This window comes from Muntiacus reevesi, chromosome X (assembly GCF_963930625.1).
Source record: "Muntiacus reevesi chromosome X, mMunRee1.1, whole genome shotgun sequence".
Taxonomy (NCBI): Eukaryota; Metazoa; Chordata; class Mammalia; order Artiodactyla; family Cervidae; genus Muntiacus; species Muntiacus reevesi.
In genome coordinates this window covers 121496541-121562843 of record NC_089271.1, presented here as the reverse complement: position 1 = coordinate 121562843, position 66303 = coordinate 121496541, and the positions used below count along the sequence as shown (strand labels likewise).

The 66303-nt window shown below is 40.6% G+C and overlaps 2 protein-coding genes and 1 non-coding gene across 4 annotated transcripts; 2 read left to right on the top strand and 1 right to left on the bottom strand.

The window, feature by feature from the left end:
• Positions 1 to 5556: 5556 nt before the first annotated feature.
• Positions 5557 to 35372, bottom strand: ZDHHC9 (zinc finger DHHC-type palmitoyltransferase 9). 2 transcript variants are annotated; one of them, XM_065916201.1, is made up of 11 exons: positions 35173 to 35372; positions 34751 to 34816; positions 33282 to 33582; positions 22911 to 23071; positions 18833 to 18991; positions 13906 to 14043; positions 12955 to 13001; positions 12092 to 12196; positions 10886 to 10989; positions 10389 to 10485; positions 5557 to 7121 (listed from the first exon to the last, which is right to left on the bottom strand). In XM_065916201.1, the coding sequence occupies exons 3-11, from the start codon at positions 33446 to 33448 to the stop codon at positions 7008 to 7010; spliced, it is 1092 nt and encodes a 363-aa protein (XP_065772273.1). In that variant the 5' UTR covers positions 33449 to 33582; positions 34751 to 34816; positions 35173 to 35372; the 3' UTR covers positions 5557 to 7007. The 2 variants fall into 2 exon arrangements, with proteins under 2 accessions (XP_065772273.1, XP_065772274.1); XM_065916202.1 differs by lacking the exon at positions 34751 to 34816.
• On the top strand, positions 22368 to 22440 carry TRNAG-CCC (transfer RNA glycine (anticodon CCC)). The gene has a single exon. It is a non-coding gene; the product is annotated as a tRNA-Gly (tRNA).
• A 27538-nt stretch (positions 35373 to 62910) lies between the features above and the next one.
• CCDC169 (coiled-coil domain containing 169) lies at positions 62911 to 63552 on the top strand. The gene has a single exon (XM_065914793.1). It carries the CDS (start codon positions 62911 to 62913, stop codon positions 63550 to 63552), a length of 642 nt encoding a protein of 213 aa, XP_065770865.1.
• The last annotated feature ends 2751 nt before the right edge of the window (positions 63553 to 66303 follow it).

Here is a 66303-nt window from a genome sequence, read left to right as displayed (position 1 = left end):
GTCACTCGCCACCTCTCTTTCCCAAGGTAGGTTCTGATCAGCTACCTCCCACCCCCACAACAGCTCTTGCCTCCACAAATTCCCTCTTTTGTCCCTGCCCAGACCCTACAGCAAGGTAGTCTGACACTGGCCCCAGCTGCTGTTTCTGACTCTCACTCACAGAAACCCTGCCCAGGCTTTTCACAGAAGTGGAGGCCTCAGTGGAGTCATGGGAGACCACGGGCAATAAAACCAAGCTAACAGAGGTCTGTTAAGGGAAAAACGGGTCCTGATCATGGTAGTCTCAGTGAGGTTCACCGCCTTCCCACCAGCCTCCCAGGCAGGAAATTCAGGATGAGGTATGAGGTTTCCCAGCTGGGGAAAAGAAGTGGCTCTCCCACCCCGCCTTCACAATAAAGGCTACCTTCACTTCTCACACAACGTCAGCCACATTCTATGTTGCTTGGCCAACAAACAACACAATCAAGTGGGAAGGAACTGCCTCCCCTGTAGACCCAGCTGACACTCCTCCTCCAGGAAGGCCCTAAATAAATGCAATTCTATAGCACTTGATATGGAGACTTCACCTTTTCCTATAACTTCACAGTTACCAATATAGCATTTGTATACCACTGCCTCTGGGACCTGCCAGGGATAGCGTCAGAAAGGGCCCGGGGCAATGGCCCTCACAAAGGGACAGGCGATTTGACTGTGGGAACCCGACTAGGCAACTTCCTGACTTTCTATGCTAAAGAAACCCCACCATCAGTTCAACCTAAGTGCAGGTGTCTGAAGAGAGATTTAAGAGATTTAAGTTTAAAAAAAAATCCAACAACTACCCCCAGACCAGCTCGACTATATATAGTCAGCCCTCTGTCTGCCTAAAATGGAGAGATCATTAGTAAAATTCATCCAAAATGGCAAAAAAAAAAAAAAAAAAAAAAAAATCCTAAAATCACTGCTGCTTCTCAGCTCTCAAGAGAATGGGGTCAACAATGCAATCTCACCTAAAGTTAGCCCTAGAATGTGGTCAGTTTTCAATAAGTATTTATTGAATATTAAATAAAGGAAAGGCTCATTTCATTTCAGTGACACTTGGAATTATTCAAACCGCTTTCTCTGTCTACACCTGCTCGACTGAGGGGTAGGGGGTTATGTTGGAAAACTCTCTGGACTGGGACTGAGGACATCTGGATTCTGGTTTACCAGTAACTGTCTGTGTGACCTTAGATAAGTCATGGTACTTTCTGCTGAGAGAGAGAGGGTGCACAAAAGTGAGCACAAGCAATATGAACTACGTGATTGATTTGTGTTTTCCTTTCAGGAATGTCATGGACAGAGGCCAGGTTTTATGACAACCATGTCTCTAGTTGGGGCACAAAACTACCACCCACGCAGGCAAGTTGGAATAGTCAGATAGCTGAAGACAGGCAGTGGCTGGCAGAAAAGGTAGTGGGGGGGGGGGTCTTGAAGAAAGTGAAGAGACACAGAATGTCAGGGTGGTAAATCTATGCTGTGTTCCAGAGTTGTAAAGACACTTCTAACTCAAGGCTCCCTTACTTCCTGGCCTATGGTGGAGGATGAGTTCCAAGCTTCCATTTATTAATGACAACCCAGTCCAGTACTCTTGCCTGGAGAATCCCATGGGCCGAGAAACCTGGTGGGCAACAGTTCAAAGAGTCACAAGAGTCAGACACGACTTAGTGACTGAACAACAAGAAAAATCTCTAACAGCAGAAGAAAGATAAACAAAGGACTTAACCAATTCACAGAATAAAAATGGCAAGAAACATAAGGCAGAGGGGAGGTGCAGAAAATGTTTTACCTCATTATTAACGGAAGAAATAAAATAAGGTGTGTTGAAGAAGGCTCTCTGATACAGAGGTGGTAGGACAAACTGGGTCAGCCTTTCTGTAAAGTAATTTGGCCATATTTATCAAGAGCCATTGGAGGAGGAAATGGCAACTCACTCCAGTATTCTTGCCAGAAAAATCTCATGGACAGAGAAGCCTGGCAGGCTACAGTTCATGGGGTCACAAAGAGTTGGACACAACTAAAGTGACTGAGCATAGCACACATCAAGAGCCATTAAACTCAGCTCAGTTTCAGATAGCTCCTCGTTCCAGCTTACACTTCTCGATATCTACAGGCCCTTCCGGTGAAGTCGGTGTTTTCTTCAGGGATTTTAATCTCAATAATTCCACCTTTAGGAATTTATCCTAAAGAAATAATCACAGATATGCCCATACATAAGGAAGTTTATCATAGCAATATTTATAATAAGGAAAAATTGGAGATGCCTAAAAAATGTCTGATAATAGGGGAAAGATTATATATATATATTATGGAGTCATTAAGAAACATTTTCAAATAATTTATAATGGTATGAAAAATACTAAGTAAAAAAAGCTGGATTACAAAACTATATTGATAGTTGAATTCCAGTTAAGTTCAAAAATATGTATGTATATATATATACACATATGCACAAGAAAAAAGTCCAGAAAGAAATAAACCAAAACATTAACAGTGATTAATATATTTGGTGATAAGTTTATGAGTGATTTTTTTCAATCCTCTTACATTCCTGTGCTTTCAAAATTTCAACATGTGTTACTTTTAAAATTTAAAAAGCACATTAAAGGTATAAGGGGATGAGGGGCATTGTTGATTTTCTAAATTTTCCAAATATTTAGAGGTAGAAAGGGAACTTTGAGACAATCTAGTCCAGGGATTTTCAACCCTCCCTTGGTATATATATAATATTTTGTAATATACCCTTGGCCTGAAATGCATTTCATAGTTAATATAAACTGCTTATACACATAATTTCCAGAATAGCAATATAATACACTAACTATAGTATAAAGAAGAAACAAAAGGAAAGTCATTTAGAATCAGATAACTATACTTCAGATGCAAATGCCTGCACAAGACTATACTAAAAGATCTAATAGTCCAATGCTTCCACTATAGATGCAGATTCACTGCAAATGCAAGTGCTACAAAGGAAGACTAAATATTGGAGACTTAAAAAACCATGAATGGCACTCCTGTTGGTGGCCCGATTTTCAAAAGTCACAACTCTTGGTAAATTTCTGAATAAAATAAAGGACCATCTTTACTCAATTTACACAATTGCTGCATTACTGGAAATTCAGTGTATAATATTAAAGCTGTAAAAATATGTTTTGTGTTTATTTGTATAACGATTAGGCCCAGATAGTTGTACTAGGCTTTTCTACCTATACTGATGTCCTATAGGGCATCTGATGGTTTACAGAAGATTTCTAGTTCCCATTTCTCTTTCATATTTATCCAAAACATGAAATCCACAAAGACTCCCTTTTTAGGGAGTAGGCCTTGCATCCTTTAAAGCTAATGATATTTGCAGTTGTAGCCTTTGAAACTATTTCTAAAGCATATTGCCAAAGAACAGCAAGCAATTCCTAGAATGTGTTCTCAAAAGTGACACAAATGCTTTTTGAATCATTGGAAGAACTGGTCTTCTTTAGTAGCACCAAGGCACGAGAGAAAATTATTTTAAAAAAAAAACATTTACTGTGATCCCTTAGTGATTTTCCCTAGCCCAGCCCCAAGCTTCAGAGGTATAAAGTGAACTGAGCTAGAAGAAAAGGACTAACAGGGCCAGGCCTTGGGGAGAGGGAGGGGAGCTAGGTTGCTAGGTTACCGCTTGAGCCAATCCAAGTGGTCCCAGAGGGGCACCAGACACAGTACAGGTCCCTCTCTCTGCCCCACTAGGCTGAGGGCCCTCTAAAACGGAGGGGGTCAAAAGGTGGTGGAGGGGTCTGGTCATTCACACTAGGCACAAGTAAAGAAATGAGGCAGAAGCACAAAGAAACAGACATCCCTCTATTTCTACAACTATTCAGGTCTCCTTCATTAATTGGCTTCCCCCCGGAAAGAAGGATTTCTTTATTAAGAAAAACCAGAGAGTGAAAATCCCACCATACACACACAACACACACACACACACACACACACATTTGTAGGCTCACACAAAAGTGCTGAGATTTACATATTAAATTGCATTTAAGTTAGAAAACAGATTTAAAAACAAAATAATTATTTTTCCCTCAACAAGGTAACGAGATTCATTCAGCAGGAAAAAGGGACTTATGGGTAAAGGCAGGAAGGTCAGGACAGGAAGAATGGAGTTTAGCTGTTATAGATTTAGAACCCACTGCTGCCACTGGTGAAAAAAGCAAAGGGGGAGATGGTGTTCTCATCTAGGGCAAAGGGGGCCCCAGGGCCAAAGGGACATGAAAAATAAAAAGGCCCAAAAGAGTCAAATTCCACCAGCCCCTAGAGGTTTTGGATTCATTCCAACCATCCCGGCCTGGGGAAGTGGGGAACATAGGAACTTAAGGAATGGGGAGGAAGGGGAGAGGTGGAAAGAATGTCAGCCATTGAAAAGAGTAAACAATTTAAAGCCTATTCCCCTGGGAAGGACCAATTCATCAATCTCCACTCTGATCAGAACTCAGACTAGGAACAGTCCCAGCTGGTGCATGGTATGAATGGACAGATCTTCAGGCCAAGGTCTTAAATATAGAAGATTTATAAAGGAAAAGAACAAGGGCAGGGAGTAGGGAAAACCAGAAGCTTTAAAAAAATCATTTCATACTAGTGATAAGGGGTTTCCATTTTGACCCTTCACCACAGGAAAAGACAGCTTCTCTAATGGACCCAAGGGTCAATAGAAGAGTGGCTGAGGTAAATTGGAGGAGGAGAGAAGACATGGGCTGAGACAAGATGGGCTGAGAACTGACTAAAAACAGTTTCATCTGAGTGGCAAGCTAACTGAAAAAAATCTAGTATCCTCCCAACTTTCCAGGCTTGGCTTTATTTTGAACTGACTAAAATCTAACTACAAGGACAAAATCGAGAGAGCCAGAAAAAGAATGGGAAAGCAGAGGCAGATAGGACAGGAATCAGAGTCGGTCACAGTCCCAGTCTCTCTGTCTCTCCAAGGACTGCTAACCTCAAACCGTGCTACAAGGAAAATAGGAAGACAGAGAAAAATCTGGGAGCAGTCAAGTTTCATTACTTTTGATTAACTGGGGAGAATGAAACAGGAATTGGTAAGGAATTTTGATTAGAGATCATTTAAAAAGAAATATATACCATCACTCGTAAAAGATCACTAACAAAATATTTCCGGGGGCAGGGGGCTGATGAGCCTGCTTTAATAACCAAGATTCATCTGCAATTAAAACCATCCATCTGCATAAAAACAATATCCTAATAAAGAACTTATCCTCTTACTTTAATATAACCCTTGACCCTCCCAATCTTTCTAACACTGTCCATGGCCTTGAAAGGCTTTTTTTTCATAGTTCAGAATAAGGTAAACTTCAACCCAGAGTGTAAAAGAGATCAGTGGAGAGTTTGGGAGCAATCTCTCCAACCCAAGGGTCCCCTGGAAAAGGGAAGTATGGGTAGTAGTAACAAGCAACCCCTTCAACCCCCACGCCCACCCCCAACACCGCCACACAAAGATACTTACACCCCACAGTGGTTCCTGAAGTGGAAGGGGAAGGAGGAGGCAGGCAGTTTGCATTAGACACAGTTTAATCACCTTCAAATAGATTAAAAGTTCTGGTTTACACTCCCCCCCCTCCCCAGAAGTCATCCAGATAGGACCCTGGCTTAGAAAGAGAAAAACACAGGTGCTCTAGGAAATATAGCCACATATAATACATAAATTTTCTTCCCTGAAATAGAGCAGGTCCTGAGCAGAGCTGACTGGGGGCCACAACCCACCCCCAGGGTGAAGCGACTCTGGGACTCTGCCGGTGGAAGTGCTGGAAGAGTGGGGCCTGGAGGAAGCCCCTGGTGTGGTTACCAAGCCCGAGATGGGCCAAGGCCTTGGAGTGGGTTACCCGGGAGGGCAGCAGTGCGGGGCTTTCCCTCCTCGCTCAGCCGAGGCCTAATGGAAGTACTTGTTATCCTCTTTTTTGTATTATTTTTTTTCTGTTTTGAGGGGATACAGGGGGAGAGGAGAGGAGAGGAGAGCCTCTCTGTGCCTTGGTTTCCCCATTTGTGCATACAGGGCCTCTACAGGCCTCACACAGGGAGTCTGAGGGGGTAGTGTTTAAGTGAGCACTCAGGCTTCCTCTGAGGAAAAGGAACCACCAAAGTGCAGACTTTTATTACTGCCGTTCCTGCTCCCAATGGGAACAAGAGTCAAAAGGAAAGCAAATTAAAAGGGGCTAGTGAGAGAGGAGGAGAGATGAGACAGAGAGTGCGAGGGGCCATGCCGTTGGCATCTCATAAGTTCTTATTGAGAATGGCACAGGTAGTAAAAAGTTTCTGGGTAGTCTACAAGAAATGTAAATTGTTATCTATACTGCAACTACTTACATATATCTCACGGGAAAAGAGTGGGGCTTAGGTGTTAAGAGAGTGGACAGGGGACAAAGGAGAAGCTACACGAATAAATACAACAACTGGAAGCTACCTGCCCCGTTCCTGAAAGGATTTGCTGGCAATGTTGGCACTTTGGAGCCGTGAGAATCCTCCAACCCTACTCTCCATCCTCCTCCATTCTGAAGGCCTCGAGAATCCAGGTAGAATGCCCTGGCCAGCAGTCTCTGTGACTGCCTCTGGACTCGTGACATGCAGCAACCTGAGGGGATTTGAGCCAGTCTCAAGGAACTTTACCCCAGGATTGGGCCAGTGACCCCAAGCAAGAGAGCTGGGATCTGGAGGGAAGAGAGGGGAGTCCAAAGAGACTCCGTGGCTGAGGCCATGGAAAACCAGTGCCAGGGCCCAAGGGACCCATTTGTCCAGTTACCAGAGGTGACTGACATCTTCTGCAACTGCTTAGAGTCCAGAAATTAAAAAAGCTTGCAGTAAGAAAATGCCAGTTTACAACAGGGTGAATAAAGACCAAAGAAAAACAGTGAGAGGAACAGCTTACTCTCTCTCTGTCTCAGGTTTACCTACTCCCCTTAAATCTCTCACAGCCCTAATCAAACATAAAAGTCTCTTCCATACATAGGCTATTTCTCAGCTTCCATCACCTCCTGTGGGGACTCTGGGGGCTCTGGAGGTGGCATCTCTTCAGGAGTGCTGGTGTCCTCTGGCATCTCATTGCTTAGATGGTCTATTGGAGCCTGAGAAGGAAAAGATATCAAAGTCAATACAAAGGTCTCCCACAGAATCCAAGTGGAGATAATCCATTGACACTGAACTCATCCTCTGAACCCATTAACCACACTGATGGCTAGAGATACGCTCCCACCAGCCCGAAACTCAGAACCAAAACTAGACTATTGTCTTCTCAACAGAAGGCAATTGAAGTCTGAGTTCTACTCTTTTTTTTTTTTTTTTTTTTGAGTTCTACTCTTAACTGCCTGTTGTGGACAGATGTTTCCATTATTATTCATGATAATAATAAACAGGACCACAAATAATTACACAGATCACCTTCCCTCTTTCACAACAGAATATTATAACATACATGTCTCACAAGATCCGACACAGTGGCTCTCAGTCTTCTTTGGGCCCTAATAGGTGGCTCACTAGAACAGTGATTCTAAACCAAAGAGGGTAGGGTGGCTAAATCTTCAGATTTAAAAATCTTCTGCTTTAAAAATATCTCCTGAATGATACAGTCAGGGAATTCTCCAAAATAATTTCATTTATATTATGTGAAAGTGAAAGTCTCTCAGTCATGTCCAACTCTTTGTGACTCCATGGACTGTAGCCCGCCAGGCTCCTCTGTCCATGGAATTCTCCAGGAAAGAATACTGGAGTGGGTAGCCATTCCCTTCTCCAGGGGATCTTCTGAACCCAGGGATCAAACCCAGGTCTCCCTCAGGGCACGCGGATTCTTTATGACCTGAGCCACCAGGGAAGACCATTTATATTATAATAACATCAAAAAGAATAAAATACTTATGAATAAGGGTAACAAAAGAAATACAAAACTTATACTCTGGAAACTACAAAACATTGTTGAAAGAAATTTTAAAAGACCTACATAAATGACATTAAAGCCCATATTATTGGCTCAGAAGACTTAATCATGTTAGGATGATAACATTCTCCAAATTACTTCCCTGGTGGCTCAGATGGTAAAGCGTCTGTCTACAATGTGGGAGACCTGGGTTCGATCCCTGGGTCGGGAAGATTCCCTGGAGAAGGAAATGGCAACCCACTCCAGTACTCTTGCCTAGAAAATCCCATGGACGGAGGAGCCTAGTGCAGACTACCGTCCATGGGGTTGCAAAGAGTCGGACATGACTGAGTGATTCAATACAATCCCCATCAAAATTTCAGCTGGTACATCTGCAGAAATTGATAAGTTGATTCTAGGAGTCATATGGAACCACAACCAAAACAATTAAATAAAGAATAAATTTGGAGGACTCACACTTCATAAATTCAAAACTTACTACAATGCTACAGTAACCCAGATAGTGCGATACTGGCATAGGAATAAACTTATTGATCAGTGGAATAGGACTGAAAGTCCAGAAACAGATTCTCACATTTATGATCAACTGATTTTTGACAAGGGTACCACAACAATTCAACAGAGTAAGGATAATCTTCAACAAACTGTGCCAAGACAACTGGATATCCATATGCAAAATAAAGAACTTGAACCCTCTACCTCATACAATATAAAATAACTCAAAATGGATCAAAGACCTAAATGTAAGAGCTAAAACTATAAAACTCTTAGAAGAAAACAGAGTATAAATCTTCATGACCTTGGATTAGGCAATGGTTTCTTAGATCTGACAATGCAAGCGCAAGCAAAAACAACAACCAAAATAGATAAATTAGACTACACAAAACTGAAATCTTTTGTGCTTGAAAGGACACCATCAAGAAAGTGAAAAGACAATATACAAAATGGGAGAATCTTTGCAAATCAAATCTCTAAGGGATTTACATACAGAAGAACTCTTACAACTCAACAATTAAAAAAACCCAAACAATCCAATTTAAAAATGGACAAAGGATCTGAATAGACACTTCTCCAAAGAAGAAGATACACAACTGACCAATAAACTCATGAAAAGATGCTCAATATCATTATGCATCAGGAAAATGCAAATCAAAACTACCATGATATATGGCTACACACACACAAGGATGGCTAGAATCAAAATGGTGGATGATAATAACAAGTGTTGCCCAAGATATGGAGAAACTGGAACCCTCATATGCAACTGGTGGGGGTGAGAAAATGGTACAGCCACTCTGGAAAACAGTACAGCCGTTCCTCAAAAGGTTAAACATAAAATTATTATATGACCCAGTAATTTCAATTTCATGCATATAGCCAAGAGAAATGAAAACATATGTCCATGTAAAAACTTGCATACACATGTTAATTTCAGCATTATTCATAATAACCAAAAGGTGGAAACAATCTAAATGCCTATCAATTGATGAACGTATAAGTAATATGTGGTCTATCCATATAATGGAATATTATCCAGCCATATAAAGGAAAAAAGTACTGCCACAAGCTACAACATGGATGAACCTTGAAAATACAATCCTAAAAGAAAGAGGCCAGTCACAAAAGACCACATATAATACGACTGCATTTACATGAAATATACTGAACAAACAAGTCTACAGGAAAAGAAAACAGATTAACAGTTGCCTAGGGATGGGGCTGAGGGAACTGGGGGGAAAGGAACAGTGACTGCTAATGGGTACAGGGTTTTGGGAGGGGAGGGAAAGGCAATGAAAATGTTTTAAAATTGATAGCTGTGATGATAGCACAATTCTGTGAATGTATTACAAACCAGTGAATCCTACATTTTTAACTGAGATTTTATGGTATCTGAATCATATCTCAATAGAGCTACTATTTAAAAAGAAAGTTCAACTAATAACTTCTTAGGAACATACGTTATTAAAGCATATCTGAGCAGCATAGCTGGGAGAGTTTCCATAACACCTGCATATTCCAGAGAAGAAGCCCCCTTCTATCAAGGTAACCACACCACTAACTCCAACCCACTCCCCTGACCACTATCATTGCTCCTATAGCATTTTATTCTTCCCTCATCAAGACACTTGTCATTGTACCAACTAATAGCCTGTTTTATTGTCTCTCATCCCCACTACACGATGAGGTCTGTAAGAGCAGGGACATCGCGTGCCTTGTTCATTGGTGTATCCTTAGCACACTGGCTGGCACAAAATGTTGGAGAAATGACTAGATCTTAATCTATGTCAAGGGCAAAAAGATCTTAAGAAAATGTCAGCACAGAAGCAAACACAGGGAAGCTGGAGTGATTGGACACAAAATTGCCTAATTATATCGCTAAGGTATAAATTTAGCCTATACCCTTTACCACAGAATCAGTCTTAAAGTCTAAAAGCTTTAAAAAAAAGTCAGGAACACTTACTGGGCCCTGAGGCAAAAGGCTGGTACTCGCCTCTTGAGTACTGGGGGGTCGACTTCCGCTTTCCTCCAGTGGCAAAATACCCCTTCGATCCAGCACACTGAAGGAGATAGCAGAGTTAACAAAACACTTTGCATCCACCTGTCCATCCACCCACATCTGCTTTCTGTGTGTGTTGGAAAATACAAACCTGCCCTTTGGCAGTCTAGCCTGATCCAAGCACACACCTCCTGCCTTCCATTCACTTCTTTCTTCCACAAATCATAGAATACCACATTAACAAAGGAATAAACAGATGAAATAAGAATCAAAGGTCATTCCTTCAAAACAACCAGCCTGTGGTCTATGGTCCATGTAGATATGGCACCCAGGGACAATCCCTGGGAAGCCCTCTTTTGACACTAAGAGGCCATGTTCAGAAGAACGTATCAGACCAGGTGACAGGATTGGGTCTAACTGCTTGTCCCAAGAGTTCCAGAACCTTCCAGTCCTTTGAGTACCTGGGGGGCAAGGGGCCACACAGCACTTCACAGCAGTTCTTCACAATGTTGCCATGGCTATAGGGATTCTGGACACGATTCTTCCCTGTCCATGAGCCTTTGATCTGAAAGATAAAAGCCAAGGCTTACATTAAACATTATGTTGAAGAAATACATAGAGCATGGGAAGATAGAAAAGTTCTAGAGATGGATGGTAGCAATGGTTGCACAACACTGTCAATGTACTAATGCCACTGAATTGTACACTTAAAAATGGTTTAAGGTGGTGCATTTTATGCTACATGTCTTTTACCACAATAGAAAAAAAAAGAAATATATGCATAGCCATGGAAAAGTATTCACAATAGAGTTGAAAATGCAGATACCTGAGCGTTATATATTATTTCCATTTAAAAATACATAATATTCATGTCAATGTATGGCAAAACCACAATATTGTAAAAGTAATTAGCCTCCATTAAAAATAAATAAATTTATTTTAAAAAAAAGAAAAAAAGAAATCCAGACTGAAAAAAAAAACGTAATATACTCACATAAACAAACATGGGAACAAGTCTAGACAAGTCTAGAAGACTACAGATCATACCATAACAATGGTGAGGCCTAGGAGGTAAAATTATAGGGACTTATTTGCTATTTTTTGTTTATCTTTAGTTTCTGATTTTCTACAATAAATATGGATTAATCAGTAACTTTTTAAAAGCAAGGATGTAGGGATTTCCCTGCTGGTCCAGTGTCTAAGACTATGAGCTCTCAATGCAGGGGGCCCAGGTTCGATCCCTGGTCAGGGAACTAGATCCCACATGCCACAGCTAAAAGATTTCATGTGCCACAACTAAGACCCTGTGCAGCTAAATAAGTTAAATAAATAAAAATAAATATTAAAAAAAAATAAAAGCAAGGATGCAATTCAATGCAACTGTCCCTCTCCATTCCAAACCCAGTTAGTTAACTTTTAAGGATGTATGAACATCTGAAGACCTGTGCCTACCCAACCATTCAGTCTCTTCTTCCTCATTCCCTATGGGCATTCAGCTCCCAAAAAAGCAGTCTGCTTGTTCTTCTACACACCTGGTTTAACCATCTCCCACACCTGGCTTCTGCCTGCCTCAACCTCCCAGACCCTGGAGACAGTTCTCTAGCAGGTAATTAGAGATTAGGCTTTGGTAGAAGAATATGTGATGAGGAGAGGAAAAGCTGACTCACATCTTCATTGGTTGTCTGGTTGAGAGCCACAAGGAAAGTGTGGAATCCAGTCAGTCCCACGACGGACCAGAGCGTGAAGAAGCAAATGAGTACTTCTAGAACAGTGAAGTGTTGTTAAGGAATGTTGAAGAAGCCACACCAGGGGATTTAATGCCTCGGCCCATGCTCATGGCACCAATCACACCATCTTTACCCCTTGGAACATACATCACAAATATATATCCACTTATAACAATGGATGAATTCTAAACTCACTGGCTCTATCCCTCATGAAAAGTAACAGACTCCTGTTTATACACTACAAGGAGCTCTCTAATAGATTTAGTGTATTTAGATGTTTGTCTGTTTATTCATCACTGGCTCTTTGAAAGGGACATTTAGGAGGGGTCCAAAGCAAAACAACGATGATCATCTCTGCCACCGGAAAACAAACTCTATAAACAAAAAATTGGTGGGAAAAAAAAAACCAGAATGTGATTTCTAGAAATCCCAGTTGAATCTCCTTCTCAAAAATGTAACTGCTGTACAAAATAAGCCTTAGCTGTAACAGGAAGGTGGGACTTCTTGTGACACAAGAGGTCTATTGAGAGCAAAGTACAGCCCACTAGAGAAGGCAGGGCTGAGCCTGGGATCAGAAGGACTTGGGAGGGAAGCAGTGGAGGCAAGGGTGAAAAAAAGACCTCTCTTTAAGCCCCAGCCATTTTCCATTCTGGTTGCTACCACTAAGACTCCATTTTTCAATTTTAGACATTGGCAGTCTCTGACGTCTGAAAAATGAGATTGTGGAGAACTGCAGACAGAAAGCATGCTGAAAAGTAGTTTAAGAGGGCTGCACAGGGACCTACTGCCAGGGGAGGATATGTTCCAGGAGTTTCTTTCAATGTCTCCAGGAAGCCAATTTTCAAGGATTCTGTGAAATTGGGAGGAGGAGTAGAAAGATTAGTAACTTCAGTAAAAATTACCCACATACTCTAGTGCCTACTCACTTTCTTCCCCCCCCATCCTTGTTACAAGCTGGCAAGAGATAAGCCCTCATTCAGGTAAGGGACTCACCTACAAGCTGGTGCTCTCTTGACTAAAGGGTTCACCTTTCCAATGCAAGACCCAATACTGGACTAGAGAGTCAGCCACAAGCCCAGCATCTGGCTCCCCTCCCTTCTCCCTAACCTCCAGCTATAGGCATGGAGGGGGAAATGCATTCATAGGTGAAAGAAACCAGGAATATCCCAGAAAAATCCTCTCTCTTCACCAATCTATGTCCCTCCACTGTTCAAAACCCAGCTCAGCACTCATCTCTTCCCAGGGAGCTACCCTGAGAAAGACCACTCCTTTAACTCCACATCCTATCTGTCCTTGGGTTATTGGATGTGTGGGGATGTGTGCATGTGCAGACGTGCACAAGAATGTGTTTTCTATCTTCCAAAGCAGACCATGAGCCACTAAGACATTTCTCTGGTATAACCCCTTCTACCACGTGACACCAAGCAGGTCTATGAGGCAGAAGAGAGGACACATACACCAAAAATACATCCCCAGCCTTTGGGATCACCTGGGACATGCCAGGTACTCTAGGGACAAACCAGTAATTATGATCCTGATACCCAGCAGAGGGCCACTGAGAAGGCCAACATGCTCAGTAAATCCTGAGGTTTGGAGCTCTGCTCAGGAGCAGACAGTAGTGCTCACTTATAACTGGTCCTAAGGTGCCTTTGCAATGGGAAAGTCCCCCCAGGATATGGAACCACTCCCCTAAGCTGTCCTCAAGTCTTCTCCCCCCACCCACCCTTCCAACAGATACTGCCCTGTATACTCACTGAGGGCCACATAGACGATGTTGAAGGCGAAGACATAGATCGTGAGGAGGGAGAGAGATAGGATGAAGAGGTAGAAGTAGCGGTAGTTCCTCTTTCCAACACAATTCCCCACCCAGGGGCAGTGATGGTCGAAGCGCTCTGTGGGAGAAAGAGACAGTCCAGTGCCAAAGCCTCCAAAACGAAGCACAACATCCACCATCCACTTCATACCTAATTCCCAGACCCCTAGGATCCTCGCGTACTGCAACTGTAAAAAATACTGGTTTTCATTTTTCGCAATGTTTTCACAGCCATCTCCTTCGATCCCCACAACCACCCTGGAAGATGGGCAAAAGAAGATAATCTTTTCTCCATTTTACAGATAAGGAAACTGGGATACTGAGGGGTTAAGTAATCTGTCTCACTGTCAGTTAACAGCACAGAGCTCGTTTTTCCAAAGAAAAGTCTTAGTATATAAGTCTACTAAGTGCAGGAAGAATAAATCAGTATAAATAGCCAAGGGAATTTTGAAAAATGAGTAGTGTGGTTTTTCTTAAACTCCAGTTAGTAAAAAATTATACACCTTAAACGGTGTGGCATAGCTTAATGGAATGGAAATCGCCCAGAAATAGAATATATAAAAATCTTCTGTCTGGGAAAGGCAGTGCTACAAAACCAGTGGTGAAAGTGAAAGCGATGAAAGGCAGTACCATTCCATAAACAATTGGTTACTTGACTGAAAATAAGGTTCAATCTTTTTCCATCACACTATTTATCAAAAATAATTCTAGATGAATTAAAGAGTTAAATGTAAAAACAAAGTGAAACCCTAAAAAAAACAAAAATACTAGGTGAACATTTGTCTCCTGAATGGAGAAGGGCTTTCTAAGCATAAAGTAATAGAAAAAAACACAGATGACAAAGAAATGGTTTGACTTCATACACTTTAAAAAATATTTCCTATATGTTAAAAATGCTATCAGGAAAATTAAAGAGGAAGAAAACCCAACAGGAATATATTTGAATTTTGTAACTTAGTGTATTAAAAGTCCTTATAAATCAATAATTAAATACAAATGCTCCTTCAAGACAATAGTCAAAAAGCAAAACAGTTAATAATACCACATAAACATATATTTAGTCTTCTGATTCATTAATAAGCCAGTGCAATACTAATACAACAATAAGAAAGTTTTTGTCTATCAAAATAAGGATATATAAAATAATATTCAATGCTAGTGAGAACAGGGTAAAATGTATAATATACTGTTTGTGGAACTACAAATTGATAGAACCTTTCTGGAAAGCAATTTGGGCATATGTATCAAGAGCCTTAATAATGTTCACATCCCTTTGGCAGAATAAATCCATTTTCAGTAATTTCTCATAAGGAAATAAAGAAGAGCACAGGAATTTAGGGTCAATACTTTTTCATTAAATTTTTTATTGTGGTAAAATATATAAAACATACAATTTGCCATTTTAACCTATTTTAAGTGTAAAATCTACTGGCATTAATTACATTCACAGTATTGTGCAACCATCACAACTACTTATTTCCAAAAATTTTCATCACCCCTAAACAGAAACTCTGTACTCATTAAGTAGTAACTTTCCATTTTCCTCTTCTCCCAGCCCCTGGTAACCTCTAATCTTCTTTCTATCTCTATGAATTTGCTTATTCTAGATATTTCACTTAAGTGGAATCATACAATATATGGCCTTTTGTGTCTGACTTCTCTCACTCAGCATGTTTTCAAGACTCATCCATGTTGTAGCATGTATCAACACTTCATTCCTCCTTATGACTGAAAATATTCCATATGGCTATACCACAATTTTGCTTATCTGTTCATTTGTTGAGGGACACTTGGATTGCCTCCATCTTTTGTCTATTGTGAACACTGATGTACAAATATGTTTGAGTTTCTGTTTTTCAATTCTTTTTGGTATTGCTATGGACAGAATTGTGTCATCCCCCCCTCCCTAAAATTCACATGTTGAAGCCCTAAGCTCCAGTGTGACTGTATTTGGAGATATGGCCTCTAAGGAAATAACTAAAGTTAAATGAGATCATAAGGGTGGGGCCCTAATCTAATACAACTGGTAGCCTTATAAGAAAAGGAAGCGACACCAGAAGTATGCAAGCACAGAGAAAAGGCCAGGTGAGGACACAGCCAGAAGGTGGCCACCTGCAATCCTCACCAGAAATCCACCCAGTTGGCTCTGTGATTTTGGACCACTAACACCCAGCACTATGACAGAATTAATTTCTGTTATTTAAGTTACTCAGTCTGTGGTATTCTATTATGGCAGCCCAAGCACACTAATACAGGTATACATCCAGGAGTGGAATTGCTGAGCCATATAATTGTAACTTTTTGAAGAACTGCCAAAGTATTCTTCACAGTGGCAGCACCATTTTACATTCCCACCAGAAAAGTATGAAGGTTCCAATTTTACCACATCCCTAAACTTAATAATTTTGATTAATGTGTTATAATAATGAATGAAATAGGATTGTGAATAATATATACTGATAGCAGATTGCCTAAATAGACTAGAATATAGCCATATGATGGATTATGCAGTCATTAAAATAACATATTCCAGGACTTCCCTGGTGGTCCAGTGGTTAAGACACTGCCTTCCAGTGCAGGGATGTGATGTGGGTTCAGTCCCTAGTCGGGGAACTAAGATCCCACAGGCCATGCAGTGAAGCCAAAATAATAACAATAATATATTCAAAAAACATTTATTAAACATGTAGAAAAATGATCAGGATATAACATTAAGTGACAAAGGTAGGACTAAAAACTTTATCATGTATGATCCAATTTTACAAATGAGAGAAAGACTAGAAGGAAATACAACAAAATGGAGAGTGAGTTTGGGATTAAGTTTTATTTACACCTGTACTTTCCATCTTTTCTATAATGAATGTGTATTATTTTAATGAATCAAAAAACCCCACAAAGAATAAAATACATCATTTTTAAAGCACAATGAGCTGTGTACCAGTCAAAAAAATAAGTGTTAAGAATGGTGCATCTCCTAATTAAAGGGTTGCAGTATCTTTTCAGAAAAAGGAATAAAGATAGCCTTACTTTAAACAAACCTGCCGTATAAAAAACACTGGAAAATACATATTTATACAGATATATTTTTACTATATTAAAATCACTTTTTAATAATACAACTAGTACATGCTCATTGTAGAAAACTTGAAAATAATTTTTTTCTAATGAAGGAAACAAAATCCCTTATAACCCCACAACCTATAGATAATAGACAATAAGCATTCTGGAATATTTCCATGCATAATTCTTTATATATACTTATATTTTTTCAATGGGTAACTGAGATCACACTATAAATGTAACCTATCTTCTATTTTATTTCATTCCTCTCTCTAGGATGAGCTTTTCCCATAGACAGAAGTCTACTGTATGAAAGTCCCACAATTTATTTGACCATCTATCTACTGGTGAACAATAAGGCTCTTTCCAATTTTTCATTATTATAATAATCTGGAGGTAAATATGTCCATACCTAAATCTTTTACCATATCCCTAATTACTTTTCTTAAGATAGATCCCTAGAAAGCAAGTTAGTGGCATCAAAGAGTATACATGTTCTAAGGCGTGAATCTTATTAGGTTGCCTTCCAAAAAGTTTGTTCCAATTTATATTCTCACCAGTGTAGGACGAAGCATTATCAAGTTATCCTTGATGAATTTCTAGATTTAAAAAGATCTTGTTTTAATTGTTTTCTTTGATGTTGAGTAGAGATGAACACTTTTTTCAGGTTAACTAAGTAATTGCATTTCCTGTTTTATCTGCTGTCCATATTTCTACTGAAATATTAGGGGTTCTTAAAAAATCAACTTGCATGAGCTCTTTATGTTTAAGAATATTAATAAGGAGAGGAAATTCTTTCTGAAAACCGTCACATCAGACTTTCTTGAAATATCAAGTTTCCTGGTTCACTTAAAATGTTTCAATTTATAAAAATCTTATCTACATATAGCTTTTACCATTTAAAGTAAGATACATCTTCCCACCCTTAATCTAAAAAGAACTGGCTGATAAGAGGAAAGCAATGTACTCAGGCATACTCCATGGCACATGCAAAGAATGCTGGAAGAATGCCTATTGATAATATAAGGAACTGCACACATCTGCCTTTCAACAGACCTATTTACTGTCTGTTTTTGATCTTTCCCAGGGCTCAGCATACACTAGGCAGTGATTACAATTAAGTCACATATATATGCAGACAGAAGCACAGACCTCTATATTATGCACACATACAACTGCCACACTTGAAGCAGAAGCAGAGAAAGAACAAATGAGGATTTTGGAATTAGACCCTTTCCAGCTTCAAACAAACATACACAAAGGTGCTTCACCTATTTCCTCATCTGTAAAATGGGGATAATATCTATCTTATGGTGTTTTTATAAGTCTTAAATGAGAGAAAGGGAAAGCACTTAGCACAGTGCTTAATATATACGAGAAATTCAATCAGTGGTAGCAACTTTTTTCTTCTTGGGAACACCACTTCTTATTTAGCCCTTCCTTCCTCGATGCTGCCCTCCAGTGGACTAGGATTCTCCTCCCCCTCTGTAAGGTGGGTTCCACTTGAAACAGATTCAGCAGAGGAAAATTCAGATTTGAAAAACAGGTAAAGTTTATCTCTTCATTTACAAGAGGTTTTTTTTTAATTTTTAGACTAGAGGATATTTAAATTATGATCTGATCTACAGAAGTACAGTTGATTTACAACTGTTCAGAAGCTTGTTTCCTATCTCAAGTTTCTTAACTAAATCTAGCTCATTTTCTATCTAAATCTATCTTCCCATCCCCACTGATTTTTCCTGAGAAAAATCACTGATCCTCTTCAACTCAGCCTTTTCCCCAGGCAAAGCCCCTTTGGTTTTACTCACCCACACAGTTGTCACAGATGCTGCAATGAGAGGCCCGGGGAGGCCGGAAGATCTTGCATGTATAACAATATTTCAGTTTCACAATCTGGTTGTTTATCTGGAAATTCTTGATACGAGGGGGTGGTCGCTGGCCTTGGGGCACTGCACCATTGGTAGCTTCTGTAGATCAGTAAAGACAGTTAATATCATCTCTCCAAGAGCAATGAGAATAATCAAAGGTTCCCTAGGCCCACTGTCATCTCCAGACTAGACTCTCAACATCACAAGAGTATCTTCACAAAACTCCACTGAGTGCCATGCAATTATTTTGTTTACATGTTAAAAAGTGTTTCTTCAAGCTTTTTGGCTGATAACAAAGAAAAACATTCATATAAGAAAAAATAAAAATGACTAAAAAATATATGAAATGAAAACATCCAACTTTACCTATAACCAAAGAAATAAAAAATTAACACAAAGTTACCATTTTCACTTTCTATGTTAACAAATATTAGAAAGAAAAATACTCAGTGTTGGCAAGGATGGGGAGGAGGTACCAGTAAGCAATATGGCAGTGACTACCAAAATTTTAAATGTGTATGCTTTTGACCCAGCAATTCAACTTCTAGGAACTTACCAAATTACAAAGAGATGTACAAATGATAATAACGCCGAGTATTTGTCACAGAACTCCCTTTTAATAGTGAAAGACTGAAAATAACATCAATATCATAGTAGTAGATTGGTTAAGTAAATTATGATACACACATGGGATGAAATATTATGTAGCCATTTTAAAGGATGTATGCATTTTAAATGACACAGGAAAATGTTCACAACATACTGAAAAATGAAAATGTATGCTAAAAAGAAACAGGTATAAAGGATTTTATCTTGCAAAAGTAAATATATGCATGAAAAAACTGGCAATATTTAGAATCATAAAAACAATTATTTAAAAATACATGTTTATTGCAAAAAAATTTGAAAAAACAGAAAATACGAATAGGAGATAAGAAAAATCACTGAAAATCTCTCAACTCAGAGATATTTATGCATTTTGGTGTATTTCCCTCTATTCAACAGATAAACATTCATAATTTTTTAAATTTGAGATTATATTATAGATACAATTTTATACCTTGTATTTTTCACTTAACATTATACAATGGGCATTTTTCCACAGTTGTTGTTTTTTTCTGAAAACATCATTATCTATATTGTATCATATGCATGTACTGCAATTATTTTAACCAATCCATGTTATTGGGCATTTAAGCTGTCTCTGGAATTTTGCTATTTAAATGATGCTGTATGCAAAGACTTAAAACATTAAAGACAAAGCTTGTTCCCTTTGATCTCCACCCTAATCACAATCTCTTCCTTTTCTTCAAGAATATGTTTACGAGTTAAAATTTATTGCTAAAGCATAAAGAAAAAAAGGAAAACATGTTGAAGTCTGAGCAGTAATATATTAAGTTGTTGTCATTAAAATAGCTAGGAAAAAGAAAAAAAAATGATGCATTAAAAATCCTTCTATGATTATTTGTGTACATCCCAGATTATTTCCTTTAGCTAATCCTGAGAGAAGTGAAATTACTGAGTCAAAGGGTAAGAACCTTTAAAGCTCACCTCACTTATTGCCAAACTGCCTCCCAGACAGATTGTATCAATTTAATGCATGCCTGCCCATCTGTAGCATGTGAGAGTGCCTATCTCATTGCACCCTTGCTGTGCAGGGTAATTCTAAAAACAGATTTTTTTCAATTCACTTTGACTTTAAAAATATCTGCCATATGGAACTTTTTTCCTTTTTTTGCAGAGTGGGGTGGATGCTGTGAAATCAAACAATAACAGTGTGACATAAGTCTTAAAAGAATGGGGAGAGCTATTCATTAGAGGATGATATAAGTGCCAGCATGTCACCTTAACATTCCTCTGCATGTGCTTTGCATGAAGGCACCTGGGAGACAGAGTTCATGGCTCACCCTCCCGGTGAGGCGGGCTACTATGCAAGGGGACCACATGTCTTCTTCTCTCCCCTACCCAGCCCCCACCCACCGCATACCTAGTACAGGGCCAAATGTAAGCTGACAAAAACTTGTTAACATAAACCTATGTATGAACTCAAGAATACACTCTACTATTGAGAGAAACATGCTAAATGCAGAGGTAACAACCTGACAGCTCAAGACTGGGTCCTGGGCCCAGCAATCTGGCAAAACAGAGCTAACCTTGCTAACCGTCTGCTGTGAGAGGTAAGATCACGTCAAAGCACTGCCTTGACCTTCAGTTTCTCCACATGTGAATGGAAAGAGGATGATAAAAGAATAACCCAGAGAGACAAAGCCTACACTCACAACTGTCCCTTCCTATCTTGCTGCTAACTTGCCCAGGTCTTCCCCAACTCCAGCTGTGCCAACAAACCCCACCTGTTTCCTTCCCACAGCTCCCACCCTCACTGCATCCCTAAGTAGTCTGAGCGCAGATGTGCGCAAACCTATGTCCCCTTAGCACAATAAAACAGGCTGAAATTTTTCAAAAAGAAATACACTAAGAAGCAAGATAAACACAGTTAAATAAACAAAAGAAATACAAAAGCTGGAAGCTTTCCAAGCAAGAATATCTAATCAAAACATTGCACATCTTAAACTTACACAATGTCACATGTCAATTATATCTCAATAAAACTGTGGGGGGGAAGAAACCAACTAGAACTGGGAGAAAACATTTCCTTGACAACAGCATGCATATAAACATTAGGAATAAACTCAGGATGAGAAGTACAGAAACTAAATTAAAAACAATAAAAATTGTATCAAAGGGTACAAAATTCAGTCTGAAAATACAGAAAAATATACTATCCTCTTGGAGAGGCATATAATATTTATACAAATATAAATTCTCTCAAAAATAAGATATAAATGCAATATAATACCTATTAGAACTCTAACATGTTTGTATCTTTTTAATAAAATAATATTATTATTAATAAAATCCCAACAAACAAGCAACAATAACAACAAAGCACCTGAAGGAACTAAAGGCTAACCATGGATCGGTGCTCCATTGCCACAGCTTTTAGTCTTAGAAGTCCTGGGTCCCTTTCTTCTACTCTACGTGACTTGGATGCTGACTCTAGCTACTTGAGTATCAGACTTGAGAACAACTTAGGCAGGCACCGACTGCTATTGGATCTGCTGGGCTCCCAGTCTCTCTGAGTACTGGCATCAGAGCCTTCTTTTGCAGTGTGAGCTCCTAGGATATCCCCTCCTTGAGTTCTGGAATGTTCTGTTTCAATTCATGAAGGCACCCTGGCTAGCTCCTGGTTAGTACAGCACTTCATCTCTGTCCCAAACAGCCCTACCCTGAGTTGCAGACTGCACTGTGATGAGCTTGTAACTACTTCCTTTACCATTCCTAGAATTCTCAATGGTTCCTGGCACCATAAATGTTCCCTTTCATCCTGTGTTTCCCTAAAGCAGGAATTCTTAGTTAGAAACCTGTGCGAGTGCTTCAAAAGATCTATGAAGTCCTGAAATTATATCCAGGGACTTCCCTGGTGGTCCAGTGGTTAAGACTCTGAGCTCCCAATGCAGGGGGCCCAGGTTCAATTCCTGGTCAGGGAACTAGATACCACATGCTGAAAACTAAAAAGATCTTCCACGCCCCAACAAAAATCCCATGTGCCACAACTAAGACCCAGCACAGCCAAATAAATAAATAAAAATAAATATTAAAAAATTGTATGTGTATGATGCATAGAAGAATATTTTTATGATGAGGTTTATAGTTTTCATTCAAAAAAATCAAATGAATTGATAACCCCAAAAAAGTTTTTATCTTTTTAATTAAAAATAAAATCCTCTTGGAAACAGTGTAGCAGGACCTTGGTAAGAAATCCTTCCTGAAATGCAACCCAAAAGAGGGAAGAATGAAGTTCACATTCTTTACTGAGTGGTAATGATCTCAGATTCAGGATCTCTGGGGGAAAAGACTGGAAGTGAGTGTTAATCTGCAACTATAATTATGATTCCACTCCCTTACCAATCAAAGCCACTCACTGTACAGCATCTTGCCAGCTGGTCAGAAAACCCACCTATCTCCATTTCAATGAAAGCTGCTTCATCTGGTAGGGCCCGAGGGATCACTCCAGGATCACTGAAGCTGGTCCTCAGCAGGGTAGCCATGGAGAACAGGAATAGCATGGCAGCGAACACAGGGATGGCAGGAGACAGCTGAACAGCCAGGTAGCGGCATCTGAAGAAAGCAGACAATTGAACACTTGGTTATTCCTACCCAATACTGACCTCGAATTATTACCAGTATGTCACTCTGGTCTCCACAACAAAATCACAGTACTTCAAGGGCAGGGACATATTGTTTACTTTTCTCAAATTACCAAAACCTCCTAACATATGGTTCTGCACATACTAGGAGCTCAACAAATACATCATTGATTGATGCTGCCTATAATATACAGGAGATAGTCTAAGGGACATCTGATACCCCCAAGCCCAATCCCTCCCATGAGCCTGCTAGAAGCCACATTTCCTATGCACTTCAGCAAAGGCTCATACCTGTTAAGGTCCTGCATGTAACTGAACCTGGATTGTAAGCACCACAGGTTGCTCTCACTCTGGGAGTGTCTAGAGCTTTTTGTACTTACTCATCTGACACTGGGCCTGAGCTCAAGGAGGGGGAAGAAAAGATAAGGATCAGCCATGAAGCAAAGTCCCAGTGTCAAACAGATGGTATGTCCAGCGTGTTCAAAGGCCACTGAAAAGCATCAGAGATGCTGCCTGACTCTGCAACATCCACTCACTCCTCTTCCTTCCTCAATTAGCTCAGCCAGTAGGAGACCAGTGACCATAAGCAAATGAATAAGAAAACTGTATCTCTTTAGCACCCCTTCTCAATATCATATTTCTTCCCCTCTTTCCCCTTAACTCACCTGGAAGGCCATTCCTCTCCCTCTCTGGATATCCCAGCTCTACTGGCCTTTCAGATCCAAAGCCAGCAATGCCATCATTGTCACCATTACAACCACAACTTGAGTACACACCATATGCACTTGGCTCTTCAGATATACTGTAGCATCCATTTCTCACACTACATCCGTGATAGCTGAAGCATCTGAGATTTAGTGAGGTCTTGCCTCTTCCAAAGGCCTATCCTAAACTGCACTGTTTTTCACTACGTTGACTTCATCTCCCCTAATTAAACTTCCAAAGAGCAAGAACCTTGCCTTTTAGGAGTGGGAACGCCTGGGTTTGAATTCTGGCTCTACCAGCTCCTAGTTGGGGTAACTGAGTTAACTTCTGTCTCCTTACCTGTGAAATGAAGATGATAATAGTAGTATCTCATAGGGTGGTTGTGTGACTCAAAAGCATGAATATAAATAAAATGCTTCGAACTGCTCTTGACACATAGTAAATGCTAAGTAAATGTCAGCTATTAGCATTATCATCATGGATCTCTATCTCCCTGAGCCTAATACAAGTATGGGAACAAAGAAGCTATCAACAAATACTTGTCCAGTTGAACTGAATATCAAACCAAATAAATGGGAATATGTGATGAGAGTTATCACTGACCTATTTTTATTCTCCTTCTCCTGATGCATATTTCCTCCTTCAACACAGAAATCTTGTCTTGGAAGCTAACTATAAGTAGATGAACAAGGACCAGAGGGAGAGTGAAGAAAGTAAGCTAAGGAAAAAGGCTTACCTCATCAGCATGGGGATTAATTAAGCACGCCACTGTCCACTCGGAGTAGACCTTTAACCCCAGGCTGTACCTTCACTGCACGTTTGGAACAATCCCCATGAGATCCTTCTCCTGCCTCCGTGCCACACACTCAACTGCATGGCGGGTGGGAACCAACCGTACTGCTTGGCTGAGCAATTTGCCATGAAGGTGAACATACGGAGTGAATTTGCAAACGATTTCTGTGGCTTTTTGTTTGCTTGCCTAGTCATTTGTTTTTTAACAAAATCCTTGCTCTCAGCTTGCTTTTGTATGATTTTCTTTCTTCTCCTAAAATCCAAGGGTAGGGTCTGGCTAACTGAGTTCAGGGTAATGAAGGTCCTTGCATAGCACGAGCTTGTGGATTTACCCTCTTTTCCACTGTTCCCCTTCACTAGTACAGATAATCAAGAAGTGTATTCAGAAAAGTCATCTGCACTCATCAGGGACCCAAAAGGACACAGGAGAAACACAAGGCTCCATCTCTGAGACAAGCCAAGTGAAATTACCACTCTGGCAGAAAATAGCCATCTTCCTCATCACTGCCCATCCCTAAAATCACTCTTGAAAACAAAGAAGTGACATCTCCAGAATTCAGACTGCCCTGGGTGTATCATTGCCAATGAAAAGCCTTAGGAAAATCAGAGCCATCTGATTGGCCACCAAAGGGAGTTTAAACTGTTTTATTCAAGGGAAAAGATAGAGAGAGAATAGAACACAAACACACACATTAATGATGCCCCCACACCCTGAAGGACTGAGCTTAACTAAAGTCTCATTTCAACACCTGCTTGTTGACCGGACAAAGGACAACTTAGATTTGAATTATGCTTCACCATCCAGGATAAAGGTCTCTGTAATCTCCACACAGAATATCTTCTGCACCTGCTAAAACAATCCACTCTGTGTGTCAACAAGTACACAACAGGCCCATTGTATTGTTCTTCGGAGACAAGGCTACTGGCAGCCAGTTGTCACTAGTGAGTGGGTGTGACTGGGAAGGCAGATGTGGGACCAGCAGGCCTTTCTACCCAGAATAAGAGGAAATAAGAAAGCCAGAGGCTAAGACCACCACAAACTACAACCCATCTGTCTGCCTTTAATACCTACCTGGGTTAGTCCCATAATTGCAGTAAGCTAGCGATCTCTCTTAAATAGGAATAAGCTATGCAAAGATTTGGTGGTAATTCCCAGTATCAACCTCAAAAGTCAGGAGTATCCTCAAACATCACTAATTTGTCCTAGAGAAAGACTGGATCTATCATCCACAAATATAAACTGTCTTTGAAATCCTGTGGTACTTTCTATCTATATTGATATGAATAATGATATCCATACACTTCTTGAAACAGAACTCTCCTTTGTCTTCAGAATACCAGGCAGTTAGAAGTGACTTTTCTCCCTTGTGAATTTTATAAATGCAACTATGTCCCCACCAAATCTCCATTTCTGCCACCTGCAGAGACATCATCACTTTAAGCCATCTTCTTTCAACCTCTTGATCGGCTTCAGGCTTCCACAGCTGGACTACATGACAGGACTCGCACATGTCTCATGGGCCACATGATGGTACTGACCAGCAGTAACCAGCAGTGCCAGGCTGGGCTGGTGTGCCATATCCCATCCCCCATCTCTAGCACACCAGAGTTCATTGGAAGGACAATCATAATGACATAGACTTCAATTCACACATAAAACTTCAAAAGAGATTCATGAGTGGAAGTTGTAAGAAACCAGACGGATTCCACGACAGGGCTGTCTCACAGACCAGCAGTGTGCACTAGTGGTCTGTACTCTGATTCTGTCTCCCTAATGGTTTACTTGTTATGTTTTTTGCTGCTGTTCTTTTATCAGCACAATCAGCCAACAAGTATTTATGGGTCTAACAAATGAAGAACAAGAGAAATGGAACTTAATTTTGTTGGGGAAACATAACTAACATATGAAACAGCTAAATAAGATAAGACCAATAATCAAGTGTACGGATGGTGAGTCAGACTCTAAGGACTGTAAGTGGTCAGAGAAGAGCTCTCTTGGGAATCTAGGGGCTGCTTGAAACTGCTCCCATAGGAGTCATTAAGGGTGGCTTTAAGGAAGCTTGGCACAGCAGGAAGTTCCAAGGATTAGAGCTCCACAATGGCCCTTGAGCCCACATAACAGAAATAAGCCTTTGCTGTTAAGTCCTCACTGACAGGGGCAGCCATCTGTCCTTATACATATGTTCTATCTCTAGAGCACAGTAAACATGTAGAACCACCCATAGGACCAGTTCAACATTCTTGCTGATGACATTCAGAGTTTGCTAAGAGGGACAAAGTTTCCTTGGACACTAAAAACATAATTTAATAACAGCTTCAAGATTTACTGCTATGTGAAGGTCAGAGTTTTGAAAATGCATAACCCTGTTTTGCTCCAGCAGCAATGGGAAAATTAAGCAAACAAGGACATTTTCAATTCTGAGGCAATGAGCCATCCTCTCATTGAGGAAGGCCAAAATATCTATGGAGGCAAACCTACTAAGTAGTTGCCAAATTTCAGTTGTAATAATAAATTTCCCATTTCAATTATAACAAATATAACCAATTTCAAAAATAACAAGTAACAAATTTCAACTGTAATATCTTTCTGATAAAGAACTTAGAACAGTTCCCTACTACCTACTATATGAAGCCCCCACCTCCTCAGGCCAGTATTCTGAGGCCCTCCTTTAACTGGCCTTATCTAATCATCATCATAGGTTCTTTCTTGCCTCTTCCTTGCTCCATTCCAGACACATCTTCCTCATTACCTTGAATTCATTAGCCTCTTGCTACCTCAGGAGGAGGCATAAAGGGTCTTTTTTGTTGTTAAACACAATACCAGCTCTGGCATCTCTGAGGAGGAAGATTTAAGACTCCTTTCCCTCAATAAACATCTCAACTGTTGTCAGCATGCTAGCGACACCCCTGTCCTTTGTGCTCACTTTTCCCAAAGTAGACGATCACTATACTCAACTAAGACATTCTCAAAAGATGGGAGTTACATTCAGTGGAGACTGACGGTGTGAACCTCATCACCACAAAACATAGTAAAGGCTGAAAACACACAGATGAATTCTGAATGACAGAAGCATAAAGAATTGTTAAAGGGAAACACATTGTTCAGGAGACACAGCCCAATCCTTCTCCAGGAGACATGCTTTATCAGGAAGTTGAGTTTGGCTAAGCACTGTAACAGATTGATATCAAAGAGGCAACTGCCTTTCTAAAACTGTCTTTGGTTGGCACAGTCACAGAATAGGGCTAGATAAGCACAAGACTGAACCTCCACAGGGCAATTCTTCAGAGAATACTCTCTTGATTAGAAATCATGATAAAGTCACTTTCTGCTCTTTCTAATCTCACCTAAGGAATTCAGGAACCTGGACTTTGTCACTATAGACAGGGATATTCATCCATGTCAGAGTTTGGCCTTGGTCTACCTAGCCCTGTGTCTCCTCAAACCTGGTAACTTTGTTATCAGACTGCCCCTTCCCTTCTGTCTGACCATGGGTGCCCCTTTCATCACCATCACCCACAGAGTAACATGGTAAGGAGCACACATTGCCTAATTTTTCTCAGAGCTGTCCTCATCTTGGAAGCAGGGACTAGGAGCAGCAACAGGGGTGATGATCCCTTGTAACGCAAAAGCTTACTCTCTTAAGTTCACACTTAAAGGAAGGAGTTCCTTGTTCCTGCAAGGCTACCAGAATGCCACACTAGATGTCAGTCAGTTTTCCACAAACATGCCTTCATTTTCTAGTGAGTGAAATCACTCAGTCGTGTTTGACTCTTTGCAACCCCATGGACTGTAGGCTACCAGGGTCCTCTCTCCATGGGGATTTTCCAGGCAAGAATACTGGAGTGGGTTGCCATTTCTTTCTCCAGGGGATCTTCCCAACCCAGGGATTGAACCTGGGTCTCCAGCATTGTGGGCAGACGCTTTACCATCTGAGCCACTAGAAGCATGAGTTAAGGATGCCAAGGTAACCTAGAATCCACTAAGGCAACACAAACACCAGCTAGCAAGACCCCAGAGTATGCCAGCCCAGCATTTGGCACTATGCACAGCTTTAGTAATCTGCATGTCTTCAGGATTCCGTACTCAAAAGGTAAGAATGAGATGAAAGGTAGTGTCATATAAAGGCACTGGCTGACCGATTGACCTTGATGAAATCTATTTCTGTAGACCTGGCTTTATCACCTGCAAAAGGATGGGGATGGTCTCCAAGGCCCCTTTCAGATCTATCATTCTATGATTCTGTGAGTCAAGACTGCTACATTTTAAGTGCATCCAGAATGTATCGATTCAGCTACATTTATTGATCACACACTCTAGTAAGGCCTAGTAGAAGGCACTGTGGGGGCCACACACACACAGGATAGTCCCTGACCCTGAAAGAACGCAAATTGTAATATCCACAGAATTAAAAAAATATAAAAATGTCATGTAATTATGTGTTAAATGACTGGTATGTACAATTAGTCCTATCAATGCAGAAATTACTAGAAAAATTTCAGGAAGAAAGACTCAAGAAGGGACTTGAAAAAGAGGTAGAGTCTGAATAGGCTAGAAGTGGGACAATTACTAAGCAGTGCTACAAAGCTTTTTTCAGTTCATCCAATTCAATGACTCCTCTGTACATCAGAAGCACCCAGGAGGGTCGGTCCAACAGGGTTTGATAATGCCTTGATACGATCTCCGCTAGATACGGCACAGTGAGGCACAAGCACTGATCACAGCAGTAAACGCCTTCCTACTTCAGGGGTCAAGAGTCACACAATCATTCATGCCACAAGAGACCTTGACCCCAGTAGTGATCTGGTCACACAGTTAAAAGAGAAAGCTAGGAAGCCACTTTCAGAACACAGTGCACTTGGTCTTTTCCCCAAGCTTTATCAGAAAGTTGAATTTGACTAAATACCACAATAGCCTTTCGGTAGTTGGACAGTTCACAGGCTGTCAGTGTCAGTCCACTATAGTGTCCTGACATTCCTGGCCAAGCTGTTGGTTATGTGTTCATCACACAAGCTGGACAGAGTTTGGGCAGAAAGGACGGAGAATGCTTCATGTGCTTAAAGCTCACATTTCCTAAATACCTCATCCTAAGAATACATTAGGAAATTCCTCTTTTTTTTCTAACTAGAATACTCTTGATTAAAGTATAGCTGATTTACAATGCTGTGTTAATTTCTGCTGTATGGCAAAGTGATTCCATTATATATACATTCTTTTCCATTATGATTAATTCCAGGGTATTGAATACAGTTCCCTGTACTATACAGTAGGACCTTGTTGTTTATCCATTCTATATATAATAGCTTACATCTGCTAACCCCAACCTCCTACTCCATTCCTTCCCCAACCCCATCCCCCATGACAACCACAAGTCTTTTCTCTATGTCCCTGAGTCTGTTTCTGTTTTGTAGATAGGTTCATTTGTGTCACATTTTAGAGTCTACATATATAAGTGATATCATATGGTATTTGTCTTTCTCTTTCTGACTTACTTCACTTAGTATGATAATCTCTACTTGCAAGGAAATTCTTTTTTAAGCACTGTACAATGTATACTCTGCTTCTAAATTCAAATACATTTACTATAGATACAATAGATACAATACATTTAAAATACAAAAAAATAAAATAAAATAAAATAAAATACAGCTATCTACTGGTAATCTTCTATCCTCTCCTTTTCTATGTGTGTATTAGAATCTCCCAGACAGACACAAGAGTTATATAGAGTTTCAGACTCTCAGAGCTGCTAGAGGCTTAGTGATAATCTAGCCCTATTTCCCATCCTGGGCAGGAATTCACTCTCTGACAGCAGCTCTGAGAGATGGCTACCCAGCTTCTTTGGAAACACTTCTAACAATACAGAGCTAATGAGCACCTGTATGGACCACCTTTTCTCATTTTATGTAGTTAACCTACTGTCTGTCCACCAAAAAATCATAGGTCCCTCCTTTGAGAAATCTAAACATGTAAAAGTGAAATCCAAAAATAAAAATAAAAAGATGTCCACTGACACTACTAACACTGCATGTTTTTCATCAAGGGGCGCCCACACGCCTGACCAGATTTCTCAAGCCATCTGGCCGACCCAGGGCTGTGCCACGGGGGGTTATAAATCACCTCTCACTCATTCCTCCACACCTGCTGCAAGCAGGACCCTGTTACTAAAATGCAGGTCCAGATGTGCCTCAAGATCGGAACTTTCTTCCTCAAGGCCAAAATGCAGCAGCCAGAGAATGTACAGTCTATGCTCCTAGACAATTTAAACATGAAAAGAGACAGTCCTTTGTCACTGCTGGTTCAGACACCCTCAACTGCCTGAAAGCAGGGGACTAAACCAGGTGAATTCCTGAGGTCTCCATAAGTTCTCATACTAGCAAAGGAGCCCATATTCTGCCCCCAAACCCTATCCTCCACTGTGTGGTGGACAGTAAATTATAGACCCCAAAGAAAAAGGTCGACCAGAAAGAGACTTCATTCCTCAGAGGCAGGCTGGTGTCCTCTGTACAGCCTGTCAGTGGCTAGGCTCAAGGCAGCCGCCACCTAGAGTGCCCATGTGTCTACATTTGACAGACAGATGCATACATGTGCACACATATATGCACACACACATACATGCTCACAAACACAGATTCCACCACTCTTAGTAAGGATTCATCGTTGGGGCCCTCTCCCCTTTGGTCAGATGTAAACTTCCCCATTCCACTTCTCAGCTAACACTTTTACTTCCTTCTCCCTTCCCCCTTTCCTACTCCCTCCCCCAGCCCTAACCTCAAAACTATTTACTCTAACACACACACAGCTGGAACCCAAGGCAGTTTACAAACAACCTCACCCTTCATATCTGAGGGCAAAGCGCAAGAAATAACTTGGGGGAAAAAAGTCATTTCACCAGAAAACCCAACCTGCCTCTGTCAAACAGTAACTTGGTTAATTATAAGCTTCATCCCATAGGCAGTTTTCTTCAGAAGCCTTCAGGGTCGAAGGGAACATATCCAAATCATACTCTGTCTGGCTCCCAGATACAAAAAGGGCCAAATGCCAGTAGCTCCAAATTTCAACTTGCCTTGGCCAGTCAAACCAGAGAGTTCCTGGGCCCAGAATTACCAGCTCACTCAGGGCCTGGAAACAAATCTCTTCTCTGTTTTGAATGGTTTCAACCACAAAAATTTAGCCCTGAGTTGGGGAGGGGAGAGAGGCAAAAAAAGCTAGTGATTTAGCAGAGGAAGGAGTGAGGATGACAGAAAGCAGAGTTCAGCTCTGCATTTCCATAAACAAGCAAGGAAGGAACAAAGCTAACTTGGAGACAAGAGTGAGAAGTGGGGAAATATTTTTTTAAATGTTATGCTTATGCCTGCCCGCCTGCACACGCTCACTTATACCACATAAAGTACACACACACACACACACACACACACACACACACACAGAGTTTCAGCCATGAAACTCTGACTGGAAAGCAGCTAAGAAGCCATGATCAACTTGTCTGATTTTGCCAAATATTTTACAACTTGGTAGCAGCAGCAGCGAAAAAAGTGCCTTTGACAAAAAGGTCCTCTGACCTTACTTTCCTGGCCCTGTTATAAACTACATCCCCCTCCTTCCCCTGCTGTTACTCAAGCCATTTGCACTTATCCCAAAGTCTGGCAAACCAGCCCCCCCAAAATCACTCTTGATGCACTGGGAAAGCCTGAAGCCCTTACAGAAGAAAGACAAAAATGAGCCCCCAAAGATCAGAGCTGATTTTAATTATCCACAACGGCAAGCCAAGAAGCCCCCTCCTCCATCCCATGGCCACGCCCCCTGAGGGGAGTTCCATTTCCAGGTCACTGGAGTGCATGAACTGTAGTAGGTTCATATTAGGTGTGGCTCACAGTCTACAAACACATCTCTTGGTTCCTCCAAGGCCTTCCTCATAATAATCCCAAACCAATTAGCATTGCTCTCATCCCTGGAGTGTACCACATTCTCAGCATACCCAGGAGTCATGCCACAGTAGCCAACTGGTCACCTCCCTAGAGCAGTGATCAACACAGATTTCAAACTGCCTCTAGTACTAGCTGTTACATCACAGAAAAAATAACTCCAAGGCTGGTTTCGGGCACACACAGAATAGAGAGTTGTTTATGTTGAGTGATTTTGACTGAAAGAAAGAGCAACTCACATTTAATAAGCACATATGTGCCACACACGCAGCTAGACTGTGGCACAGCTGAGGTTGGAACCAATCTGCAGGTTCCCAATTCAGTTGGCTTTTCAATTTAACAGCTAGCTGAGAGCTGAGCCCTAAGGAAATAGGACCCAGAATAACAGAATAGGTGAGTATCATGGAGTGGAGTTACGACTACAGGGAGTGCTCCTAGGCTCAGGAGGGGTGGAGAAGAGGCAATCTGTCACTAACCACCTAAGTAGACCACTGAAAAGGGGAGGGGAGTGATGAATTCTTTTATTTTCTAAGTGTTCCAGGGGTGGCCCCAAATCAGTGCTATAAAATTGGTTATCAAATATCTTGGTCTTTTAAGGAGGCACATACAAAGCAATGAATTCAGTTGACATGATCTACAGACACTGCTCAAGAGGACAGTGACAACCATCCAAGGACTAGCCACAAACTCCCCAGAAAGAAGGTTCTTCCCCTGGACCCAAAATAACCATAATCAGGCAACAATACTCAATGGAAACTCACTCGAAGGCGAAGAAGAGTGTACATGTCCCCAGGATGAGGAAGAGGGTCAAATAGAAGATTCCCTTTTGCCGGGCCATCATGACGCGGCCATCACAGCAGAAGGTGTTCCTGCCTGGGAGTTTCTCCCATTTCCGTGTCACCTTCTTTCTCACCACCATCACAGACATGATTGGAATTCCTGGTCCAAAATGGGTTTGTGATTATAAGAGGGAAAAAACAGAAGCTGAGCCCAGCTTTGAAATTACGTTGTGTGCTATTGCTGCCACTGGGTCAAACATCATCAGAAGTCCAATTTCTAGCCCTAAGGAAAAACACAAAAAGAAAAAAAATGAGGCAGGAACAAGAAAATGCAGTTCAATCTTCCTTTCCCAGAGGCAGATGAGCACTGCCTCAAGGGTTGAGAGTGAAGAAATGGAAGAGTTTATTTCCAATCTGTTTTTGTCCCCTAAAAGAAGAAAAGGTTAAAGATTCTCAAAAAGAGAAAGAGGCTAGTATATCTTAAATATATCCCTTTACTTCCAGTATAATACTGATAATTTGATTAGCACAGAACTAGGAACTAGAAGAGATTTTATGGGTGACAGCCCCAATTACTTTGTTTTGGAAATAAGTAAACTGAAGACCGAAGGGGGGAAATCACTTCTCTGGGTCACAAAGCCATGAAGCTAAGCCAAAAAAACAGGTCTGCTGACTTTCAGTCCAGGGCGCTCTCCACTATACCATACTGTTGTATAATCATCATGAAGAAGACTCTAAAAATAATAGTGGAATTTCTATCCTTACGGGCCATTCCCTCCCCTCCTCCACTTCTTCACCTTCTTTCTTCAATCAGCCACTGGAATCTGAATCACACGAGGGAACAAGTCATCCTTTGGAAGAGCTAGGAGGTTTTGGACACTGTACACAAACCCAGGTTGTATTTACTCAAAACAGATTTCCCCTAATCAAACCCTCCTAACTTCCTGAGTCTGGGAAATGAACCAACTTTTCCGGCCTAGCCTAACATTTGTGGGAATCTTAATGAAACCACATCACAGACCTGTAGGTGAAAGGCTGACTTAAGCCAGAGAGATTGTGATATGGCTGGGAGGAGGAGGGGCCCGACAGGGGGTTGGGGGGGTGGCAGCAGTTAAGAGAAGTCATAAGGGTGCTTTCTGGGACATTTCAGAAGTACCATCTCCACTTAGCATCCTGAATCCCCAGGCCCAGCCTTTCTCACCGCTGTCACCCGTCGCCTCTCAGGTGTGGTGCTGTGGCCTCTATTTACCGATACCACATGCCTCACGCTGGCAAGAAAGAGGCGGAAACCTGCAGCCCGACTGACTGATGAGAAATAACCAACTGGGCTGGAGAGGGCAACGGTCCAAAGAGAGACTAGGAGCTGAGCAGGGAAAGGAGAAGGTGGAAGGCTTGGGAAAGGGGAGGGGGCATCGGAGGTGCAGGGAACACTTCCTTTGTGTAAAACTAACCTGGATAACAATCTTCTCCTGATAAACCGCCCCAGCGGGAGGAGAGACCAGGAAAGGGAGCCGGGCCTGGGAGAACAAAGATCAAAATCCGTCGAGAACCAGCGACCAGCCCAGCGGCCCGGGGCCCGAGGCCCGAGTCCCGAGTCCCGGACGGGCGGCGGGCGCGGCCTCGAGAGGCCCGTCCAGCCTCAGCCACGCCGCCGACCACCGCCCCGGGCAGGATGGGACGCGCGCCACCTCCGCACGCTCGTACACACTCACACACGCCCCGCCACGTGTAGTCACCCCCGGCCAGGGGCTCGGCAATCGCCCAGCCGAGAAGGACAGAGCAGGCTCCGCGCGTCCCGGTGCAGCCGAGGGGGCTGCAACCCACCACGCGGCCGAGCCCCAGAGACCCCCACCCCCACCCACCCCCTTGTTACCTGAACCCCGGAGAGCGAACTCGGCCGGGAACTGAAGCCAGGAAGTGCACTGTCCCAGGGGACCGCGTCGGCCGCCAGAGGTGGCAGCGGCTTTTCCCCAACCCGGAGGCTGCCTCCTCCTGACAAGGGGCCCCAATGATCGGGGCCCTAAACCAGCTGTGGCAACCGCCCACCGCTGGCCGAATGGAACGCTCCTCACGTCACCAGGTCGTTCCAGTAGTTGCTAGCCCTCTATTGGCTGATCCGCCTCGGCGCCTCCGCCCCTGCCACCCCTGCCCCGAGCTACCATTGGCTGCGCATAACGCCACTCGACGATGCCTCCGCCCCATTCCCCCACCCATCTCCCGGCTTCGTGCCCACCTGCCAAGCCTTTGCCAGCCTCCCTTTGGGGTCTGAGCACCGATGTGTGAAGTGTCGCTTTCTATTAATATAGTTCCGCAGGGACTGGGATGAAGCGTAGTGTCAATGGGACTAGGAGGAACGGGGGACCTGCCCCCCCCCCTCCGACACATACCATGAGACGCTGAAGGAACCCTGGCTCACAGATCCCGGTGCTCACCCCAAACTGGGTCCTCCTTGGGCCTCTCCAGCCTTACTTACATGAAATCAATCGCGACTTGGGGTTTTATTCTGTACCCGCGTAAAAATAAGTCCTCTGCCTCCCAAGTCCTATTCACGAGGTAGGGGTCCCACCTCTGTTCCAGTCGCCCTGGCCTGCATCTCTGGCTTTAGGAACAAAACAGATGTAAAAAGGAACTTGAAAGGGATAACTGTCCCCAAGAAGGTAGAATCATTTTGCAGTAAACAAAAAATTGACGCTGAAACTCTGCTGACAGGACATAAATTCTTTCAGGTAGGTGATGAAGTAAAGATTGCTTCAAAAGCTTGTAAATGACTATTAGATTTGAAGAGCTTGTGATAATGAGGTGCTGAGTGGGGCTCAGAGGGGAGCTGCAGAAACTCAACCCACCAACCACATTGATTCTATCTTTCTGCCACCTCTCTGACAGGACAGTTAATTACCACAATGAGCCACTGCTACTGCTCTGAGTGAGTCGCATCCTTTAGCATAAGATTGGAGTGGGGAAAACAGTTGAAAACCACGGCATCGATATTCTACAACAGACTTTTAAAAGACACTGGGTCTCTTTCCTCTAGTGTGGCTCTTAGCTTCCAAATATAAGGGGAAATATGAGAGAGGGTGGAAGGTGATCTTTCCTTACCTGTCACACCGCCGGGGAGAGTGCCCAGACTGCCAGCTATTTTCCTAATCTCGAATAAAGTTTCTCTGGGGTGAAGGTATTTGCAAGGAATACAAAAGAGACTGTCAAAGCTCTTCCCAAGGCAGTATTTTTTTGTGTTAGTTGAAGGACCACGTGCCTGGTCAAGAACTATTTCTCCTTTTATGGGATTTGGGTCCCGTGTGCTATGAAGCAAAATTCTACCTAATGATAGTTACATTTGACACATTCATGGTACCCTTCAATCAAAAATTTTAAGGGATTAAAAAATCACTAGGTAATTATGAGAGATGTGTTATAATTCATTTGTAGGAGAAAGTACATCTTTATAAAGCTTTTATTGTTCCCCAGCACTCATGCTGATTATAATCATCGGTGTAGTTTTTATGAACCGTGTGATCAGTATCATTGCCTCCAGTTCTCCCCTTTAAATCCTGGAGGCTGCTGGTATTGCATTCACTTGGTATGGAAAGGAGAGGAACAGCCCACCAGGCCCCTGGGTTCCCAAGCCTGTGTATACCAGAGGCCTTTAGGAGTCTCACAGTCACCCCAGCTGTCATCCTCCCAATTGGGGAGTGGACAAAAATAAACCTCCACAGCACCCAAACGTCTCAGGTATAGGTGAAGTCCTGGGAGTCCTGGAATGAGTCACAGCAACACATTCCTGAGCTCTGCCCCTCCCTGCTCTGGGTCACATTCCCTCTGGGATTATCAAGTGACTGTATAGGTCAGGCTTGCTTTATTACAATCTGTTATCATTTGTGCTCACCTCTGAAAGAAAAATAAGGAAAATGGATATGAACAAACCCTCCATACCAATTCCTTCTATATCATTACATCATTTCATGTTATCCCCAAGGTCTTAATACATATCCCTAACTACAGTGTGACTATAAATGAAGATTGTTTTCTCTTTTTCTCTTTTCCACAAACGTCTAGACTTTATGCATTCAAAGGGGTGTTGGCTTCTTTGAAGTGGAGTTGCAGTCACATGGTGAGCACTCGAAACGGCATGGAATAAAGGCGTAGGCCTCCATTGTGTGGTCACACACATTCTGGTGTGCTTTTTAAAAAATACCTGTCTCCATATTGACAGTTCCTGCATGTGTTCATGGTGTGGAGGTGTCAACGGCCTCAGATCCTGAGTGCTTCCATGGAGTTGCAGCTTGCCTCTTAGTGTTGCTCCAGACATCTCTCCTGTGAACACCCAGAGACCCCTTCAGTACTGTATCCAAAACAGATCCCCAAACTTAGTTCCCATCCTGCATTTAAGCTCTTGTTGGCCCCATTTTTGTTTTTTTGTCTGTTTACTTTAGCTTCAACCCTTTCAGGCTACCTTGCCCTCCTACCCACACAAGTATCCCTTCCCAGCTCACCCACCTGGCCTGCTCTATTCTCCTTACTTTCTGACTATAAATAAACATGTATTTGTAGAATGAACTGATGAACAAAGGAAAGAACCACAGGCATCCTGTCCACAGGGACCAACTTAGTGTTCTTAAGCAATAGCTATTTCCCTGGGGGCTGGGCTGCTCTCCCTGACGCAGAAGAGGCAAGATGGTATGCATAGTAGAAAGCTCCAAAGCTTTTTTTTTTTTTAACTGGAAAAACATCTGTTTTAAAGCCAAGTAGGTGTGATTCTAATCATTATTATATATGACATAATCCACACAAAGAAAGGCCAAGCATCTTCATTTTGTTCAGTACTTAGGCTTGATGTTGTCCTAGGAAAAACAGTGATAATTCAATGACTGTGTTACACATATAACTAAAAAGTCCCCTTCTGCTTTATAGCCAGATGGACTTAGGTTCAAATCCTGACTTTGCTACTGAGGAGCTCGTGTAAATTATGTCAAGTAATTTCTCGTTTCTGAGTTGATTTCCTCAGCTGTAAAACAGAGCTAATGCCTACTTCAGAGTTATAAAGGGAGTGGGAGATGATGTGTGCTAAATGTCTGGCATATAGGAGAAGCACAATCAATGATGTATGTTCTAATCTTATCTGTAGGTAACATTTCCCACCTCCCTCCTTTATCTGCACTGATGACTGGGGGTAGAACTGTAAGAAGAAACAGACCCATTTTTCACTTTGTCGAACCCTTGTCATCCATGTGCTGTGTGTTTACAGATCCTCTAAATCTGTCACTTGAAACTAATCCATCTCTGACTGGCCCCTTGGCTTCCCAATCCCCGGGGAACCTTACTACTGCTTGGAAAAAGCTTGGCCTATAATCTTGGTCTAGTAGAGTGGCTGTACTGTAGCACCATCATCTCCAGTGAATCCTCAATATTGCCTGAATATTTTGTGTTTCAATAAGTAAGAGACCACTGGTATCTCTGTCATTACACACCTTCTGTGTTCACATCACTGTGTTGGGATTGTTGGCTCCTATCAGAGACTGGGAAGCACCTTTAGGATGCCACCATGTGAAAACCAAACATTTTACAAATAGGTAATATTTGTATAACAAATACAATACAAAAAGTCCAGTAAAAACTGCCTGGGTGCCAGGAAGATCCTATCACAATGCAACTAAACTGCTCAAACCCAGTCTCTGCTCCTGCCTCTGATGCCTGTCTGCTCTTGCTGGTTTTGAATTTTATTTCATCTCTAGATTTTGGATCTTTGACTCCACCCAGAATGATTTTAGATGCTGGGCCAGAGCCCTCAACACTAATCCTAAGACTTGTTGTTGTTTAGTTGCTCACTCGTGTCCCACTCTTTGTGACCCCGTGTACTGTAGCCCACCAGGCTCCTCTGCCTGGAGGATTTCCCAGGCAAGAATACTGGAGTGGGTAGCCATTCCCTTCTCTAGGGGATCTTCCCAACCCAGGGATCAAATCCATGTCCCCTGCATTGGCAGGCTGATTCTTTACTGCTGAGCCCCCTTTCACTAAACTGGAGTCATAATCACATAAATGGAGACCATTTATTAAGGACCTCCTCTGAGCCAAGGATTGTGCTAGGTGTTCACAGCTTAGGTCCCCAGATTATGGTCTAAACTTGATGTCTAAGTGAGAACATCTGATACAAACCCAGCACAGCCCTAGCCTCCTGCTCTGCCCAGCCCTCTCATTCCACGAGCTGACCTCAAGGGATTGTGTTAGCCCAAAACTATAAATTGGTTTATGGTCAATCATTAAATTGTGGCAAGCACCCACAGTTTGCTCAGCCTATACCAGGCACTACGGGAAATACCAAAGAACTAAACGACATGATCCCAGGCCCTAAAGAACTTCAAGTATTCTAAGGGAGAACAGAGTAGCTCATGTGAAGTCATTAAAGATAAACATGAAACAGGGCAGAGTCCAATTCTCAACCATGCACCAGTTTCCAACCTTTTAAGGAGAGCTTGCCTCAGAAGGGTGTACCCTCTCAAATACTGTTGATAGAAGCATAAACTGGAAAAATCTTTCAGTAGGGCTGTTCAATAGTGTCTCTTAATATTTCATATTGTATAACCATTGACCCAACAGTCCTACTTCTGTTAAGAAATACTAGCACATGTGTTCAAAGATATATGTACAAAGACATTCACTATAAGATTGCTTGTCAATGAAATAGTTAGCAGCAACCAAAAGTTAATTAACTGTATACACAGGAAAGAGGAGACTATCATCTTTCTGTAGGTATATATATATATTTCAATAACAATTTTTACATTAAAAAATTAAGCATCTGCTGACTAGCAAGAATGCCCAATATATATTAAGTTTAAAAACCAAGTATCTAAACTTTTCCAAAATACAAACTTTGTAAAATAAAAAACTCATTTTGTATGTGTATGACTTTATATACCATATGTATAGTTTTTAAAGTCTGGAAGGATATTTACTGAACAGTGGTTGTCCCTGGCAAGTGGGAGTGGTGAACAAACTTTTAAGTTTTACTTTATACATGTCTTTCATGTCTGAATTAGTTACAAAAGAAAGATTTATATTATAAGGCTGTATACCTCTCATTCAATATGGTAGAAAGACCACATGCATTTATATCCACTCTCTCCTAAGACACTATTATAATTATAATAAAGGGATTGAAAAGGCATAAGCTCATAACAAAGAAGAGAAGGACTCAGATGACACTGTATTTTACAAATGTTTGGAAGACAGAAATTGGAGGAAAGGATATTGACTGAACACACGCTGATTTGGAACCAATGAGTCCAGAAAAACACCGTAGATAACAGAAAAAGAGGCATCCAGGGAAAAGGGAAGTTGGAAAAAGAGATAATATGGTTAAGAGCTAAGAAAATTTAGGATACAATAAAACCATAGAAGGTAAGAAATAATCCAAAAACAGGCAATGAAGAAATCCAAGAAAAACAAAATCTGTACAAGAAGTCATGGATCAAATGTGAAGAATCAGATAGAATTAACACAGAAAGTGGGAATCTAGATGAATAGAATTTATTCTGAGCACTAGACAAAATGAGAAAGCTGGAGACTAGAGATATGGTAAAGACAGCACATGTTTAGTCAACTCACAGCAAAAAAAAAAAAAAAATGGGGGCAATAAAAAATTCAACGAAAATACAAAACTGTTTAAAAATGTCATTTTCCAATAATGATGACCAACTAGAACATGGAGTGATATAGAATAATTGATGGAAGTTGTAACATGAAAATATAATCAAGGCCCATTTCTTAGCTTTACACTGAAAAGTATACAATCGTAATGATACAAACACTATCTTTATTGCTTTTCAACCTTTGGAATCCAATCTAGAGACAATCACAGGAAACAATTATAATTACAAAATGTAAGATAAATGTTAACAAATAATTTAAAAGCATAGTATACAGAAATTGGAAAGTAGACAAATTTAGGGGAGGTGGAAGGATGCATAGAGGCACTAATATTCTAATTTTAGAAAGTGTAGAATCAAGAGATATTATCTATAGATGATGGAACAAGAAATATTTATGTGTCTTATATAAAGGCACAAAGATAACCAAAAAAGATATGTGAACATCAAAGATACACACTAAAATGGTTGTCAGTTGAGAGGGGAACTAAATAAAGGAACTAAAAAGAGTGATGTATTAGGAGAAAAGAGAGAAGTGGTTGCTGCAGTTTAAGTGAGTTGTGTGTGTGCTTGGTCACTCAGTCATGTCTGACTCTTGTGACCCCATGGACTGTAGCCTGCCAGGCTCCTCTGTCCATGGGGATTCTCCAGGCAAGAATACTGGAGTGGGTTTCCATGCCCTCCTCCAGGGGATCTTCCCAAACCAGGGATCAAACCCAGGTCTCCTGCATTGCAGGTGGATTCTTTACCATCTAAGCCACCAGGGAAGCCCATAAGTGAGCTAAATTCCCATTTGTTAGACCAGGAAGTCACTAGATAGATGATGTCTAGAGCTGGTAAATCAAAGAAAGGCATATCACTACGAGAAAATGGATTACAACCCCCTTACTGATCTCTCTGCTTCCACCCTTGTCTCCTTTTAGTCTATTTAACACAGCAGCTAAAGAGGTTCTTTTAAAAGTTAACTCAGACCTTGCCAGCTGCAGCTTGTCCAATGGCTTCCCATCTGTGAAATAACAGAAAAATTTTTATTGGTGTCTGTCTCCCAGTTCCTGGCAAAGACTTCCTAAAACTCATGTAAATTCCTAAGTGGTAAGAACACTAGGAACATCTTTCGTTTTAATATTTGGTTTTTGACCTCAGTTCCTGACACAGAGCTCTTGAAACCCTTGTCATTTCCTGGGTGATAGGAATGTCTTTTGCTCTAATGAGGCAAATCTGGGGGGCTCCTGGAGGAAGACTGGTCACCAAAAAGACCACATCATGATTAGAAACTTGGGGTTTTTGGCATCACCTCCCATTCTCTTGAGAAAGGAGAAGGGCTGAAAATGGAGTTAGTAATCAATCATGCCTATGTGATCGGTATCTTTTATCACATACTTGTATAATAAACTGGTAAACATAAGGAACAAGAGTTGTAACTGCTAGAACAGTTCTGTGAGCCACTCTAGCAAATTAATTGAACCCAAGGAGAGGGTCATAGGAACCTCAGATTTACAACCCATCAGACAGAAGGAACGGAGAAGGCTATGACAACCCACTCCAGTACTCTTGCCTGGAAAATCCCATGGACAGAGGAGCCTGGTGGGCTGCAGTCTATGGGGTCGTGAAGAGTCGGACACAACTGAGCAACTTCACTTTCACTTTTCACTTTCATGCATTGGAGAAGGGAATGGCAACCCACTCCAGTGTTCTTGCCTGGAGAATTCCAGGGACGGGGTCGCACAGAGTCGGACACGACTGAAGTGACTTAGCAGCAGCAGCGGCAGACAGAAGGAGAGGTGACAACCTGGACTCACCATCTGAATTTGGCGGGGGAGGGCGGCAGTTTTGCGGGAGTGAGCCCTTAACCTGTGGGATCTGATGCTCTCTCCAGGTAGAAAGTGTGGTCTTGAGTTCAAGGGTAGGACTCCCAGACAATGGCACAGAGCGTTGCTCATTGTAGGGAGACCCACATGCACACAACTGGTGTCAGAAATGTTGTGAGTGTGGCAGTCATGTGACAAATAAAGGAGAAACACAGGGAGGGAAAAGGTTTTTCTAACTCACCATCTCACTTGGAACAAAAGCCAGTCATTACACAGGCTTGCTAGACCTCACCCAGCCATCTGTCTCAGCACTCCCCAAGCCCTGCATCTCCTGCTACACCCCTTGCTGGTGCTGTGTCAGCTCTCTCTGCCATTCCTTGAGCAAACTGGACATGTCCTCCTGCAGGACCCTTTTGTACCAGCTCTTCTGTCTGCTCTTTCCCTAGATATTTGCATTTGTTGTTTGTTCAATCACTCAGCTGTGTCTGACTCTTTGCGACCCCATGGACTGTAGCTTGCCAGGTTCCTCTTGTCCATGGGATTACCCAGGCAAGAATACTGGAGTGGGTATTCTTCAGATACTTGCCTGGCCTAATCTTTTACTTCCTTCAGGTCCTTATTCAAATGTCCCCTTCTCAGAGAGATTTTCCCTGCCTACACTATTTGAAATTGCAGACTCTGCCTCTAAGAGCTCCCTAGCTCCTTTTCCTGCTTTATTTTTCTCCACAACAATTACTGTCATTTAACATACTGTATATCTTAATTATCTTGTTTATTGTTGCTTTCTGCCACCAAAATGTAAAGTCAATAAGAGCAGGGAGTTTTGTGTTTTGTTCACTGCTCTATCCCAGGTACTGAGAACAGTGACTGGCACACACAAGGTGCTTGGTATGGACTCAGTTGCATGCTCCCAAAATTTACATGTTGGACTCCCAAACTTCACTGTTTCAGAACGTAACCATATTTAAGGACTGAAATTCTGAAGCTCCAATACTTTGGCCACCTGATGCGAAGAGCTAACTCATTGGAAAAGACCCTGGTACTGGGAAAGATTGAAGGCAGGAGGAGGGGGCGACAGAGGATGAGATGGTGGGATGGCATCACCGACTCAATGGACATGAGTTTGAGCAAGCTCTGGGAGTCGGTGATGGACAGGGAGGCCTGGTGTGCTGCAGTCCATGGGGTCGCAAAGAGTCAGACATGACTTAGTGACTGAACAACAACAGTATTTGAAAATAAGGTCTTTAAAGATGTGATCACATTAAAACAAGGCTGTTGGAAAAGTCCTAATCCAAGATGACTGGTATCCTTATAAGAAGAGGAAGAGTCACCAGAGGTGCACATGCACAGAGGAACAATCACGTGAAGAGGCAGCAAGAGGGTGGCCATTTTTAAGCCAAGGAGAGAGGCCTGGAACGTATCTTTCCCAAATGACCCTCAGAGGAAACCAAGCTTTTTGGAACCTTGATCTTGGACCTCCAGGCTCCAGAACTGTGAGAGAACAAATTTCGGCTGATTAAGCCTCCCAGTCTGTGGTATGTTGTTATACCAGCACTATTGCAGTGTTCAATAAATATGCGGTTTGAGTGAATGGATAAACAGACCGATGGATACAACAGGAGCATTAGAAAAACTCAAACCAGAAAGAGTTAGAGTGGTAACCATCAGAGGACAGGACCACAGGGGGGAGGAGTGTGGCAGGAGATAGTTGCATTTTATTATAAGGAAGTCCTTTGGCACTACTTCCATTTTTGTCCACGTGAATGTATCACTTTGATAAACATTTATAAATGGTAATTTTTAAAAGGGATTTTTACAGAACAACAAAAAATGATGTTAAATTCATGAGGCTTTATATTATCGGGTCCCCACTGGTGATGATTTTGCCCCAGGGGACATTTGTCAATGTCAAGACATTTTTAGTTGTCACAAGTGGGGGTGGGGTGCTACTGACATCAAGTGGGCCGAGGCCTGGGACACTGCCAAACATCTTACTATACAAGGGACAGTGCCTCCTAACAGGATTATATCCCCCAGAGTGCCAAGAGTGCTGACAATGAGAAACTGTTTACATAAATGTGTGGGTGATAGATCCATAACAAGTTATTAAGGAAAGTTATGGCTGCTAAGGAAATAGAATTAACCTCAACAATGTTAATAGAAATAACCAGTAGAAGAACGTACTAGGGGGAAACTACCATACTATTCTACAGTCTATTCTTTGATACCTCTGTGAGAGAAAAATTCTGGACTGAATGATGGCAGTGCTAGGAACATGGAGGGCTTAGTAACTCTAGAGGGACTGACTGACCTCTGCCCATAGATCCTTATATAAAACTTCACTACAAACAAACGCAAATGGCCATTCATCCTATATTTCCTCACTCTCACTGCACTACCTTGTCCAGCCAGTTCAATCCATCTTCTCGGCTCTTCACAAATCAGCATTCAACATTTCCTTCTTTCTTTTATCCCAAACTCCAATCTCAAGATTTCCCCCAGACCACAGCTCTTGCTGGAATGCCTTTTCTGCACCTTCGAGGCAAGTTTCTCCCTTCTGTCATTTACACAGCACCTCTCTGATGACACCTTCTCCATCCCTTGGAAAAGAGTGAACAATCTCTGACTGAGTCCACACTGCATAAAAACAGAAGCTGCTCGACAGCTAGCAAAAGCATCTACTTGTTCACATACATAACTAAGTAAATATTTAATATATGAATCTGTTAGCTGTTTCTGTTGCTGTGTATTTCTGATAAATGCATCTGTGTTAGTGTTATGTCCAGTTAGAAGTAGTTTGGACAAATGTGATCTGCTTTGAGTGTATGGTTTCCAAGGAGGGATATGAGAAGGAGCACAGGCAGTCACCATTCCATGCTACTACTTAGAGCATCACTTTCCACCTCAAAGCACATTTTCATGCTGCCAGGTACTGAATGCCAGCTAGAGAAGGGGAAAGATCTGTTTCACCATCAATGCACTGTGAGAGATCTATAAAAGGAAACACAAGAGGCTGGTAACAGTGCTTGCCTTCAGGGGTAGAAACCGGAGAACTTGTATAAGGGTGGGAATTTTCAGTAAACACTCTCTTACTGCTTTGGAATTTTGCTCCATGTGCATATATTACCTATACAGAAATTTTAATTAATTTTTACATCAATATACTGTACAAAACTACAATACTTGGATCTCAAGCCAAACCTCTACCCAGCCACAAATGGATATAAAATTATCCCATCTCTTATATTCAGAACTGAAGTATTATGTATATATTCAGACAACCTGTTAGACTGAATCCCACACCGAGAAAAAAACTGAAAAGAAATTAATGTCTGCAAAGATATGTTCCCTGTTGATATGATTTTTCTTTAAATTGCCCTGAAACAGGCAGAAGAAAATTGTCTGTATGAAACTATAATGTTCATCTACCTCACTAAAAAGCATTAATTTTAAGGATATTTAGAGGTCTGAAAAAACGCAGTGACAAAATTTTAATTACATCTTAATAATATGTAATTGATTGGCCAGAAGCTTTTAGCACTCTGTGTTGGTTATAGATGACAAGAGAAGGCCATTCTATCCAGGAATAAATAGTCTCTGCCTTGTTTTAATTAGGATATAATAATGATAGAGACCAAATCCCTTGGGATGAGAGAATGCTTTATTGAGAACTTCATTTCCTGAAAATTTCCACATTACCCAGGGACGGCAAAACCAAAAGTCACAAGTTAAAAACGAAACAAAATAGAAACGTCCCTTGTCCAAACTGAGCCTCTAGTATGAAGATATACTCCTTTTTTTATCTGACTTCTAAGATCCTTCTGGATTTAAGAATGTCTACCAGATCTCTGGCCATCCAAGGTAAATAGTCTTTACTATTCTGATGTATCTTCCCCTGGAAACTCCAGGAAATTGACTTTCATTCCCACTGAGGAACCTCTTCCCCACTGGCAACTCCTATCACATCTTGCTTCTAACCCCTGAAATCTTTTGCATACAAGGTAAACTGAAGACTAATGTTCAAAAGGTGATATGAGTGTGTTTTTTAAAAAAAAGAATACTGGAGTGTGCTTCTTAACTTCTCTTCTAAATGGGGAAGGAATCAGGCCAAGCTGAATCAGCTGAATCAGGCTATCTAACTACCTGGAGTGATTCAGTCTATCTCTGCCCTTCTACTCTCTGTGTTTCTGTTCTGGGTTGAATAATATCCCATTAGTTACTATATTTATCTCTAGAAATTTGATCTCTGCTATTCTAAAATTTAAAAAGGTATCTCTTCACTCTTACAAAGTGTGTTCCTACATGATAACAGTTTAATTGGTTGTACATGTCACCCTGGTATGTTCGTCTGCTCAGCCTGCCGTAACAAAATACAGAGACTAGGTTGTTTAAACACAGAAATTTATTTTCTTACAATTCTAGAGGCTAGAAGTCTCAGATCAAGGTGCCAGCTTGATTAGGTTCCTGGTGAGAGCTCTCTTCCTGACTTGCAGACAGCTGTCTCCTTGCTGTGTGCTTACATGGTCTTTTCCTCTCTGGCTTGCAGAAAGAGAAAGAAAGAGAAGTGCAGGGGCAGGGAGAGATCTGGTCTTTCTTCCTCTTCTTATAAGGATGCTAGTCCCATTAGACTAGAGCCCCACCCTTATGACCTCACTTAACCTTTATTACCTCCTTAGAGACCTTGTCTCCAAACATAGTCACAGTGAAGGTCAGGGCTTCAATATGTGAACTGAGGGACTTCTCTGGTGGTTCGGTGGTTAAAAACTTGTCTGCCAGTGCAGGGCATATGGGTTCAATCCCTGGTCCAGTAAGATTCCACATGCCATGGGGCAACTAAACCCATATGCTACAACTGCTGAGCCTGTGCTGCAAAGCCCGGGAGCTGAAAAGAGAGGCCACGGCAATGAGAAGCCCAAACACTGCAACTAGAGAGTAGCTCCCACTCACCATGACTGGAGAAAGTCTGTGCAGGAATGAAGACCCAGTGCAGCCAAAAATAAATAATTAATTAATTTTTAAAAATATGTGCATTGAGTTGGAGGGACACAATTCAGATCTTAACAACTAGTTTAACACTAAAACAGACTGCTTCATATTTTAGGAAATTATCAGTTTGTTGGAGATATTATAGGGAATATATATCCACCTTGTTGTTTAGGGAATATGTATCCACCTTGTTGTTTAGTCGCTCAGTTGTGTCCAACTCTTTGAGACCCCATGAACTGCAGCACACCAGGCTTCCCTGTCCTTCACCATCTCCTGGAGCTTGCTCAAACTCATGTCCATTGAGTTGGTGATACCATCCAACCAGCTCATCCTCTCTAGTCCCCTTTTCCTCCTGCCTTCAATCTTTCCCAGCACCAGGGTCTTTTCCAGTGAGTTGGCTTTTCACATCAGGTGGCCAAAGTATTAGAGCTTCAGCTTCAGCATCAGTTCTTCCAGTGAATATTCAGGGTTGAGTATTCAATGCATCTGCCTACATATATACACACATTGAGACCATTACGACTGGCCAAGAGGCAAAGTGAACAAATTATTTTGGAGCTGGTCAAGAAGGTGCATAAAATACATTTAGAAAAGGAAGAATAAGGATGTTAGGGAAGAATGGGAAAAGTCATCTGGTAGAATAAGAAACGAGGAGGGGCAGCAACTATACTGGCAATCTTTAACCAGGGGAGTGTTGAGTTGCTAGCAAAGCCTTGCATCAAAGCAAACAAATTCCACAGGACTGAATAAACTGCTTTGAGTACACAGTCCTCCCAATATTCACAGGGGCAAAGCTCTGACTGGCAGGCTGGACTATGAACATTGGCCTAACCTGTCTCATCCTGATTGCAGGCTCAGGGAAGAACAGCAACTATGTCCTTTTAACTCACTTTCTCCAGCATTATTGGGCAAAAAAGACATTTAAATGTCTTCAATGGTGATGATTATAGAGAAAAATGGAATATAAATGGCTACTGACATGTTTCATTGTAACAACTTTTATAACCCCATTATTAAGGAGATGAATATCTTCATATTCCTAAATAAGAGGTAATCACATGTCTAAAGGCTCTTCGCCCCTCACTTATTTTGTTAAAATGCTATTCTCATTTATTTTCCATCTTTTCCCCTGGTTGTGCATTAGTTACTATGGAAACATTGGGGTGCTATAGTTGAGCATATCAACATTCCCAAGTTCTGTTAGAGTATGAAGCCAATTTACATCAAGGTTATTGGGAGAGGGAGTTATTGCTGAGGGTTATAAATGAATGCAAGACAGAATGAAATGTGTGGCACTATCAGATAAACACGGTCCTCACTTAGCATCACAGAAGGGGTAAGGCTCATCTCCTTGGCCCAGTCTGTGTACAGAAATCCAACTGTAGTTATCAATGAGGTGGTCTAGGTCCATCGGTGTTGCTATAACAAAATATCATAAACTGAGGGACTTTTAAACAAACAACACTTATTTCTGACAGTTCTGGAGGTTGGGAAATCCAAGACAGGGAGACAGTATATCCAGTGTCTGGTGGGAACCTGCTTCCTTGACAGTTACCATCTTTTCACTGCATTCTCACGTGGTGGAAGGGGCGAGGGAGCTCTCTGGAGTGTCTTTCATAAGGGTACTAATACTTTTGTTTGTTTGTTTGTGCCACATGGCTTTCAGAATCTTAGTTCCCCAAACAGGGATGGAACAGGAATCGAACCCCAGCCACAGCAGTGAAAGCAGTCCTAACCAGTGGACCGCCAAGGAATTCTCTACGGCACTAATCTTATTCATGATGGCACCCACCCAATGACTTAAGCACCTCCCAAAGGTCCCATCTCCTAATATCATCACCTTGGGGGTTAGGTTCCAACATATGCATTTGTGGGGGACACAAACATTCAGTCTATAGCAGAGATCTACAAAGCAAAGATATTTATCTTTAACAGTAGCATGGGTTCTTTTCTTTGTTTGCTTTAAATATCATGTATTTATAAACATTTTGCAATTTGCTTCATTTCCACTTTAATCCAAGAGTTCTTAGACAAGTCATTTTAAATTTCCATGTGGTCAGTTTTTTTTTTTTTTTTTTGCTATAGTTTTACAGTTAATTCTCTTTTTAACTTTATTGTGGTAAGGAACTTTGACCGTGTGTGTGTGTGTGTGTGTGTGTGTGTGTGTGTGTGTGTGTACCTAACTATACATTCTCAACCACAATGCACCACATACGACTAAAACTGAGTTTATCATTTTCTCTGGAACTAGATACTCCTCCATTTTCCTTACCTCAGTTGTAATGCCACATGCATCCAATCACTCAAGACAAGAAATCTGCAAATCACCTTTGCCTCCCCTCCTCCCTTATTCACTAAATTAAATCAATCACCAAGCCCTGCAAATCTTATCTCCTAAAAATTCTTCACATTTGTCCCCTCCTTATATTTCTTCTTTGACATTACCTATTACATAATGCAATGAAAGACGAAGATTAAGTTCACTTCCACCACTCCCACTTCCCATCCATCTTTGCAATATAATTTTCACATTATTATTATTTCCTCTAATGATTATCTTTTTTACTTTAAATAATATGCTTAAACATATATTTCTCATTTGACCAAACCAGAGGTATCTCCCTCCCTCACTGCACTTTGCAAGATAAAGACATTAGTCCCCCTTAGTTCCCTCTACTTCTTTCACTCTTATCTCTCAATCTACGTCCATTCTCTTACACCTCTATTTTCACACGTGTCCAAGCCATCATCTTATCAAGCATCCTACCTAGTCTCCTTATTTCCATTCTTGCCCCCCTTAACAATAGCCAGAGTGATCTCTTATGAGTTTAATGCAATTTCTGCTTCTGTCAGTGATGAAACAACTTGTTTCAGACTAACCATCTCACTGAGAACAACTACAAAAGCTGATCAACACATGAAAAAACCTTTTTTGGTCATTTCGAAGGGCCAGCAAGGCAACAAGGAATTGAGAGTGTAAGATTCTGGAGAATCTAGATAGAGAGAAATGAGCCAGACATCTGGCTGCATTTTTGCTTTTAGGGCATTTACCAGTCTGAAAGCTGTTAACTGAGAAGCTAATAACCCAAGCAGAAAACAGTGCAGAAAATAATGGTTGGGAGTCTGAGAAGCTGAGCAGAGACTTCAGAGACATCATGGACCAGAGAGGGGTAAAAGAGGGGAGTGAAGAGGGGAGGACTAAGACTTGAGTTGAGTGCCCATGAAGGAGAAGGAGCCCTGATAAACACCACAGATTTTCAGCTGATTCCCCCAAATAGCCATTACCTAGGGGTAAAAGGGAATGGGAAACCGATCAACCCTCATAAAGACTGAAGGTCACTCTCAATCTCTAATCTAATTAAGATGATCCATCTCTGCCTCGGGCACTTGCCAGAGCGAAAAAATAAATCCCTTGTTTACAACATCAAGAGTGAAGCCCAGTGTAAACTATGGACTGAGAATAAGCAGCTCGAAACGTGTTTTTGTCCCTAAAAGTGAAGAATTGCTCAAAGAAAGATGGGGAAACATCAGTAGGACGCAGAAGTTCCCCAAAAGGGCTCCCACTGGCTAAATTTGAAAATTACAGTAAATAATGATAGTAAATGCTGAATAAAGTAAGAAATTGTGAGTCCATACTGATCTGAATGAATGAATAAGTAGTTTGATTAGCAACTGGGGCTAAATAGATGTGTATAGCCCAGAAGATACCACCTTAATGTAATGAAAGATCAAAGCATCACTTCAGTGATATTCCTGCCAAAAAATTATAAACTAATATGATCATGAAGAAATATGAGATAAACCCAGGTTGTGGGACATTTTATGAAACAACTGGGACATTTGCAAAATAATAATCCTCAAATGTCAAAGTCATGAAAGTCAAGGAAAGAGAGGAACTGTTGCAGGTTGAAGAACACTAAATAGACATAACCAAAAAATGCAATGCTTTTTTCTGAATTGTATTCTTTGACTATAAAGGATATTATTGGCAAAATCAGCAACTTGAACAGGATTTGAATACTGGATATTAATGATGTATCAATGTTAATTTTCTGATTTGATTGGTATATTTAGTTTTGTAAGAGAATGGTCTTTGCTTTCTTTGAAATACACATGGAAATATTTTGAAATCATGTCAATGACTTATACATAAAAGGTTCAGGGAAAAAAGTTTTTGTAGTGTACTTGAAACTTTTCTGTAGGTTTGAGATTGTTTCAAATTTTTTTTAAATGTCTGAGTTTTAAAAAAAAAACCCAGTGAATTAAAATTTATGACATTAACTGCACATGACAATAACTCAACTTAAAAGGGAATGAAGTGACTTAAAATGTTGAAAGGTGCTTACACTAAGCAGTGGTAAAAGTACTAATTGCAGGTAGGCTTCAGTCAAGAATGCATGTTGTAATTTTTTAGGTTAACAACTAAAAGAGTAATAAAAGAAAGTGTTGCTAGGAGAGTGGCCAAGAGGGCAGAGTAGGAAAACCCCAAGTTCACCTCCTCCCACACGAAAATGACAACTATTCACAGAACAACTATTGATGAGAAAGACCTGAAGACTCACAGACAAGATCTTCTAAAACTAAAGCTATAAAGAAGAAACCACAATGAGATGGGTAGCGGGGGCAGAAATGCAGCATAGAGGATAATAAGAATTGCAGAGGTTCTCCTAAAGGAGTGAAGGATCTGAGCCCCACATCAGGCTCCCCAGTTCAAGGGTCTTGCACTGAGAAGGCAATACCCAGAATGTCTTGCTTTGAAGAAAAGCAGAGTTTAATTTCAGTAGAGTCAGAGGGCTGTGGGAAGTAGAGATTCTATTCATTCATAAAGGACACAGACAAAATTTCATCAGTTCTGGGACCCAGGGTAGAAGAAGTAATTTGAAAGAAGCCTGCGTGGGACCTACCTGCTGATCTCGGAGCACCTCCTGAAAAGGCAGGGGGCAGCTGCAGCTCACCCTGGGGACATAGACACTGACGGCAGCTATTTAGGGGAGCTCATTCTATCATAAGGACTCTAGTGCAGGCAAGACCCATTCGGAGATCCTCCCTCCAGCTTGTTACCAGCCTGTCAGCACCCAGTACTAGGACAACTCAGGCCAAGCAACTGGCTTGGCAGGGACATAGCCACACCAACCAGCAGGCCTGCTGGCTTAAGACCTCCTGAGCCCACAGCTGCCACAGGACAAGGTCCCATCCACCAGAGGACCCAGACACAGCCCTACACACCAGTGCACCGGCCTAAGCCCTGAGACATCCCGGGCCCTGCAACCAGAGAACTTGTGATCCAGTTCAGCCTACCACTAAGCCAGCACTAGTCTGGGGACCCGCTTCACCCATTAGTGGGCAGGCACCAGCTCCAGGACCTCCTGGGCCTCGCCCCACCCACCAGCAGGTCAAACAACTCTGGGGACCACTAGGACCCTGAAGCCAGAAACCCTGGGACCAACTCCACCCTCCAGTGAGCTAACACTCGTCCTAGGACACCGGCTTCAGTCTCGCCCACCAGTGTACTGATGCCAGCTCCAGGGCACCTGGGCCTTGCAGCCAGAGACCGCAGGACCAGCTTTGCCCACCAGTAGGCCAACACTCAACCTAAGACCTGATCTCACCCACCAATGGGCAGGCATCAGCCTCAAGACCACCACAACCAGGCAGCCTGCCATGTCAGGAACTAGCCCAACCACAGAAGGCCTGAGCACCAGCTCTGGGACAACTTGGGCCCCTCAGACAGTTGCTCTGGAATCTGGTCCCATACACAAGTGGGCTGACACTAGATCCAGGACACTTGGGGCCCTGCAGAAAGCCACCTCATAACCTGAGGCCACCCACCCAAGGCTAGCAAGCCTTTGCACTAGGCACAGCAGTAACTAACCAGAGTGGGGGCAAACACATCTACCAGACCATGCATAATAGTATAGCTCAGCACAGCAGAAGGACCCATGCAGCCCATATAAGAGGCATTCTCTGGTGAACAGAGAGGATTGTGCTGTTAGAACACATAGGATGCCTTCTACAAAAGGTCACTTATCCAAGGTCTGGAAGCATAACCAACCTACCAAATACACAGAAATAAAAACAGCAACTTAGGCAAAATGAGGCAACAGGGGAATATTTTCCAAATGAAAGAACAAAATCCCAGAAGAAGAACTAAGTGGTAGAATCTACCCAATAAAGAGTTCAAGGCAATTATTGTAGAGATGTTCAAAAATTCAGGAAAATATTGGATGAACAGAATGAGAAGTTAGAAATTTTGACAAAGTGTTAGAAAATATAAAGAAGAGTCAAACAGAGATTAAGAATACAATAACTGAAATAAAATATACACTAGGAGGAGGAATCCATGGTAGATTAGATGATACAGAGGTACGGATCACTAAGCTGGAAGACAGAGTAGTGGAAATCATGAATGCTGAACAGAAAAAGAGAATAAAGAATAAAAAGAAATAAGGGCAGTTTAAGAGACTTCTGGGACAACATCAAGCATACTAATGTTTCCATTATAAGGGTCCCAGAAGGAGAAGAGAGAGAGAAAGGAGCAGAAAACATATTTGAAGGCATAATAAACTAAAAATTTCCTTAACTTGGGAAAGAAAAGAGACATCCCAATACAGGAAGCATAGAGAGTCCCAAACAGGATCAAACCAAAGAGGACTATAGTATGATTACAGTATAATTAAAATGGCAAAAAATTAAAGACAGGGAATACTAAAAGCAGCAAGGAAAAAGCACAAATCATATACAAGGGAACTCTCACAAGGCTATTGACTGACTTTTCAGTAGAAACTCTGCAGGCAAGAAGGGAGTGGCATGATATATTTAAAGTGATGGAGGGGAAAAGCCTACAACCAAGAATACCCTACTTGGCAAGGCTTTCATTCAGACTTGCTGGAGAGATAAAAAATTTGTCAGAGAAGCAAATGCTAAGAGTTTAGCATCATCAAACCAGCTTTATAAGAAAAGTTAAAGGGACTTCTCTACAGGAAAAAGAAAAGACCACGCTAGAAACATGACAATTATGAGAGGAAAAATTTCATTGGTAAAGGCAAAGATATAGTTAAAGGTAGAAAATCAACCATGTATAAAGGTATTAGGAAGGTATTAGACAAAGGTAATAAAATCATCTATATCCACAGCAAGTAATTAAGGAATACGCAAAACAACAAACATGTAAAATATGACATTAAAAATATTAAATGGTGCAGGAGGAGGGAGTAAAAATGCAGGAGGTAAAATGCATTTGAACTTAAGAAATCAGTAATTTAAAATTTTCATATATATATGTGACACCAAAACCAAAGGTGTCACAAAAACAGAAAATTGCAAGCCAATATAACTGATGAACATAGATGCAAATATTCTGAAATTTATTCCAGGAGTGCAAGGATGGTTTAACACCCATAAATCAATTAATGTGATACACCATATTAACAAATTGAAGGGAAAAATCATATGATCATCTTGATATAGAAAAAGCTTTCAACAAAATTAAACATCAATTTATGATTAAAAAATAAAAATAAAAAATAAACAACTCTCTTGGGCTTCCCTGGTGGCTCAGTGGTAAAGAATCCACCTGCCAATGCAGGAGACCCAGGTTTGATCCCTGATCTGGGACGATCCCACATGCCGTGAGCAACTAAGGCTGTGTTGCACAACTATTGAGGCTGTGCTCCAGAGCTTGGGAACCACAACTACTGAGCCCACGTGCTGCAACTACCAAAGCCTGAGTGCCCTACAGGCCCTGCTCCACAATAAGAGAAACTACTGCACTGAGAAATTTGCACACTTCAGCTAGAGAGTAGGCCCTGCTGTCCAGAACTAGAGAAAAGCTTGTACAGCAACAAAGACCCAGCCCAGAAAAAAATAAAATATATTCAGTTAAAAAAAACTTTCAACAAAGAAAGTATAGAGGGAACATACCTCAGCATAATAAAGGCCATATATGACCAACCCACAGCTAACATTATACTCAACAGTGAAAAGCTGAAAGCATTTCCTCTAAGATCAGGAACAAGACAGGGATGTCCATTCTCATCACTTTTATTAAACATAATATTGGAAGGCCTAGCCATAGCAAACAAGAAAAAGAAATAAAAGGAGTCTAAATTGGGAAAGAAGAACTAAAACTGTCACTGTCTTCGGATGACATGATACTATACATAGAAATCCTAAAGATGCCACCAATAAACTACTAGAATTCATGATGAACTTAGTAAAGCCGCAAGATACAAAATTAATGCACAGAAATCTGAGACATTTCTATACACTAACAACCAATAATCAGAGAGAGAAATTAAGAAAACAATTTCATTTACAATTGTATCAAAAAGAATAAGATACCTGCGATAAACCTACCTAAAGAGGTAAAAGAACTGTACTTGGAAAAGTATAGGGTACTGATGAAAAAAATTGAAGAGGACTCAAATGAATGGAAAGATGTACTGTGCTCATAGATTGGAAGAATTAATATTGTCAAAATGATCATATTAGGCAACCTACAGATTCAATGTAATCCCTATCAAATACCAATATCACCATGTGTGCGTGGGTGCTCAGTCACTTCAGTCACGACCAACTCTTTTCACAGAAGCAGAACAAATAATTCTAAAATTACCCTGGATAGACAAAACAACTTTAAGAAAGAATAACAAAACTGGAGGCATGACGGTCTCTGATTTCAAACTATACAACAGTTAGAGTCATCAAAACAGTATGATACTAGTACAAAACAGATACACAAATCATTGGAATAGAATACAGTGCCCAGAAATGAACCCACACTTATATGGGCAATTAATCTACAATATAGGAAGCAAGAATATACAATAGGGAAAAAAACAACCTCTTCAGTAACTGGTATCGAGAAAACTGGACAGCTACGTGCTAAGGAATCAAACTGGACTACTTTCTCACACCATATGAAAAAATAAATTCAAAACAGTTTAGGACTTAAATGTAAGACCTGAAACCATAAAACTTCTTTAAAAAAAAGCAGTAAGCTCTTTGACATCAGTCTCAGTAATTTTTGTGTGTGTGTTTATTTCGTTAGGCAAGGGAAACAAAAGCAAAAATAAACAAATGAGACTACATCAGACTAAAAGGTTTTTGCATAGTGAAGGAAACTATCAAGCAGCAAAGGCTACCTACTGAATGGGAGAAGATATTTTCAAACGATATATCAGACAAGGGGTTAATATCCAAAACATACAAAGAATTAATGTAACTCAACACCAAAAAAGCAAACAACCCAATTAAAAAATAGGTAGAGGATCTGAGTAAACATTGTTCCAAAGAAGACATACAGATGGCCAACAAGCACATGAAAAGACACCAGTCACCATGTGTGCGTGGGTGCTCAGTCACTTCAGTCACGACCAACTCTTCGTGACCCCGTGGACTATATATAGCCTGCCAGGCTCCTCTGTCCATGGTGTTTCTGAGGCAAGAATACTGGAATGGGTTGCTATTTCCTTCTCCAGGGAATTTTCCCGACCCAGGGATCGAACCTCTGTCTCCTGCATTGGCAGGTGGATTCTTTACCACTGAGCCACCTGAGAAGTCCTCACTAATCATTGTGGAAATGCTAATCAAAATCACAAAGAAATTACACCTCACACCTGTCAGAATGACTTTTATCAAAAAAGACAACAAATAACAAGTATTGCCAAGGTCATGGAGAAAAGGGAACCCTTTTGCACTGTTGATGGGAATGTAAATTGGTGAAGCCATTATAGAATATAGTATGGAGATTCCTCAAAAAATTAAAAGTAGAACTACCATACAATCCAGTAATTCCACTTCTGGGTATTTCTCTGATGAAAACAAAAACATTAATTAGGAAAGAGCTACGCACCCTTATGTTTATTGTGGCATTATTTAAAATAGCCAAGACACAGAAGCAACCTAATTGTGCATTGATAGATGAATGGATACAGAAGATGTGGGGTGTAGATATATATATATATATGTATATATATATACATATACACATATACACATATATATATATGTGTATATATATATATATATATATATATATACACACACACACACACAATGGAGTGTTACTCAGCCTAGAAAAGAATTAAATCTTGCCATTTACAACAATACAGATGGACCTAGAGGGTATTATGGGCTTCCTTGCTGGCTCAGTGGTAAAGAACCTGCCTGCCAATGCAAGAGTTGCAGGTTCAATCCCTGTGTCAGCAAGATCCTCTGGAGATGGAAATGGTAACCCGTTTCAGTATTCTTGCCTGTGAAATCCCATGGACAGAGGATCCTGGTGGGCTACAATCCATGGGGTACAAAAGAATCGTACACAATGTAGCAACTAAACAACAACAAGAGAGTATTATGCTAAGTGAAATGTCAGACAAAGACAGACAAATATTGTATAATTTCACTTATCTGTCAAATATTAAAAAACAAAATACATAAACAAACATACCAAAACAGAAACAGTAATAGATACAGAGAACAAACAAGTTGTTACCAGAGGGGAGAGGGATTGGAGGAGAAAAGAAATAGGTGATGGAAATTAAAAGGTACAAACTTCCATCTGCAAAGTAAATGTCATGGTATGACATGTACAGTGTGAGGAATACAGTCAATAACTCTAATATCTTTGTATGGTGACATATCATATCAATAACTAGACTTATCTTGGTGATCATTTTGAAATGTTCCAAAATAGTGAATCACTATGTTGTGTAACAGGCAGTAACATAGTGTAGTAGGCCGATTATGCTTCAAGAAAAAACTCATAGAAAAAAGTGGTCAAATTTGTGGTTACCAGAGGCAAGGGGTGGGGAAAGAAGGAATTGGATAAAGGCAGTCAAAAAGTACAAGCTGTCAGCTGTAAGATAAATAAGCACTAGGGATGTAATGTCAACATGGTAAATATAATTAGCATTGCTGTATGTACAAAAGTTAGTTTAAAAAAAAAAGTTAATTAACAGTGAATCCTCTAAGTTCTTATCACATACAAAAAAGGGTTTTTCTAATTCTTTAATTTTGTATCTATATGAGATAATTGATGTTTAATAAATTTATTGTGATAATCATTTCATGATGTATGTAAGTCGGATCATTATGCTGTACAGCTTAAACGTATACAGTGCTATGTATCCATTATATCTCAATAAAACTGGAAGAAAAGTATTTAATGGTTAAGAAAAAGAATATATTACTAGTAGACTAAAAGACGGAAATTAGAATAATAAAAAACACATCATACTTAGTGACTCACTTTAAAATAATAGAGCATGGGAAGGGGAAAAAATAGTAACTTTACTGTGGAGTAACCTGACAGGCACCACCTTAATCAAGGTTAATGTGGCCAATGGTAAGTCATGTTGATAACATGTACCCTTTGATATGATGTGATTAGAAAGGCATTTCATCTCTGAGGTATTCTTTCCCAAAGCCCAATATCCCAATCTAATCATGAGAAAAACATCAAATAAACCCAAACTGAAGGATATTTTACTTAATAAATGACAAATTCTGCTCAAAATTGTTAAGGTCATGAAAAACAAAGGCTGAGAAACTGTCACTAATTAGAGGAGACTAAGAAGGTAGGATAACTAAATGCAATGTGGTAGTGATGATCGGATCCTGAAGCAGATAAAGAACATGAATGGAAAAACTAGTGAAATAAGAACAACATCTGAAGTTTAGTTAACAATGTTATTTTTAAAATTTCAACAAATGATAGCATTACAGGAATTTGAAAGTGAGTGAAGGGTGTATGGAAACTTTCTGTATTCCTTTGCCACTTTTCTGTGAATTTAAAATTATTCTGAAATTAAAAGTTTATTTAAAAGAAACTTCATAAATCCAAAAGTAGACAAGAAAAGGAAAAAAAGGAAACAACAGATATGAAGGACAGGAAACAAACAGAAGGATGGCAGATATAAACTTTAATGTGTCAATAATCATAGTTATTGGATTAATATTCTTATTAAAAATATAGTTCAATTTATGAAAAAGTCAGCCACATGTTGCTTGCAAGAAACACATTTTATTTGCAAGAAACACATTTTAAATGACATGGTACAAAATGGTCAAGAATAAACAAATAACAAAGTAATATCATCCAAACAACAAATCAGGATAACTATGTGTATATCAGACAGAATAGAGTTTAAGGGAACTGGCATTATAAACAGGGACTTTCCATAATGACAGAAGGTTTGGTTCAATAGGAAATGATAGCAATCTTAAATTTATATGTATCCTAAATAACAGAGTCAGAAAATATAGTTTCTGGTCTTACATTTAGATCTTTAATCCATTTTGAGTTTATTTTTGTGTATGGTGTTAGGAAGTGTTCTAGTTTCATTCTTTTACAAGTGGTTAACCAGTTTTCCCAGCACCACTTGTTAAAGAGATTGTCTTTTTTCCATTGTATATCCTTGCCTCCTTTGTCAAAGATAAGCTGTCCATAGGTTCGTGGATTTATCTCTGGGCTTTCTATTCTGTTCCATTGATCTATATTTCTGTCTTTGTGCCAGTACCATACTGTCTTGATGACTGTGGCTTTGTAGTAGAGTCTGAAGTCTGTAAGACCAGAAACTATAAAACTCCTAGAGGAGAACATAGGCAAAACACTCTCCGACATAAATCACAGCAAGATCTTCTATGACCCACCTCCCAGAATATTGGAAATAAAAGCAAAAATAAACAAATGGGACTTAATGAAAATTAAAAGCTTTTGCACAACAAAGGAAACTATAAGTAAGGTGAAAAGACAGCCCTCAGATTGGGAGAAAATAATAACAAATGAGGAAACAGACAAAGGATTAATCTCAAAAATATACAAGCAACTCCTGAAGCTCAATTCCAGAAAAATAAACGACCCAATCAAAAAATGGGCCAAAGAACTAAACAGACATTTCTCCAAAGAAGACATACAGATGGCTAACAAACACATGAAAAGATGCTCAACATCACTCATCATCAGAGAAATGCAAATCAAAACCACAATGAGGTACCATTACACGCCAGTCAGGATGGCTGCTATCCAAAAGTCTACAAGCAATAAATGCTGGAGAGGGTGTGGAGAAAAAGGAACCCTCTTACACTGTTGGTGGGAATGCAAACTAGTACAGCCACTATGGAAAACAGTGTGGAGATTTCTTAAAAAACTGGAAATAGAACTGCCATATGACCCAGCAATACCACTTCTGGGCATACACACTGAGGAATCCAGATCTGAAAGAGACACGTGCACCCCAATGTTCATCGCAGCACTGTTTATAATAGCCAGGACATGGAAGCAACCTAGATGCCCATCAGCAGATGAATGGATAAGGAAGCTGTGGTACATATACACCATGGAATATTACTCAGCCGTTAAAAAGAATTCATTTGAATCAGTTCTAATGAGATGGATGAAACTGGAGCCCATTATACAGAGTGAAGTAAGTCAGAAAGATAAAGAACATTACAGTATACTAACACATATATACGGAATTTAGATAGATGGTGGCGATAACCCTATATGCAAAACAGAAAAAGAGACACAGAAATACAGAACAGACTTTTGAACTCTGGGGGAGAACGTGAGGGTGGGATGTTTTGAAAGAACAGCATGTATATTATCTATGGTGAAACGGACCACCAGCCCAGGTGGGATACATGAGTCAGGTGCTCGGGCCTGGTGCACTGGGAGGACCCTGAGGAGTCGGGTGGGGAGGGAGGTGGGAGGGGGGATCGGGATGGGGAATACATGTAACTATATGGCTGATTCATGTCAATGTATGACAAAACCCACTGAAATGTTGTAAAGTGATTGGCCTCCAACTAATAAAATAATATTAAAAAAAAAAAAAAAAAAGAAAATATATAAAAAGCGACAGAACTAAAAGAAGAAATTTTAAAATTTCACAATCAGATTGGGAGATTCATACACATCTCCCCCAGTAATTGGCATAAAAGGCAAATAAAAAACAGTTAAACATATAGAAGATTGAACAACATGATCAATCAACCTGACCTGACAAATATACAATCTTACTGGCTCAAAGTATTTAAACAACATCTTGGACCAATAGTTGGCTGACCACTAAACTATGGTGACCCAAGGGTTAACTCTAGGTATCTAGGCTTAAAAATGAGAACAAGGGAAAAAAGAAATTAAAAATAAGAACAAGAATTTTTAAAAAAAAAACAACTGAGCACAGATTGCAGTTCTCACACACTACAGGGGAAATAGACACTACATAATTAGTCCAAACACATCACTAAACAAAAACGAAAAATTAAAATTAAAAAACAATCAAACAAGAAGCAGCCCTTACACGGGAAAAAAAAAAAGGAAGCTTACATAAATTGTCTCTAAGAGGGCCTAGGTGATAGATTTAGTACATAAAGACTTCAAATTGTTGTCATTGTTGTTGTTTAGTTGTTCAGTCATGTCCAACTCTTTGGGACCCCATGGACTGTACCCTGCCATGCTCCTCTGCCCATGGGATTTCCCAGGCAAGAATAGTGGAGTAGGTTGCCATGTCCTGCTCCAGGGGATCTTCCTGATCCAGGGATCAAACCTGTGTCTCCATGGGGTCACAAAATAGTCACAAAAGAGTCGGACACAACTTAGTGACTAAACAACAACAGCAATCTAACAAACAGAAAGTAAAAAGAATGAAGAAAATTGAAGAACCTCAAAGACACCATCAAACACACCACTCATGCATAATGAAAGTTCCAGAAGAGGAGTGGAGAAAAAAGGAACATGAAAAGTATTTGAAGAAACATTGGATGAAAACTTCTCAGATTTCAAAGATTACACATCCAAGAAGCTCAATGAATTCCAAGTAGCACAAACTCAGATATTCACAGCTAGAGAGGTCATAGAAAAACAACTGAAAGCCAAAGCCAAGGAGAGAAGCCTGAAAACAGCAAGAAGAAAATTATATGCCTTATATAAAGAAATCACAGTAAAATTAACAGCTGATTTCTAATCAGAAACAGTAGGGACAAGAAGGCAGTCTTATGATGTAGTCAAAGTGCTGAGGGAAAGAAATTCAACCTAGGATTCTAAGAATCAGTTCACCATAGCAACAGCTCAGGACAACACTTTGTCCTCCCCAGCTTCCGAGCGTCCCTTCAAGTCTTCCGCTGTAAGCTGTGCTGAAGGGAATGGTGTGGCAGAGCTCTTGAGCTGACACTATGGGGGATGAAGGAGGTGACAACTTCGAAGGTATGAGCACTGACTGCCTTAAACTGGAGTTATTGGAAGAAATCTACATGAAAGATTTAGTGCAAATCTCAATATTTGAAATAAGACAAAAGATAGTGGAACTGGAAGACAAACTCAATTCTAACCATGAAGAGAGTGAATGGAAAACCCGTTATGAGGCACAACTTGAACTGAATGATGAACTAGAAAAGCAAATTGCTAGTCTCCGAGAGAAAATGGAAAAAATCCGTGGGAATCCTTCAGATAGACTATCTTCTATTCGGGTCTATGAGCGAATGTCAGTGGAATCATTAAGTACATTACTTAAACAGCTAGAAAAAGAAAAAAGGAGCCTTGAAAGTCAAGTGAGAGAGTATGCACTTAGACTGGAACGAGAATCAAAGGCTTACCACAAGGTGAAGGATGAATGTCGTATGTATCTAGCTAAAATGTCTCAGCTCTCTGACTCACACCACTCTTCTAAAAGACAACCAGTGAATCGGGATAGAAAGAAAGAGAATCCAGTGAAAACAGGAAGACATAATCCTGCTAATCAGAAGATGGTAAATGCCAAGAGAGAACCAGCAAAAAAGATTACAAGATCAAATCATCTTCCAAAACTAAATCCATGATTCCAGAACTGGATGGATTTCTCTATTTTTTCCATTTTTTCATTTGTAATATTCAAACTGTGAAGTTACTGTTCAACACATTTTTCAGGGAACAAGATAGATAAGAAAGAGCAATTAAACCTCTTTAAGTTCCTCTTCCAGTAGTGTGTTCTTTTGTCTACCTAAAAGAAATTTTCTTAGTAATTTAGTCTAGTTACAAAAATTATTTTAGAAAGTAATTTTAGTGACCCTGAAATATGTAGTAGCACTGTTTGTGATTCATAAAATATCCTAGGAAACCTGAATGCTGTTATCTTACACTTGATTTTAATAATATATCCCTTATCTACTGATACTAATATTGTTATTATATTTGGTTTCTAGTTGGCTGTTAGCTTAAAAATGTGAGTTCATCAAAACTGTGTGCTATTTTAGGCTATATCATGTTCATTTTTTTGTCCATTTATTTTTATTAGTTGGAGGCTAATTACTTTACAATATTGTAGTGGTTTTTGCCATACATTGACATGCTCATTTTTTAAACCCAAGGTTTAAGCAAAGCTACAAACCAAATGCATTTTAAACTTTGACTTGAAGCATCATGGTACTGTGGAAATAGTCTCCAATCAGGAATCAGCTTGGCTATAGTCCCCTTCTACTGTGAATTTATGAGAACTTGGGAAAGTCTCTTCACCTCATCTTTATTTTCTTTGTGACCCCACGGACTGTAGCCCACCAGACTCTTCTGTCCATGGAATTCTGCAGGCAAGAATAGAGTGGGTTGCCATTTCCTTCTCCAGGGGATCTTCCCAACCCAGGGATCAAACCCAGGTCTCCTGCACTGCAGGTAGACTCTACCAACTGAGACACCAGGGAAGCCATAGTCCCCTTCTGCTGTAAAATTATGAGAACTTGAGAATGTCTCTTCACCTCGTCTTTATTTTCCACACCTGTAAAATAAATGAGGCAAACTATGCAACTTCTAGGGCTTCTTACCATTCTAGAAAACCAATACTTATTCAACTTATTCAACTATTGCAAGGACTTGCCACTTAGTATATGGTGGGTGATATATGTCATTTTGGGATGCTTATTAATTCATAGTGATGGCCTAGATTTTTGGAGCAAACTTTGCAAGTGTCCACAATATTCAAGAAGTGGAGATTGAATAAAGATAGGGAAAATGTTCTTTTTAGGCATTTAGAAAATATATTGAATTCTCTTATTCATGTTTAGACTATTTTTGCAATTGTCACCTAGGTCTGCAACATAAATACAATTTATTCTCCCAACTTAATAATAAACAAAACTGTTAGCCTTTAAATTTCCAGAAATCATCCAATGGTAATTATAGTTTCTAGCTTATGTTGTTCTCACCTGACATCCTAAAACCTAAATTCTTTCTATTCAGAATTGCCAGTATTGACTACCAAATACATTTCTATAGCTATCTCTATAGATGTTCACTTTCTTTCTTTAAGGAAGAATGCATAAATTTCATACAGCCAAGTAATTCTTTTATATGACTTTAAAATGCAATGCAGTGAAATATAAAGCAACTTCCTATAAATTATTCCACATTGGAGTTTTTGGAAATATTTCTCCATTCTTAAGCTAACTACAGATATTATATATTGACAGCAAGGAGATCCAACCAGTCCATCCTAGAGGAAATTAGTCCTGAATATTCATTGGAACTGATGCTGAAGCTTAAACTCCAATACTTTGGCCACCTGATGCGAAGATCTGACTCATTGGAAAAGACCCTGATGCTGGGAAAGATTGAAGTCTGGAGGAGAAGGGGGCGACAGAGGATGAGATGGTTGGATGGCATCATCGACTCAATGGACATGAGTTTGAATAAACTCTGGGAGTTGTTGATGGACAGAGAGGCCTGGCGTGCTGCAGTCCATGGGGACACGTCTGAGCAACTGAACTGAAACGGAACTGAACTGATGGGTTAGTCACTGTCGTGCCCAACTCTTTGTGACCCCATGAACTGTAGCCCGCCAGGCTCCTCTGTCCATGGGATTTCCCAGGCAAGAATACTGGAGTGGGTTGCCATTTCCTTCTCCAGGGGATCTTCCCGACCTGGGGATTGAACTGGGGTCTCCTGCATTGCAGACAGATTCTTTACCATCTGAGCCATCTGGGAAGCCCACTATGACCTATATTATTAAACAAATACTAGATTTTTATGTTATATATTATCTTTCATATCATTAGCAGCAAATTAATACTTTGAATATTAGTAAAAAGTATAACTACCACAGATCATCGCTGAAGAATTAACAAGCTTGTTTCTATTAATATCACACAGAGAGAGGTAGGCCATTGTAGGGATTAGATTGAGGAACATTTAAAATTACCTCAATCATTGTGATGGTTGTATTAGTTGAACATCTTATCATGGGGACTCTATCACATTTAAGTGTTAGCTCTGCAAGAGCTATGTTGAAATACTTTGAAATGTGACAAATTTTTTTTTTTTTAAGTCTCTGTCTTAACCAGAGTGATGAGATGCTGGTGGGATAATGTAAAGAACTGAAATGCGAGACTCTATCAGATCTGTGTTCTGGTATCAGAAGTTAGAAGTTTTGCCACTTCTAAGCTTTTACTTTGAGATCACTTTTCATTGACTCACTTTTATCATTTATAGAATTGGGAGGGAATATTTACTCTAACTACTGCCTTGTAATTGCAGTGCAGGTCAAGGGTATTTAGTAAATAATTATTTATTTATTTATTTGTAACTTCTTTCCCACTTTAAAA

Bases quoted from the DNA above. Each gene is read 5' to 3' on its own strand.
- CCDC169 (XM_065914793.1), top strand. From the start codon at position 62,911: ATGGGGGATGAAGGAGGTGACAACTTCGAAGGTATGAGCACTGACTGC.
- ZDHHC9 (XM_065916201.1), bottom strand. From the start codon at position 33,448: ATGTCTGTGATGGTGGTGAGAAAGAAGGTGACACGGAAATGGGAGAAA. The intron at 23,072-33,281 runs GTGAGTTTCCAT...TGCTTTCTTCAG, and splicing joins ACACTCTTCTTCGCCTTCGA to ATGCCGCTACCTGGCTGTTC. The intron at 18,992-22,910 runs GTGGGTTTTCTG...ACTGATCTACAG, and splicing joins TTTCATTGAAATGGAGATAG to AAGCTACCAATGGTGCAGTG.